This window comes from Thamnophis sirtalis, unplaced genomic scaffold, assembly GCF_051295495.1.
Source record: "Thamnophis sirtalis isolate CommonGarterSnake01/CBP01778 unplaced genomic scaffold, rThaSir2_p1.2 scaffold_15, whole genome shotgun sequence".
Classification (NCBI taxonomy): domain Eukaryota; kingdom Metazoa; phylum Chordata; class Lepidosauria; order Squamata; family Natricidae; genus Thamnophis; species Thamnophis sirtalis.
The window spans coordinates 9,007,489-9,079,577 of record NW_028261395.1 but is presented as its reverse complement, the minus strand read 5'-3'; positions in this window follow the sequence as shown (position 1 = coordinate 9,079,577).

Below are 72,089 nucleotides of genomic sequence, written 5' to 3'. Positions count from 1 at the left end.
AAACCCCCAAATTCCACTCTTGGCTGGCCCCACCCACCCCAACCCTCCCCTCTCAGGAGTCCCCACACAGCCCGTTTTAGATGCAGGTACATGTAGGGCATGCATGGAGGTTCGGAGAGGACAAAAAGAGGGCCTGCTGGAAGTTTGGGAAGGCCGGAAATGAACCTGTTTCTGGCCTCCAGAGGGTCTCCGGAGCCTCGGGAGGCCATTTTCACCCTCCTGGAGGCTCAAGAAAAGCCACCAGAGCCTGGGGAGAGCAAAAATCCCACTCCCGCCATGGTGCAGGAGGCCAACTAGGCCACACCCACCATGGCCACACCCACCCAGCAACTGGGCATAGAACCCGTTGCTGAAATTTTTGAAGCCCACTTCTGTGCCAAGACTATAATGGACCTGTTTAACAATTTTGTTCTTTTTTACATGGAAGTAGGGAGGCAAAATGGTCATCAAAACATTAATGTAGCAATAGAAATCACATTTTAATTTAATTATTTAAATGAGTGGCATGGAGGCCTAGTGGGGAAGATGCTTGCCTCCTGCTCAGAAGGTTGAGAGGTCAATCCTGGGTATTGGGAGATGTTTCTTCTGCAGGATGCAAAGACAAATGCTGGGTGATAATGCCACATGGCATCAGGAAGCCAGTAAAAATATTCAGCTACATCCAGTTGCCCCAGCTCTACCCAGTATTCATGGAGTCATAAAAAGGCAGATTTTTAATTACTTAAATCGTTTGTATCCCACCTTTTACTAATTTTACAAATAACTCAAGGCAGTGAATATATCGCTTTCCTCCTGCTATTTTCTGTACAAAAACAACCCTGTGAGGTGGATTGGACTGAGAGTGAATGACTGGCCCAAGGTCATCCATGTGGCCAGGGGTGGGTTTCTCGCCTGGTTCCAACCGGTTTGGTTGGAACGGGGCCGGCGGCGTCCTCGTGCACATGCGCGGTGCACGCATGCATACTAGCATCTGTGCGACGCTCCAGCTGCTCCTGGACGATCACGCAGGTGCTGTATGTGTCCTGTGCATGCGTGGAAGCGCAGAACTCGTCAAAAACGGGTAAGGACCGCGGGGGGCGGGCGGGCGCACCCTTCGCCGTTCCCGGAAGTTACTTACTTCTGGGTTCGGCGACCAACCGGTTCGCAGGGACCGCCACGAACCGGTTGAAACCCACCCCTGCATGTGGCTTTCATGCCTAAGGTAGGGCTTGAAATGATAGTCTTCTTATTTCTAGCCTCGTCCCTTAACCATTAGACAAAACTGGTTCTCCAGTTTGAATTTATATTTCCTGACTTAGCCAAACACTTTGTATTCTTCACAGATAGGAGCCCCATTTTTTTTTCTTTTTTTGGTCCAGCTCAGATTCTCCAACTTTGTTTCTTATCTTCTACCTGTCCTTTCTTTCTTGTGACTGTCAACACAGTTCTAGGCTGCATAAACAGAGGGATAGAATCAAGATCATGTGAAGTGTTAATACCACTTTATAATGCCTTGGTAAAGCCACACTTGGAATACTGCATTCAGTTTTGGTCACCATGTGTAAAAAAGATGTTGAGACTCTAGAAAGAGTGCAGAGAAGAGCAACAAAGGGGATTAGGGGACTGGAGGCTAAAACATATGAAGAACGGCTGCAGGAATTTGGTATGTCTAATTTAATGAAAAGAAGGACTAGGGGAGACATGATAGCAATATTCCAATATCTCAGGGACTGCTACAAAGAAGAGGGAGTCTAATTATTCTCCAAAGCACCTGAGGGCAGGACAAGAAACAATGGGTGGAAACTAATCAAGGAAAGAAGCAACTTAGATCTAAGGAGAAATTTCCTGACCGTGGGAACAATTAATCAATGGAAGAACTTGCCTCCAGAAGTTGTGAATGCTCCAACAGTTTTTAAAAAGATGTTGGATAACCATTTGTCTAAAGGTAGTGTAGGGTTTCCTGCCTGAGCAGTGGGTTGGACTAGAAGACCTTCAAAGCCCCTTCTAATTCTATTCATGCTGCTATGGAACCTTTCTGTTCCATCCATATACAAAAGGAAGCAGAAAAAGGAGTCTCTTTTTCTCTTATGCTCTGGCTCTTCCCTCTCTTCATTTCTGGCCTTCTCCCCGCCCCCTTTTCTCCAGTGCTCCACACTCTGCATCTGGAGCGGCAAACTTTCACTGCAACATGATTGAAAAAGTTTTTTTTTTCCTCCTGTGGGTTGTTCTGGTTGCTGCTTTTGGAGTGGAACTCCGTTCTTTCAGGGGGATTGCAAAACTATTGCAGGATTTGTAATTCAGTCGATACCTTTCATGTTCAAGCAGTTCCCTTAAAAAACATTGAGCTTTACAAGTTAATATTAGTCCAAGCATGTCAAGATCTTTTTTTAAGTGTATATTGAAAAAGGAAAAAAAATGTACATCCCTTTGAAAAAATAAAAGTTTGTATATTATATAAATTGGACGTGGTGATTCGGTGGCTAAGACACTGAGATTGTCAATCAGAAAGGTCAGCAGTTCAACAGTTCGAATCCCTAGCGCCGTGTAATGGAGTGAGCTCCTGTTACTTGTCCCAGATTCTGCTAACCTAGCAGTTCGAAAGCCTGTAAAAATGCAAGTAGAAAAATAGGAACCACCTTTGGTGGGAAGGTAACAGCGTTCCATGCGCCTTTGGAGTTTAGTCATGCCAGCCACGTGACCACAGAGATGTTGTTTGACAATGCTGGCTCTTCGGCTTTGAAATGGAGATGAGCACCACCCCCTAGAGTCAGGAATGCCTAGCACATATGTGCAAGGGGAACTTTTACCTTTACATTATCTAGACTCTGGTTAGAAGAGGTCTTCTGAGATGATAGCAATCTCTCCCGATTTTGCATTACATTCAAGTGATGCTTACTCTTTTTGTCTGAATGATCACCTCTGTAAGAGATCAAAGTTAAATAACTGTCTAGTTGTACCCCTATATACTGTACCCATCTGTGGATGCTGAGACAGACAAACAGATGCGCTATGTAGAGAAGAACGGCAAAAATGATTATAGGGCTGGAGGCTAAAACATATGATGAATGATTGCAGAAACTACTGGTGTCTAATCTAATGAAGAGAAAGGCTAGAAGGGACATGATAGCAATCTTCCAATATTTGAGTGGCTGCCACAAAAAAGAGAGGGGGCAACCTATTCTCCAAACCCCCTGAGCGCAGGACAAGAAGCAATGAATGGAAATGAATCAAGGAGAGATCCAGCATAGAAATAAGAAGAAATTTTCTGACAGTGAGAACAATTAATCAGTGAAACAGCTTGTTGGTGTTCCATCACTGTAAGATTTTAAGAAGAGATTGGACAGCCATTTGTCTGGAATGCTATAGGGTCTCCTGTTTGAGGAAGGGGTTGGACTAGAAAACCCCCAAGGTCCTTTCCAACTCTGTTATTCTTTTATTCTGCTGTATTTGTTGATCCATTCCTTTCATCTATAGGGGCAGAAGCATTGCTTGGATACAGTAGCAATATTTCTTTTCTAGGTGCCTCATATGTCTATTGTGACAAGGCAAAGTTTGTCAGATTGTGGGATGTTTCTGCATGTTGGGACTACAATTCCTAGCTGGCATTGCAAATTTAATCTTAGTCTTTTTCAATATACATATAAATAAGTATTGTGAATAAAGTTGCACCAAGCATCACATGTCTGCTCAATGGGAGCAATAATTTCCTCGTAAGTCTTTCGATTACTCAGAAATGTGCCATATCTCAGCTTTTTTATGCTCAGTCTACTTCATGTAGTATCCATTTGGTAACATCTGCATTCATTCTAAAAGCCAGGCTACGTATGGGATTCATACATACAAATTCAAATTATACGTGTTTCTTATGGTTTTTCTCAAATATAGAATTATTTCCATTGGCTTAGGGTATTCCAACACGTGACCCGTCAAAACTGCGCTCGACTAAGCCGCGCCTGATTAAACCGCGTCGCTGACGTCATCAACAGGGCGACAACAGCCAGCGTGGAGAAAGAAGGGCGCTTTAAATAGCTCTTTGAAAGCAAGCTGATTCAACTTAAGGTAAGGGTTAGGTTTAGGGTTAGGTTTAGGGTTAGGTTAAGGGTTAGGGTTAGGTTAAGGGTTAGGGTTAGGGTTAGGTTAAGGGTTAGGTTTAGGATTAGGTTTAGGGTTAGGTTAAGGGTTAGGTTTAGGGTTAGGTTTAGGATTAGGTTTAGGGGGGTTAGGTTTAGGTTTAGGGGTTAATTTTAGGTTTAGGGTTTACAGCGTGCTTCTGTCTCCGCGCTGTTGTCGCCCTGTTGATGACGTCAGCTACGCGGTTTAGTCGGACGCGGTTTAGTCGAGCGTGGTTTTGTGGTGGAACCATTCCAACATATACCAAGCCTTTCCTTCGATTGCATTCTATGTGAATTTCAATTACAAATCCTTTTCTTTTGGAGCTCATTTCAAACCTGCGCCGCATTTAGCAGTTTCGTGTGGCTGCAGAGCTTTTCAAATGATTTTTAAAGGAATAAATAGCCCTTTGGTGTTCATTTTTCTTTTGATTCCACTGGAAGCTGAGTGAGAAGCCATCATGTTCCCTCAACATGCAGGTAGATTAGTCACCTACTGACACTAGATGTCTGACACATTGTGACCCCATGGACAACGTTCCTCCAGCCTTCCTGTCCTCTACAATCCCCCAGAGTCCATTTAAGCTCACGCCGACTGCTTCAGTGACTTCATCCATCCATTGGCAGTGACTCCACCAGCCCATCATTCCCAGCATTAGGCTCTTCTCCAGTGGGTCCTTCCATCTCGTTAGGTGGCCAAAGTATTTAAGTTTCATCTTCAGGATCTGGCCTTCTAAAGAGCAGTCAGGGTTGATCTCCCCTAGGACTGACCAGTTTGATGGCCTTGCAGTCCAAGGGACTCACAGGAATCTTCTCCAGCAGCATTGTTCAAAGGCCTCAATTCTTTATCATAAAGCTGTAATCTACCATCATGCAATTAGCAGGTCAGAAGAGAGCATGGCCTATTTGTGTAAATGGTCTGATCTTGTGCTACTATGAAATGTGTCCATCAGGGTGACCTTGAACCTCAAGTGGCAATGTTCAAGTGGCTATCATCTAAGTGGCTATCATCCAAAGCAATTTCACTGTTCTTTTCTCCCTGCCAAAGTCCTACCTCTTTTTCCTTAAAGTATTACAGTCATTACTCTTCTGACATCAAAACAGATGTCCTTGTTTCAGTCTGCTTGTACACTATCTACAAAAAACATCAGTTACCAAGACCTTTCTGTTAAAGGTCACTGTTATCTCAAGATTTGGAGGAAGATGCTTATAATAGAATCTATTTAGCTTGTGTTTAACTTTCTGGATAATGTAAGAAGTCATTACCTTCACTGAAATGGGAACTTTGACTTATATTCACATTCAGTAGAATGGTTAATGCTCTTTATTTATCCTTACACACAATTTTTTTCTCCTGCTACGTAAAATTAAAATGCAAAGAATTGAGAACTGGCGATGTGCCAGAGGCTCTTTGATCTAGAGTAACCTTTTCTCTAACATTAGATGTCACAGAGCAACTCTGCGGCTGATATACAGTTTCATTAAAGAAGTTTGAGAATTCCTTAAATCTGAAAGTTCTTAAAGCCTTGTGGATTCTTACATTTTTAATTTTAGTAAACTGCCACAATTCTATCTTTCCTTGGAGGATCTTATATAAGCAGAAGGACAACTGTGAAACATGTTCTAATTTCCATCTTCTTCTCCATGCTGGTTTTTGTATAATGTGAACACACGCTGTTTCACTACAAGGTAATGATTTAACATCGTAAGAGTAAATAGAAAATAAAAAGAATGGAAATTTGGTAAGTATCAAATATATGATACAAAATAGTTATATGTTAAAGTGTACATTAGCTTTAATTTGTTCAACTTTGTCAGAGTTTGTTGCAACAATCACATCTAGAAAGCTGCTGATTCAGCAGGATTCATTAACTTCTCTTTATATATAATATAACACATGAAGTAAATATACAATACCAAAAGCAGGTTTCCCAATGTGGTAGTAAATACTAGCAAACACAGACAGAGGAGAGAACAGTTTCAGTTTCAGTTCCAGTTCATTGGAATAATTCCAATTTTCCAGTTCAGAGCAGCAACTAGTTTAGAGCTCAGCACAGACTCAGAGCTGTTAGTACAGAAGTTAACCTAAGCCACGCCCAGGCTCCTTGCTGTCTCATTGTTGCTCACACAGGAAATACTATTTCCAAACAGTCCTCATTGGCTGACCCAGTTGCCATGCCTCTTCATTGGCTGATCTTGTTGCCATGTCTCTTCCAGTCATGAACTCACAACACACTGACAAACATATACCAAAAAATAACAAAGTCAGTATTCAGTTATTAATCTCTCAAGGTTCCACATTATTTAAAAGTACACATTTAAACAAAATCAACACTTACTACTTTAACAGTAGAAAAATATCTGCTTTAAGGATAAGCAATAGTCATTATATGTTTATTCTAAGTCAGTTGTGCTCTGCTTCCTTATAAATCTTGGGGAGATAATAAAATTGCACCAAAATCTCAGCACATATTGTAAAAGCCTGTCTCTTAGAACCTTTTAAACTTACTTTGAAATTCTTTTTGTTCCATTTTGCTGGAATGTGAATCTGAACATTTCTAAAGTACAAAGGTTTTGGCCTGAATATTAGTTTCAGAGGTGAGGATCAGGTCATCTTGTATGAGAATTTATTACTGCAGTATTTCACTCCAGTTGTAATTTTTGCTAGTAAGAGCTCCACTTTGCTACATTTGACATTGCCAATGCAATAAGCTATTCTTCTTGACCAAAGTGAAGAATGTTACCACTCAACAAAGACTTGTTGTAATGAGATTTCAATGATTTTGGATTAGTATTGACCCAGTTATTATGGTTTTGGGATTATGATTCATAGTGTGTTATTTATAAACAATATTACTATAGCTTGTTAAATGAATACGTTTAGTAGAATTCATTATTTTACAATATTCAAATATCCTTCAACTCACTTTGGACAATATTCATGTTGTGGCCTGCCAGCAGCCAGCAGAGCTGGCAGCAGAGTTAGATAGTGAGGTGGTTGGGGAGGAACAGGGGCTGAGGAAAACTCAGATGAGAGCTCTGCGTCAGAGGCAGAGAAGGAGCTAGACAGCAGTGAGGCAGAGGAACAGTTGGAGCCTGTTCCCAGTGTGCACATGCACAGATTGTAGCATTTAGGGTCCCGAGGCTGAAGATGAAAAGAATGTAATCCACACACGGATATCCAGCTGAATCAACCAAAGTTTATTGAGCATCCAGAATTGACATGAGAATCAACGGCAAAATTATTAATCATGAAACATCATTCTTATAGTGTTTTCAGCTTCTTTGAGCTCTACCTACTTTACGTGTTATATCATTATTGGCTAACAAGTCTCTAAGGCACAATAATTGGTTAGTCCTTACATCATTAGTGCTCGTGAGAACTTTTACGTTGTTATAGCTGAATAAATCAAGTGTTATCAAATAAGTGAATAAAATGTTGCCGGTTATACTTTGTTTCATCATCCCATGTCCTTGATCATGCCTGGGAACACTGCAAGCAAAGAATAGCTGACAGGCAAATATTTTCTGCAGATTGCTGCAGTTTTTGCTTACAGGTGTAACCTCAGTTCCAAGGACCATTCAGATGATTCACTGTAAAAATCCTACACGCAGAGCTGTAAGAAGACAAGAATTAAGAAAGCAGAGTTGACAGGAGTAAAGCCACACCTTGGAAGTGATTGGCCCCGCCCATAGGAAACAAAAGACAAGTGAACGGGAAGTGGGCTTTTTCAGGAAACAATTAGTTAATTGAGTTGTTTCAGGAGTGGAAAGTTCTGTTTATGACTATAAAAGACTCTGTGCCAAGTGTTGCCTTGCCTTGCATTTGGAAACTAGTCATTTGGCAGCTTTCCAAACGAGATAAGGTTCATGTTGATAAATATTCCTCTGAAAGACTGTTTGCTAAGCCTTGCTGACTGTGAATGAAAGGAATTCACAGTCGTGTAAATAAAAGGGGTTTTGTCAGTACCAAGACTCTCCTTCTTGCTTTTTAAGGAAGCCTAAGTCAGAACAATACAAGACAATATTAAACCTAACCAGAAGTGTGTTCCTGCCGGTTCACACCTCTTCGGGCATACCAGTTCCAGAAATTTGCCATACTTTTGTGTTCCTGTTCTACGGAAGCATGGCCATGCCCCCACACCGGTACTCCCCTGCCCTGCAGCGCATTTGCAAGGCACTTCTCGAAAAGAAGGAAGCGAGGGTGGGGCTTCTTCAGAGGACCCGAGGCAAGAGCAGAATTGAAGCCCTCTCTGAAGCATCTGGAAAATGTACATATGGGTAAGAGGGAGGGGGAGGAATTCAAACTTCATCCTCCTGGTGCTGTGCGGGGCTTTAGGCAAAGGCTGGAGGGAAGGACCCTGGCTCGCTTGTGCTCTCCCTCCCCAGGTGTAGTTTGATTGCAGTCGGAGCCACGGTCCCTTTTCAAACCTGTAATCAGTGAAGCTGGGCTGGATTTTTACATAGTGGATCCTTCGGGGCTGGGGGAAAGTGTGTGTGCTACAGCATGGCTCTTTGCCTGGCTTCCTGCCTCCTCCTGTGGTCTCCTCAGTGCTCGCTTGTGCTTTCCCTCCTTAAGTGTAGTTTGATTGCAGGCGGCTGTGGAATTCTGGGAGTTGAAGTCCACAAGTCTTAATAATCTTAAATTGAAAAGATGCAGGAAAGAACAAATTGGTTATATGGTTATATGTTATATGGTTTTATGTTTTTGAAGTTTTGGGGCTTGGGCAATATGAGCATTGTGTTTCTAAAAGGCTTGTTAATGGAACCAAACTTTCTCTAGGGTGATTATCTCATTATCTCTATCTGGCAGGCATGTGGAATGAGCCTCAGGCAGGTTTCTTTGTTAGCAGAAAGAAAGAAAAACAGCACAGCAATTTAGGGCTAGAATGCTACTAGGAGGTCATTTAGTCCAACCCCCTGCTGCAGCAGGAAACCTTACATTGCATGGATTATTTTGGTGCCTCTAACAGAGAGGAAAATTGCCAGAAAGGAGAAGGAGTTTACTAGGACAAGGCTGCCATGCAGAGGAAGGCAGAGATAGTTCTTGACTTATGACTACAATTGAGCCCAAAAATTTGGTTGCTAAGCAAGAGCATTGTTAAGTGAGCTTCACTACATTTTACCCAATCCATGACATCTCCTGGTGAGTGACATCAAGTTGGCCACTCCCACCCAGTCACATGACTGCCAAGCCACTCCCACAAAACAGGCCACACCTACAGAATAGGTTCTAAAAAAAATTGAAACCCACCACTCAACCGAACTAACCCCCAATTAAAACTGGAACAGCTGTAAAAAAAATGATGTCACCACAATTTCTCATTCACAGAAATGTCTTGTAATCAGGGCTATAAAATGTGTGTAGCCCTACCATAATAGATTTCTTACCAAGCAGTGCAAGTACTTTTCTGACTCACTGCCTTTTCTTAACGGAGAAGAGCACATTTCATGTTCTTACCTGTTAACTATTCGGACATTCCTAGCATGGGGTATTTACAAAGGCGTGGCACGACAAAACCGCGAAGCCCTTATCCGTGGAGATATAAGCGCGTCGCTAAAGCCGCGACGTCATCACCGCGCGTCATCACCGCCGCGACAACAGCGCGGCAACAGAAGGGCGCTTTAAAACGGCGCCGCAGCAGAAAGCCGATTTCAATTAAGGTAAGGGTTAGGATTAGGTTTAGGGGTTTGTTTTAGGGTTTGTTTTAGGGTTTGTTTTAGGGTTTGTTTTAGGGTTTGTTTTAGGGTTAGGGTTTGTTTTAGGGTTAGGGTTAGGGTTAGGGTACTGAGTGCTTGGGAATGCGCAGATTTGCCCTCCGTGATTATGTCATCGCGGTAGGGTCGCGTTTTTCCTTAGCGCTTCGAACGGCGCGAATTAGTCTTCACGCTTATGTCTCCGCGGATAAGGGCTTCGCGGATTTGTGGTGGAACCTTACAAAGGTAGTCAAAGACATTAAAATGCTGGATACAGCCAAGTGATCAAAGCCCTGCTCTTTTTAATTTGCAAAGCACATATAACGAATAGGTAGGAGAGGTGCTTTGATCACCAGGTCACACTTGCCATTTTCTCCTTGTTGACCACCTCTGCAGACTACCAACCCATCACCAGCTCACTTCCTAAATTTCAAATTAGTTCGTAAACAAAGCTTTATTTTTCTTTCCTGCAAACTCCAGACTCAAGAAAAGTTGCTTATGGAAATTATACCTCTAACTACTTTATAGGGATCTAACACGATGCTCCCTAACAGCCTCTCTTTGACCAACATCCATCTCCCATCATGGCAAGGCAGAACTTTGTAGACAGTTAAACAACCAGGTAGCTGGAAAAAACACAAGAAATTTAGAACCTTCACAGCCCCTGAACTAAGGGACAGTCTTTATTCTACCATCCCAAACTTCTGTCTCCCTTCAGACAAGGGAGAAAATGACTGCCAAGTGGCTACTTCCTTAAGCAGTCTTCTAATTTACATAGAGATCTTGGCTTGCAGTGCACCTGAAGTTCCTTAAGCTTGGGTCACAAAAAAGGCTAAGATGACAACCATCTGTCAGATAGCAATCACCTCCTCGGTGCTCCCTCTGTTCACTGGTTTCCATACATACATAATTTATTTGCTTGTCCACATATGATTGCATATTTAACACTCCCACATCACACTATATGCTTTGTATACAAGGTAGTTTTTCCATCCTGAAAAATGACCAAATATGGTTCAAATACTAAGAAATCAACTCATAAATAGCCCTCGTGGATTAACCAAACCAAAACTTAACAGTTTTAACAGTATTGTAATTTGGTGTCCACTAGAAACACCAGATAGCACTTCCTAAAATTGCCAGCCATCATGGGGCTTGCAATCCCAAACACTAGTTGGAGAAAGCCGCTTTAGAACAAGGAGATGTTTAGAACATTTATAGATGTCAAAACATTTGTCTGACAGGGAACCATTGAGAGGGGTTTTTCTTCCCCCTACTCCCATGCCCATCATCCCTGCCCTCTCCCTTCCCCCTCTCATGCACTCCTCTTTCCCACTCTGTCTACGATCCTGGCACTTTGCCCCAAATCCATCAGGCACTTCCCCATTGGTCCACTGGAGGCTGAATGTCATGGCTGGCTTTCCAGAGGAAGATGCAAAGGAACTGACATCACAAATAATTGCCCCTCTATGACATTGCCTTCAAAGAGCTGAGGTGGCGCAGTGGTTAGGGTGCAGTACTGCAGGCCACTTCAGCTGACTGTTATCTGCAGTTCGGCAGTTCTAATCTCACCGGCTCAAGGTTGACTCAGCCTTCCATCCTTCCGAGGTGGGTGAAATGAGGACCCAGACTGTGGGGGTGATATGCTGACTCTGTAAACTGCTTAGAGAGGGCTGAAAGCCCTATGAAGCGGTATATAAGTCTAACTGCTATTGCTATTGCTATTCACTCTCCTTACTGGCCCAGGCTCTCCCTTCTCCCTCCCCTGACATCACAAACGATTGCTAGTCTAGGATGCCGCACTTGCTCTCCTAAACGAGCCAGGAATTCCAGAACTATGCTAGAACACACACACACACACACACACCAGGAGTGTCTTCCCCTCCCCCCAGTATTTGTTTCCAGAGGATAAGTCATCTGTGTACAAAGTTTTTGTACTGTGTTTGGTTTGAAATTGCTCGAGGCGCTCCAGAGTTATGCTGGAACATAGATAGATAGATAGATAGATAGATAGATAGATAGATAGATAGATAGATAGATATGGAGATGGAGATGGAGATGGAGATGGAGATGGAGATGGAGATGGAGATGGAGATGGAGAAGGAGAAGGAGAAGGAGAAGGAGAAGGAGAAGGAGAAGGAGAAGGAGAAGGAGAAGAAGAAGAAGAAGAAGAAGAAGAAGAAGAAGAAGAAGAAGAAGAAGAAGAATTTTTTTAAAAGACTCATCTTTCTACCAAACATTTCACCGAATAAGCCACACATCTACTCCTAGCATTTGTTTTTCCAAAGATTGTTTAAAAACACAACATTTCTAGTAATACCGATGTACATGTATGCATTTAGGAGAGGAATACATATTTACTCAGTTAATTTAAAACCCAGGATGCCAATGCACTACATGAATTTAATCTTCCATCCAGTTTGGATCGTATATTAGCTATTTTCATTATTCAGCTGCCCCTTGTTAACCATACTAAACAGCTGCACATATCTGTAGCTTGGGGCACATGTTGGTGCATTCGATGATTTCATACATACACAAAGCAGAATGATTTTGCACGTGCATCAAGTTCATTGTTTCATAGCTTCATTATCCAAGTTCTCATTACGGCCAGGTGTTCAGTTGGAATGGAAGCCTTCAAACAAGAGCCAAGTGGATCCTGTGAATTCGCTTAAGGACAAGTTGCTAATTTCCTACTTTAAAAATTACAACTATATTATGGCACATTTCTATTCTGCACTTCCACCGTCAGCCTCAATTCATTTCATTTTCAGCTTGGCAGTTTCCCTCTTAGATGAAACTCTCAAATTTATAGCAAATCAGAGAACCACAATAGATGAGGCTAGGTTAAATTGGAGATTTCAGGACAGTTGGGGGGGCTGGTTAAAAGTATAGATAATTGTTTACAACTTCTACAAAATAGTTTGAGACTGCAACAATATTATGTTGAATACAGCAAGAGAAGAAAGAGGTCATTCAAATGAATATTTCCTAATACTTTAATTTCTGCAGTGCAAATTAAAATAATAAATCATACTTTGACAGCAAACAGTTTTTTTTTAAAAAAACAAGATGTTAACAATGAGTTTATATAATGGAGGAGGTTAATTATTCAATTTTCAAAGCTATCAAATTTTGGAACCAATTCCATGGAAATGAGCCTTTCCATGAAGGCTCCTATCCACCAAAATGCAATCCGTTTTTTTAAAAAAGAAACAAAATTCAACAATAGGAAACAATCCTTTTTGTTCTCATTTATATGTTTCCTTTACAGAAATATCTCATTTTCTCAAAGGTATACATCCAGCAAAAACTATCAATATCAGCAGGTTTAAAGCAGTTACAAGATGATCATTGACCAGGTAAGTATCTTAGCTAATTATTACATTTCATCCAATTAAGCTTATTATTGCAATTATTCCTTAGATCCTTCAGCAAATCTCAAAAGTTCACCAAACAGAACAACAGAATTGGAAAAGGCCTTGGAGGCCTTCTAATCCAACCCCCTACTCAAGCAGGGGACCCTATACCCATGATGGTAAACCTGTGACACGTGTGCCAGAAGTGGCATGCAGAGCTGTCTGTGGGCACACGCCATCACCAGCTGCTCTTCCGGGTTCCATCACACATATGGACGCTGGACAGCTGGTATGTGAAGACAGAAGCGTGCACCAGGGGTGGGTTGCTGCCAACATTACTGCCAATTCGATCTGTGCACAATTTTGCATACACACTGACGTTTTGCTCGTGTACATGCGCAGATGACCATAAATGGTTCTGCACATGTGGAGAACATTAAAAATGAAAAAAAAAACCAGGGAACTGGTTCAGAGGTGTGGCAGGTCTGGGTTGTTGCTGGTTCCGGTGACCCAGGCCAGCAAACCCACCTCTGGCTGGTGCACATATACCTTCTGGTACCCAGAACAAACCGGCTCTAGGCAGTGAGAAAGTCCAATTATTACCAATTGAGTTTTCCCCCTCTACCTTCCAAGTCTCTCAGCCAATTCCCAGCTCAGGTATCTGAACTAAACCAGCCAGCAGCTGATTAGCATTGCAGTAGAAGGGGCTGAACCATAAGCCAGAGAACAGGTTTTTGGCAGTCTCTCATTCATGACACAATTTTGGGCCTGCCAGCTGTTGTTCATTGGGTTTTTCAATACAGATTTAGCACAATCGCAGAAGAGCATTATTGCAGAAGAACAATATCCCAGTTGATATATGGACTCTCTTTGAATCTACAGGCACAAAACCACACAGACACATGGCCAGGCCATCAACCAACATGCCGCCCTCACCAGCTCTAGCCCCATGCTGCGTTATGGAGAATGATTGGTGTTCTGGCCCCCCTTCTCCATCAGGAATGAAAGCCAAAACAGACGTACAAAAGAATGTTTTAATCAGTCCAGACTCTTTTTGGCTGCAAGCCCAAAATAAACAAAGAGATAAGCTCTCTGGCAGCAATTACTACAAACCTAAGCAATGCAAACAAGCTTCTTACAGCAAACCACTTATCCAAGTTGGTTTCTCTGAATCATGAACGTGAACAAGAATGTGAATGTGAACGTTGACTCCTGCAAAACAGGGTGTGGCACAAACAGTCTCTTTTATAATCAGGAGAGGATCTTAATCAGCATCAGCTAAGCGCAATCATCTCCTACAATTACGCAGTTGTTCCTTCCGTCAAGTGGCCCTTCGACAGGGTGCATCCTGAAACAACTCACAAGTGTTTTCCTGAACACTCCCTCTGATCCAAGGCTCTGCCGCCACCTGGTGGCCAACCAGTCTCTCCTTACCTTGCTCAGAGTCGGCACCCTGTCCAGGGTCCTCCACCTCCTCCAGGGCCATCTCAAAAGACCCCTCACTGTCGGAGTCTGTCGGCAGCTCCAACCGCTCATGCCAGGCCACAACAGATTCATAGAACTTTTCCACCCACCTGAGGATGGTGGATCAGGAGGAATCTATTTATTTTTATTTATTCATCATATTTAAGAATTGCCCATCAATGACAGATTCTGGGGAGTGTACAATAAAATACTGAAAGCATAAAACAGTATGTAAAATCTGAAAGAGACAAGGATTGTTAAAATTAATTAAAAGGCAGGTGGGTATGTCAGGCCACTAACCAGCTCCATGGCTGGTTAGTGACCCTAAACAAAGCCCAGGAGCCAGGGATGAAATCCAACAGGTTCTGACAGGTTCTGGAGAACCGGTAGCGGAAATTTTTAGTAGTTCGGAGAACCGGTAAATACCACCTCTGACTGACCCCAGAGTGGGGAGGGAATGAAGATTTTGCAGTATCCTTTCCCTATCACTCCCACCAAGCCATGCCCATAGAACCGGTAGCAAAAAAAATTGAATTTCACCACTGCCTGGAACCATGTTTTTACGCCTTTCCTGAAGGCTGGGAGGATTTATGATAGGAGAATGTTCTACAGAATGTTCTGGTAGGAGAATGTTCCACAGGCAGGGCCAGATTTAGAAAAGAGGCCCTAGTTTATTCCACTTATGAGGCCCTTTCACCTCCCATTTTTAAGTTTGTAAATTACATGAGAGACAATAAATACATCATTACTGTGATATATATCAATGTATATCAATATATATAGCTGGACTCCCGACGGAGGGCGGCTCTGCTCTGTGGCAAAGGCAGCGAGGCCAGCTGCCTCCCCTGCTGCGCTCAGCTGCCCGGCTCAGCCCCCTCGCCCTCACCTGCCTGGCCGCTGGTGGGCTCCGCGTCAACGGGGCGGCTACTGGGAGCGGCCGCGCCTCTTGCCCAACCGCCGGTGCTGGGAACGTGGGCGGGCTCCCCAACTGCCGCGGCGCTGGAACGATCTTAACCAATACATTTTTATGTTTGTTTATTAGTCATATGCGTAGAATTTCTCCTTATTTTCGGATGTTTTTTAGTGTTCACTGTTTTTAGAATAGTGTAATTTTAATTTTGCTATCAATTTGAATGTAGGCCCCTCTTGATCTTGAGGCCCTAGGCTGAAGCCTAGTTAGCCTATAGGAAAATCCGGCCCTGTCCGCAGGGTGGGGGCAATGGCACAGAAAGCTCTCTTTCTGAACCTCACCAGACAGACTGCTTTGGCAACATACCTTCTCTGCCAGATCAGATGGGACAGGCTGATGTAACAAAACAAAATGGTTCTATAGGTCAGGAGTTCCCAATCCCTGGGCCATGGACTAGCACCAGTGGCGGTTCACCTGAAATTGGACCACGCAAGCAAGCAAAGCCCCAGCCGCACACACGCGGGATCCAGGCAGCATGCAAAGCCACCCACTCACTAGTTCACAGAAAGATCATCCCCCATGGAACCGGTATCTGGAGCCTGAAAGGTTGCAGGCTGCTGCTGTAGGTAACCTGGTCTCATGCCATGTAGGGCTTTATGTTCTGTCCCCCCTTCTCCGCTCGTTAACAGACGACAGGCAGACAAACTTAAAAGGAACTCTCTTTATCAGTTCTCGGCTCAGACTGGCTGCGAGCCCAAAAATAAACATAAATAAAGTCTCTGACAAGATAACAGAATACCAAATAAAAGCTCTTACAAAGCAATGCATTTCTCCAAGTGTCTCCTTGAATCAGGGTTACAGAAAGCAAATCACTTCTCCAAGTGTATCTCAAATAAACCACGACCGATGATCAATGAATGTTGAATGAACGAAACAACGTTGACTCCTGCAACCAGGGCGTGGCACCATCTGTCCTTTTTATCACCAGAAGACCCACTAACGAGCCCCAGCTGCATTCGTAATCTTGCATCCCGAAAAGACTCACAGGAGACGTCTGCTGAGTCACAACAGCTTTATATCTTGAATTGGACCATAAGTAGACTGGCACCCAATACAGCTCATGCTGCTCCTTGGGCACCTAAGATAGCCTGCATGGCTGCAGTTTGTACCAGCTGAAGTTTCTGGATACTTTTCAAGGCTATCCCTATGGCCGTGATGGTGAACCTATGGCACGCGTGCCCAAGTGGCATGCAGAGTCATGTCGCCTGGCATTGCCTGTTCCTCTTCTGGGTTTCTGGCGCACATGCATGTGCAACAATCAACTGGCCTTTGTGCATGTGGCAGTGCTAGAAACTGGAAGAACTGGTCTTCCGTGTTCCGGAGTGAATATGCGCACCGGCCAGCTGATCATCACCATGCAGGAACACCAGTAACCAGAAGACTAGCTGGCCAGCAGGCACATGCCCCCTGGGCAGTTCCTCTTCTGGGTTGCAGCCCTGATGAATGTCTGCGTACCCTTTTGGGCACTTGATGCCGAAAAGGTTCGCCATCACTGGCCTATAGAAGCCACCCATGTCTATCCCTAATGTTCAATGTATAATAATAAAAAAAAATAAGGATAGCATCATGCCGTAAGCAGGATAGGAATCGGTAGTGAGACTACAACAAATTTTAAAGCCAGTTCCCCACCCGCAGGTAGCACTGTAGCTCAGCTGCTGTAAAGATCAAGAAAGATGACCTTGTTGGAAATATGCAAAAACAGGCCAAACAGCGATAGATAGATAGATAGATAGATAGATAGATAGATAGATAGATAGATGGATGGATGGATGGATGGATGGATGGATGGATGGATGGATGGATGGATGGATGGATGGACGGACGGACGGACGGACGGACAGACAGACAGACAGACAGACAGACAGAGTATATGTGTGTGTTCTAAGCTTGATTTTTGGGTTGCCGACATTTCATTACCTTCAGGCATTATCACTGTTGTGGCCCGCCAGCAGAGCTAGCAGCAGATTCAGACAGTGAGGAGGTTGGGGAGGAACATGGGCCAATCCTGGAGTCTAGGGAAGGCTCTGATGAGGGCTCTGCATCAGAGGCAGAGATGGGGCCAGGGCTGTATGACAGTTATCAGCTGCTTTCAGAGTCAGACATCAGTTAGACAGACGGACAGCCGTAGTCTGTTCCCAGTGTGCACATGCGCAGAGTTGCCAGACGAAGGGAACAGCTAAGGAACAAGGTCAACTTGGGAGTAAGGCCACAGGTGGACAATGAATGGCCCCGCCCAGAGGAAATGAAAGAGGAGCGAAAGGGGAGGGGTGTTTGCAGGAGACAATGAGTTCACTCCTGCATTCTTGCCAAGTACAGCAGCGTCTGTTATCCCACTCTCCAAGCCTGATAAAGGTCGGTAATTATGAGCTATCTTGAAAGACTGTGGGAGAGGAAAAACTTTGCTGGAGAGGAATTCACTGTAAATTAAATAAAAGGAGTTTATCGGGATGAGGACTCGGCTTTGTGCTGCTGGGGAAGCCTAGGTCAGAACAATCACTATCACTAATTACACAAGTAAAAGCCAATACAAATCAATTGTTAACCACAGGATTGTTTCATCCAAATGCACAAAGCATACAAGGCAGGGGTGGGTTTCAACCGGTTCGCGGCGGTCCCCGCGAACCAGTTGGTTGGCGAACCAACCGTTCCAACCGGAAGTTACTTACTTCCGGGAACGGCAAAGGGCCCACCCGAGGGCCCGCACTCCTTACCGGTCTTTGAAGGCTTCTGCACTTCCACGCAGGCGCATGGCACATACAGCGCCTGCGCGATTCTCCGCAAGCAGCTGGATGGCACATACAGTGCCTGCGCGAGTCTCCGCGAGCAGCTGGAGCATCGCGCAGGTGCTAAGACGCATGCATGAACTGCACGCGTGCACGAGGACGCCGCCGGCCCCGTTCCAACCGAACCGGTTGGAACGGGATTAGCAACCCACCCCTGATACAAGGTATAGACACAGAGGGGCGGGGATAACGAATCTCAGTTCTCTAAAACTCCTGCACCAATTAAGCTACCTAGTTGGGTAAAGAAACCTTTGAAACCCTCAAGTTCAGAGAATGTCAACTATATAAAATGGGAGGGAGATCTAGCTATACAAAATATATCTATAGAGATAAGCCACGTTCAGATGTTCCCATTGACCCACTGTCCGTTTTAGTTGTCTCTGACACAGAGCAGTCAGCTTCAGTGACCCAATCTGGTTATTACATGCCACTCTGGTGACACAAGGCAGCTCATAAATAGAGCCGGACATTTAATTAAGCAATAAACTCTTAGAGAGAGATGGGTGGTACAGAAATGTGGGGGGGGGGGAAATAAATAAATAACATTTAGAACTGCTACACCGGATAGCACAATTGCTGCTCTCGCCTGCTTGTCCTTTTTGCTTTTCATGAAGCTGAGCCAATGACGAAAAGGCTGACCAGTTTTTAGAAAACCTCTCTATACTTTCAAAGGATGCCTTAATCTCTATATGACTGTGAGAATGGATTTATATTGTCCTGTGATCCTGTTCTGCAAGTCCCTTGGGCTGCAAGGCGATCAAACCCGTCAATCCTAGAGATCATCAACCGTGACTGCTCTTTAGAAGGCCAGATGCTGAAGATGAAACTCAAATACTTTGGCCACCTAATGAGAAGGAAGGACTAACGAGAGAAGAGCCTAATGCTGGGAATGATTGAGTGCAAAAGAAGAAGTGGGGGGGACAGAGAATAAGCTGGATGGATGGAATCACCGAAGCAGACGGTGTGAGCTTAAATAGACTCCAGTGAATGGTAGAGGACAGGAAGGTCTGGAGGAATGTTGTCCATGGGGTCGCAATGAGTCAGACACGACTTCACAACTAACAACAACATGATCTTGTTCTAGATAAAGTTCCTTTCCTGAAAAACCTCTTATTTTGAAGACCAATAATCTATATCAGCTGACAAATACCTGACTGTGTCTTCAGAAAATGTACATTTTGATGGCTGTTTGAAATTTATTACAGAAACATTAAAATACATATGACGCTTTCAATGGGTAATCAGTGTTGCTGAGCTGTGGTTTATAACTATACAGAATCAAACCCTTTAAAAAAAAAAGCTTTCTATCTATTTTAACATGATATTCCATCATTCCGTAGTCGTGTAGTGGTCAACATGAACCAAATTATTATTTTTTTCATTGTTCTATTTCCTTTGTAATCAAAAGCAAGATAAGGTAGATTCAATGCTAATAGAACTTGGAAATGAATTTATGCAAATCTGTACCTTCTATTTTGGACTATGCTTTCAAATATAAGTCGCAGTAGCAAAGTAATTAGACGTTGACTCGGCCTTCCATCCTTCCAAAGTAGTTAAAATGAGGACCCAGATTGTTGGGGGCAATATGCTGATTCTGTAAACCACTTAGAGAGGGCTGTAAACAGGGGTGGGTTTCAACCGGTTCGCGGCGGTCCCTGCAAACCGGTTGGTCGGCGAACCCGGAAGTAAGTAACTTCTGGGAATGGCGAATGGCCCACCCGCCCGCCCGCGGTCCTTACCTGGTTTTAACGAGTTCTGCGCTTCCACGCATGCGCAGGACGCATACAGCGCCTGCACGATCCTCCAGGAGCAGCTGGAGCATCGCACAGATGCTAGTACGCATACGTGCGCCACGCTCGTGCACGAGGACGCCGCCGGCCCCATTCCAACTGAACCGGTTGGAACAGGGCGAGAAACCCACCCCTGGCTGTAAAGCACTGTGAAGCAGTATATAAGGCTAAATGCGAAGTGCTATTGCTATAAAAAAAAGGTGAAAGATCGCAAAGCAAAGGCAGAAATCTAACAGCCCAGTCTACCCTAATAAAAAAACAACTGTTGAGCAAAGAGAATCTACACAGTAAAATCAGTAATCCTAGAAAGAAGTAAAACAAAAGAATCAAATTATCAGAACAAAGCAAACATACTTATAGAAATATACTCAAACAAAGGAGAACAGCAAAGCTCAAACGCGTAAACGAAATTCTGAACTACATTCCAAAATTGGAAATTGTCATGTTTTGAGAAGTATTTGCTAGTTTTGAAAAGGCTAATTTTTCTCCACAGTGTTTTGCAGAACTGTCTAAATCAGGAGTCACCAACCTTTTGGACCTCAGGGATCACTAAACTAATAATTTTAAATCTCGCGGACTACTAATATGATCTGCCTAATGACCGGCTGGGTGGGTGTAGCTAGGTTGCATGTGATTGGGTGGGCATGGCCAACTCAATGTCACTCACATCAAAGGGCACCTTTCTGGGCTCTACTTGCCCCTCCACTCCCAGCCACTCCTTGCCTGCCCACCCAGGCTCCTTAGAGCCCCAACAAGAAGCTAAGCAACCACCAGGAGAAACAATTGGCAAAACAGCTGGCTCAATTCAAATTGGATCTGACCAAGAAGGAGTCTCAGCAGAAGCATCTGACTGAGGATTACAAGTATAGGCTTTCCAAGCAGAGGGAAGACCTGTGGGAGTGGGTTCCACCACAAATCTGCGAAGCCCTTATCTGCGGAGACATAAGCGCGAAGACTAATTCGCGCTGTTCAAAGCGCTAAGGAAAAACGCGACCCTACCGGGATGACATAATCGCGGAGGGCAAATCCGCGCATTCCCAAGCACTCAGTACCCTAAACCTAACCCTAACCCTAAACCTAACCCTAACCCTAACCCTAACCCTAACCCTAACCCTAACCCTAACCCTAAACCTAAACCTAAACCTAAACCTAAACCTAAACCTAACCCTAACCCTAACCCTAACCCTAACCCTAACCCTAACCCTAACCCTAACCCTAACCCTAACCCTAACCCTAAACCTAACCCTAAACCTAACCCTAAAACAAACCCCTAAACCTAATCCTAACCCTTACCTTAATTGAAATCGGCTTTCTGCCGCAGCGCCGTTTTAAAGCGCCCTTCTGTTGCTGCGCTGTTGTCGCGGCGCTGATGACGCACGGTGATGACGTTGCGGCTTTAGCGACGCACTTATGTCTCCGCGGATAAGGGCTTTGCGGTTTTGTCGTGCCACGGTGGGAGTGCGAGGCCAGGTATCAGTGCCTGGAGGCTCAGCAAGCTGAATTTATCAGACAGTTCCAGGCCATGATGCAGTCCCAGCTCTTCACCACCAGTGGCACTTCCCTCCAGCCTTTGTCCAAAGACCTGAACCAGGAAGCTGAAGCAGACCCCAAGTCAGAACTTCTGCCCCTCTCTGACCCACACAAAAAGACCCCAAAGGGGGGGAGACTCTCTGCAGCAACAGAAACATTTATTGCATGTATCCAGCCCAGGGGCCGTAGTTTGAAGACCCCCAGTTTAGTGCAATATAAAAAATGCAAATACTTTTTCTGCAGACCAACAAAATTTTCTTATAGACCACCAGTGGTCAACAGACCACTAGTTGGTGACTGCTGCTCTAAATGGTTTACAGAGTCAACATATTGCCCCCAGTAAACTGGCTCCTCATTTTACCAATCTCGGAAGGATGGAAGGCTGAATCAACTTTGAGCCGGAGAGAATCGAACTGCTGACAATCGGCAGTCAGAATTATCCTGCAATACTGCAGTGATGATTGATGAAAAATCATTGTTGAGTTTTGGTTTAACTTCAGTCCCAAATTTTGGTTGACCCAGCATTCTGCTTGCAGGTTCTTTCAAGGGTAAGGTAGTTTGATGAATTCATCTTCCTAGCAGCCGCAAATCACACTTCACACCTAATTTGATTTCTTTTGCAAATCAAACAAATGTGCATTACTCTAGCCTGAAACTTAAGCCAGGATTAAAGTGGACTGTTTACCTGTTTGCCAATCCTTGCAAGTACCATCATGCAGATCATGGGCATGAAACTGGCTTTGTGTGTGTCTGTGTCTAGGTGTGCTTATCTGCTTTTCCAAATGTCTGGCTACTTTTTAATGGTGCGCAATAAATTCCTGGAAGGTCTTTATTCTTCGCTTTGCTTTTTATATGCCTGCCAATCTTTCTTCCAACAGGCAACGTTCAGCACTGTGTTCCTGGTGTGTGCCCAGAAGCAATATTCAAAAAGTTTCTCTCTGCTGACTCTACCCCAGCAACTGCAGCTACATAATAGCGTGATTTCATTTACCAGGAAAAGGGAGAATAGCAATAGCACATAGGCTTATATGCCACCTCGTAGTGCTTTACAGCTTTCTCTGAGTTGTTTACAATGTCAGCACACTTTCTTCAACAATCGGGATCCTCATTTGACCAACCTCGAAAGGATGAAATGATGGGTGAACCTCGAGCCTGCCAGGATTGATCTCCAGGCTGTGGGAAGAGTTATCTTGCAGCCTTTCACCATCACAGCCAATGAGACTTTCCAATACAACGGAGGCATGGCTGGATGGTGACTTCCTAGCTAATTGGAACTACAGGGAATTGACTAGGTATTTCTTTTCTTTTTTTCTCTTGGACATGATTGGCTCATAGAATTCTCTTTTAAAAAAAAACACCTTCCTAAGGGGAAAAAAACTCACCCACTTGATTGGATCCTTTTCTGCTTGATTTTCCTGGTTTGTGGTTAGCTCTGTCCATTCTCTTGACTGGCAAACCACTCATTTTTCTTTAGCGCATTCAGTCTTACTAAAGGGTAAAGGTTCCCTTGCACATATGTGCTAGTCGTTCCTGACTCTAGGGGCTGATGCTCATCTCCGTTTCAAAGCCGAAGAGCCAGTGCTGTCCGAAGACATCTCCATGGTATGGGAAGTTGATTGTTTGCTTCTGTTTCCATAGTGATTTCGATTTTTTTTTTCAATTTTATTGTATTTCTATGCCGCCCTATTCCCAGAGAGACTCAGGGCGGCTCACAAACCAAGTCAGGGCGGGGGGAACAGAGAAAGACAACGGACAACACAACGCCACAATTTTAAAAACAATCAACAGCCACACCATTTGAGCAGGGACAGGAACTCATCAGCCCCAGGTCTGTCAGAACAGCCAGGTTTTTAAGGCTTTGCGGAAAGCCTGGAGGGTGGTGAGGGTCCGAATCTCCACGGGGAGCTCGTTCCAGAGGGCCGGAGCAGCCACGGAGAAGGCCCTCCTCCGGGTGGTAGCCAATCGGCATTGGCCAGTGGATGGAATTCGGAGGAGGCCTAATCTGTGGGATCTAATCGGTCTATTGGAGATAATTGGCAGCAGGCGGTCTCTCAAGTACCCAGGTCCAATACCATGAAGGGCTTTATAAGTGACGACTAGCATATCCGAAGACCGATAGGCAGCCAGTGCAGCTCGCGGAGGATAGGTGTAACGTGGGTGTACCGAGGTGCACCCACGATCGCTCGCGCGGCTGCATTCTGGACAAGCTGAAGTCTCCGAATGCTCTTCAAGGGCTGCCCCATGTATTTTGGGGTGTAGGCTTTTGAGATGTGTGAGGAAGTTGTCCAGTTTTTCTTTCCCATGTGGCCAAATCACGAAAGTGTCATCAACATATCTAAGCCAGAGTTTGGGTTTGTGTTCAGATTTATCTAAGGCATCAGTTTCAAAATGTTCCATGTATAAGTTTGCGATGATGGGTGAGAGGGGTGATCCCATGGGTGCTCCTTCTATCTGTTTGTATCTTTGTCCATTATGGATGAAGTATGTGTTGGTTAGGCAGTGGTTGGTCGGGTCCAGGATGTGTTTAGGGGGTTGTGTTTGTTCTGGATAGCTGTCAAGGCTTCTTTTATAGGCACTTGGGTGAAGAGGGATATGACATCGAAGCTCACGAGTAGGTCGCTGGGTTGTAGGTTTGTTTCTTTATTGTTTCTATGAAGTGGAGTGAGTTTTGTACGTGTGAGGTGATGGATTCTGCGTAGGGTTGAAGTTGTTTAGCGAGGAATTTGGGAAGATTCTGTAGAGGTGAGCCTAGGGAGCTGACTATGGGTCTGAGTGGTGTTCCTTATTTGTGTATCTTGGGGAGGCCATAGAGTTTGGGTCATCTGGAAGATTTCTCTCTCTGGGGATGATTCTTTGCTGGATCTCTTCACTGATGGGAGAGGATTTTATTTTGGATTTGGTGGTTTTTTTCCAGGTAGCTGGTGGGGTCTGTGCTTAGAGGTTTGTAAGCGGGGTCGTGGAGTAGGTTGGATAGTTTGGCAAAGCTTGGCAAAGGTGTTACCTTTGCCTGCTGGGAGAATGATTATGTTGTTGTCTTTCCTCAGATTGGTGAGGAAGTATTCCCTTTCTGGACATCCTAATCTACAAAAAACCCAATGGCTCCCTAGGACATACCATCTACCGGAAAAAAACACACACCAACTGCTACTTAAATGCACAATCCCATCACCACCCTGCACAGATCAACTCCGTAGCCAAGACCCTTATCTCCAGAACCAAACATCTAGCTGACAAAGACCACCTGAAAACTGAATTACACACTCTCACAAACGTATTAATCTCCAACAGATTCCAAAGAAAAACAATTACCAACCTAATCCAAAGGTAGACTCCCCCCCAAAACTGAGACACAGAACAGGACAAGGGCATCGCCCTCCTCCCTTACATCAAAGGCACCACAGATAAAATCAGCAAAATTCTCCACAAACACAATATCAAGACAGCCTTCAACACTGACCAAAAAATAGCCAACATCTTAAGAAACCCCAAAGACAAGATCCATCTAGAAAACCAAGGCGTCTATGAAATACCATGCAACATCTGCCCTGCAACATACATAGGACAAACGAACAGGAGAATAAATTGCAGAACACAAGAATGCAGTAAGAAAAAAAGAAAAAAACTGCCTCCCTTTTCCAGCACCCTAAAGCTACAGGACATGAAATTAATTTTGAAGGAACCGGGTTAATCTTCAAAACAGAACACTTCAACAAGAGAATAATTATGGAAGCTATGAATAAACATGACGATACCTCCCACCTACCAGACATCTGGAAACCAGCCCCACTCAACACCCAGACCGTTGCAACACAAAACAACAACGGACACACAGCCAGCACCAATCAGCACCAATCTACCAATCATGATACAGCTACACAGCCAATCAATCCACTTACTAAAATAACGCCAGCACTCCATACACCCCCACCAAGATTTATAGAAAGACGGCAGCTCCAATCACACTTTAAGCCAAAAACACTAGCCTGAGGATGGCGAGTGAGACCTCGTCGAAACGTTGCCAAGACAATCTCAATCTTACATGGGAAAAGACCCGAATACTACAAGACCAGAATATATATAAAGACCCAAATACAACAAGACCAGGTATCTATTAGATTTTTTACAACCCCTGGTATGCCCAAATATGGGAGGAAGATCACTACTTCCATTCTCTGTCCTTCGGCTCGTCACAAGAGACCATCCAGGCAGAAACCCAATATTTTTACTGTTGCCTTTTTGTTGCATTTTGTTGTATTTGTGCTGATAAATAAATAAAGGGAGACTAGTATAGATCTATTTCAAGCTATTTAGCTCTCATCAGCTAGCCATACCCTTGCTGGGATTTGAACCTGGGCTATATTACATACTAGGCAGAGATCTTAGCCATTAGGCCACAGGCTCTTATCCGTTATCAGCGAAAAATCTAATAGATACCTTTCACCCTGGCTTCGCTTATATATATGTATGTATGTATGTATGTATGTATGTATGTATGTATGTATGTATGTATGTATATATCCTGTCTATCATGCAAAGTGGAGAGCATCTAAGCAGCTACCAGATCACCAATTACTTTAACTTAATAAAAATAATTTTCCATAGCCCATTAATGCCCTAATATACTTTACTATTATATGATTTAAATATTGAATCTGCCTCTGGAGATTGAAGCTATTGATCACTTTTAGTTAAGAAAGCTGTCTTTTTTACTTTCTGTAAAGATAGATTATACTTAATGGAAATATTATGTTAAAATGAAGCATGCAAGAAATCTATAATGTCCTCTTTAAAAAGTAAAATGGAAATAATGAACTGCCATATCCACCTTAGCATTTATCTTTTATGATTAAGGTGTTTAGAAGTTTTACAATAATCTCCTTTTTTACTTCCAGGGGATTCATGACTGTTGCAATCATTTCCGTTGCTAGTTTTGGAGGTTATATAAATTAACAATAACAGCTGAGCAGATTTTAAGACATATGCTCTTATAAAAATGGCAAGAATAATTGGAAATATATTCTAGTTATTTAATTAAAAATCATTCTGAAGAGCTACCATCTTTTTTAATTTCATGAGTTTTTCCAAGCTGATATAATCTTGCACAGAAAAGTATTTGCTCTGCAAAAGGTGATCTTAATCACAAACTCTAAGGAACGGGAATATATTCCTCGCCTTACCAATCCTTCTGCAAAGTCATAACAGTATGGCTGGAGGCTTTGACTGCAGGAAAATAGATTAATACAATAAAAACAAATTGGGGAAATACCAGCTGCAGGATCATATCGAGATTTTCTGATCAAGCCAGAAAATTGAAATTTTAAAAAAGAAATTGGTATTTTTTGTCAGGGGTGGCAAGGAGAACAGCTATGGAATTAGAATCATCTGCCGATGAATCTGTAATAATGCTAATTGTGTGCTAATGAAATGTCTACAAGAAAACAGCCAAGCTCAAGAACATCAAGGATTCTATGCATCTGACTTTTCCTCTCTTTAACTTGTTTAAGGCCTTCAATTATCTTTTTAAAAACAAAACAAAAAATTGCATGGCTGTTTTTAATAATTCAGTAGTCTTGGTTGTTCCTTGCCCCAAAATGGTGATAAGCTATGCCAGAGATTTTATTTACACACACACACACACACACACACACACACACACACACACACACACTTCAAGATCCAGGTGGGCAGGCAGGTACTAGCCAATCAACAAGACTGTCAGGCCTGGAAGCCATCTTTAGCATTGGGCCTTCCGGCCTGCCACATTGAATGCTGTGAGAAAATGGGAGGGGGGATTATACGGAGTATGGGAGGTATATAGTCATAATAACATTCCTTTCTCAGGGAGTCAAGGACATCTTGCCTTGCAGCTGTAATGGTGTGACTGGGAGGCATCTTCAGTTTTGGATGGTGCCTGATTGGGCCATGTGATGGACATGTGGGGGCTGGGCAGGGACTTTGACTTTTATTTGGGTGGGGGAAGATTCAGGTTTTCCCAGATGTGCCAATATGACATCTCTCATAAAATGGAACTTTGAGGAACTTCAAGCCTCAGAGTCTTCTTTCGTTGGGGGTGTTACTTGGAAGCCTGACAGTTAGTCTTGATGGGTCTTTGGACTAATATAACAGCGCTCTTCCGATTGCTCTTAAATCCTTCAAAATTCGGTTAAACAAAGTCTATATCACATGGGAAAAAGTATACCTCCTACTGTTTTTGGCATCTGAATTGACTAAATGAAATGTAATGGCAGATTCTTCTGTGAATCATGGAGCTTCTGATTTAACATTTATTTCAACCAGAATCATGAATTTAACATAGGGCTTTAATAACCTTAACTTCAGCCTTACAAAATGCTTCCCAGTGAATTTCCCATTGGATTCAGAGGTTCTTAAAATCCTTGGACGTGCAGATTTTATATTTCAGTGGCCTATCCTTCTTCTGCCTTTGAAATCAGGACTTTGTTCAAATTGCTCTTCGAATATAAACAGGCGATTAAGACCTGATCGTGACCCATCAAAACCGCGCTCGACTAAGCCGTGCCCAATTAAACCGCGTCACTGACGTCATCAACAGGGCGACAACAGCCAACGCGGAGAAAGAAGGGTGCTTTAAATAGCGCTTTGAAAGCAAGCCGATTCAACTTAAGGTAAGGGTTAGGTTTAGGGTTAGCTTAAGGGTTAGGGTTAGGTTAAGGGTTAGGTTAAGGGTTAGGTTAAGGGTTAGGGTTAGGGTTAGGGTTAGGTTTAGGGTTAGGTTAAGGGTTAGGATTAGGTTTAGGATTAGGTTAAGGGTTACGTTTAGGATTAGGTTTAGGGGGGTTAGGTTTAGGTTTAGGGGTTAATTTTAGGTTTAGGGTTTACAGCGTGCTTCTGTCTCCGCGCTGTTGTCGCCCTGTTGATGACGTCAGCTACGCGGTTTAGTCGGACGCGGTTTAGTCGAGCGCAGTTTTGTGGTGGAACCAGACCTGATTACTTGACATTAAACAACAGAATGAATTTAATTTAATTTAATGTCATATCAGTGGACACTTAGGATACCTTAGACGGGGACCAAGCAAATATTTAATCAACCTTATTCTTCTGACCTAGGCTTCACAAAATCACAAAACAGACTCCTTGTTCCCCTCCCCCCCAAAAAAACCTTTTTATTTTGCTAAGGTGAATTCCTCTCACTCACATCCAGCAAAGTCCTGGCAAACCGTCTTTCAAGGGTAAATTGCAACCACAGACCTTATCAGTCCTTGGATAATTGCCAGACCAATCGCTTCCAGATGCAAAGCTGTACAAGGAACTACTTGGCAAGGAGTCTCTCAGATAAGCAAATCTTATCTGATTATATAATAATATGAACTAATTGTCTTCTGCAAACTCCACTCCCCCTCCGCTCCTATTTATTCCCTTTGGGAGGGGCCATTCAGCGTCCCTTTGTGCCTTTACTCCTGAGTTAACCTCTGTTCCTTAATTGTTCCCTTCTCCTGACAGCTCTGCGCATGCACACATCGGGAACAGCATTGTTCTTGAGCTCCACTTATCTCCGACTCCTAAGGCAGTGGATAACTGTTTGAAGGCCCTGATCCAGAGGTGGGTTCCTACCAGTTTGCACCTATTCGGTAGAACCGGTTCGTCAAATCTACCGAACCAGTTAGAAGAGGTTCCACCAGTGGATCCGGAAAGCCTACAGAAGAGGTTCCAAAATTTTTTGAAACCCACCACTGGTCCTTGGATATGATTATTCTAGACTATCATGCTCATATTTATAAAACTCAGTGCCTCTGTGAAAGGTAAGGATGACTCCTGCGTTTGTGGTGCAATCAGAACATTGCGTGTGTTGAAGTTGTTTTAACGCAAACCAAAGATGCCTTTTAAAAAACAAGTTTACATCATATTCTTATGCATGCCAGTGCTGTGTGTGAAGTAATTTAAGTTGGTTCTGACAAGTGTCATCGGCATCTTCATATCCGGTCAGATGGGCGGCAAGCCACCCCCATCCGGTCACATGGGCAGCAAGCCACTCCCACAAAGGAGGCCACACCCACAGAGTAGGTTCGAACAATTTTTGAAACCCACCACTGCCCTGATCCCACCTCTACCTCTGACGCGGAGTCCTCACCAGGACTTCCCTAGACTCCAGGACTGGTCCATGTTCCTCCCCAACCTCATCACTGTCTGAATCTGCCACCACCTCTGGCTGCTGGTGGGCCACAACACTTATAACCCCCCTGCTTTGCATGGGCCTTTTTGGGAGACAGAAAAGGATATTTACCTACAACAGTTATTAATAGTGATTCATGAGTAGCGTGGCATCCAATTGTTATTGACTCTTAGCAATCACATATTGTAGATAGGTTTCCTCCATGAAGATATATTTTAGATTAGTCAAAATTCCTTTTTCCATAAGAACTGGTCCCTGCAATTAGAATTGGATAAAAACAACTCAACAGGTTTTGTTGTACTGCTCATATAATCAAAGTAGCTATCAATCTGTCATCTCTCCTTGTTGTAACATATGCCAGGGAGATTAGATTTTTTTTCTTGTGTCAGCCAATAAGCCTAACATCACGATTTTGTGTTACAGCTATTAAAGCGTGCAAATTTTTTTTTCCAAAATTATACCTGCAGTAATGAAGAATAAATACGCCCAGGGTAAGTTGTGTTACATGCCATGTCCTTAGAATTTTACATATGGTTTTAAATTGGTTTTAATATGCTATGTTCTTATAATATAATTTTGCTGCCCAGCTGTTTTATTGTTTTGATCATTGATCCAATAAATTTGTATGTGCATGTGTGTATGTTCAAATTATTTAATGGCATTTCCAGGAAACTTTCACGTGAGAAGATTAGTTCAAACCAACAGCATGAAATACTAATACAACTAGATGATTACAATGGAGAATTGAAGCACAAGGTCTGTGTGCTAATTCCAAAAGTAATTTTAGAGATTCCTCAGGGTGTAACAGATTTGATGAAGATTATTGGGGTCCCTAGTCACGGGGAAGAGATCATTCACTAGATTTGGTATTTGTTTCATGGCAATGGTAATATGACCTGAAGTTAAAGAATGCTAACGTGGATCCCTTGTCATGGATGGGTCACTTCTTCCTAACTTTCTGCCCCCCTAGTCTAACAGTTCTCTGTAGCAGCTAGAGTATGTAAAGGCATGAATATAGTAGAACCTCTGGTCACAACCATAATTCGTTCCATAACTTTGGTCGCAAACTGATTTGGTCATGAATCAAACTTAATTTTGGAAATTTGGTGCTTACAAAAAAAAATGGTGCAGAAGAGGAAATCAGCAGCAGGGAGAATGTGAATATTTTGGTCAGAAGCGTTCGTGACCAGAGGTTCTACTGTATAACATCTTCACTTAAGACTTAAGATTCACTTAAGATATAACATCTTCACTTAAGATTCACTTAAAAACTGTGGCAAGAAAGGTGGTATAGTGTCCAAAGTTACAATGGCATTGAACAAAGTGACTGATGACCATTTTTCACACTTAGTGACCATTTTCACACTTAGCGACCATTGCAGCATTCTCATGGTCACGCGATCAAAATTTTGATGTTTGGCAACAGATTCGTATTTATGATGGTTTCAGTGTCCTGGGGTCATATAATCACCTTTTGACAAAGTCAAATGGGGAAACCAGATTCACTTATGTTACTAACTTATCAGCTGCATTTATTCACTTAAGAACTGTGGCAAGAAAGGTGATATAGTGACCAAAGTTACAATGGCATTGAAAAAAGTGACTGATGACCATTTTTCACACTTAGCGACCATTTTCATACTTAGCGACCGTTGCAGCATCCTCATGGTCACGTGATCAAAATTCGGATGTTTGGCAACAGTTACAATTTATATTTGTAAATTGTAGTTATGTTGAAACAAAAAAACACATTACAATACTATTTTTGCGTTGTATGAAAATTTTTGTTGCTCCGTATAAAATTTTTAATCAACCCCCCCCCCCCCCCCCCGGTCAAAGGTGTCCCTCTTTACCAATCTGAAAATCTGGTCACCTTACTGTAGCGAACACCACTATGCAGGAAGAAAGGATGGATTTGATTGGTCCTCCCAAGTGATTATTGGATCCAGAAGGATTCCAGGAACTTGAGGTTGTTCCCAAAGCTCTGTCACATGGCCCAACTGAAATCTTAATCGTGGCATGGTTCATGGAAGTCCATTGGTTTCACATCACTCTGTAAGATGAAGTGGTAAAAAACTCTCTCTCTCTCTCTCGCTCTCTGTCTCTCTGTCTTTAGCTCTAGTGAAATAGCTAGATAGCTAGATAAATATAAATATAGATATACAGTAGATATAAAGAATCTGCTCATTTCTAACTCAGTATGGGAACAGGAATGGCCAGAGGTGGTATTCAGCAGGTTCGGACTCGTTCATGCGAACCAGTAGTAGAAATTGTGTGTGGGCCTGCCCCCCTGTCCCCCACCCCAGCTCTATGCCATCCTATTTAGGCACATTTTAGGCACAAGCTGGGTAATTGTGTGGAAGGCATGAGCGTGAGCAAAGCTTATGCATGGAAAGCCGGGCGCATGTGCAGAAGGGGCCTTTGTGCCCACAAAGTGAAAAGTGCTTGTGTGCGGGGGTCAAAATATGGGAAATACTGGAAAGAATAGCAGATATCTCTGATGTACTTTGAGTAAAATCATGAATAAGTGTTCTGGTTTCCCTGTTCTTAGATCAAGATAAATATTATAGCCTATTAAAACTGATCAAGCTCCCCTTGGCATTTTGAATTAATTTGATCCAATATGAATGGACAAAACCTAGGACCAGGGCACATCTCTTCATCTTAATACTATCTTATTTGGAAGTAGTTCCAAGTAGGATGATCAAAGATTGAATATGGAAATTCTATAACCACATTGAAAAAATATTGTATTCCCAACATCATGCATTCCTATGTTTTACATTTTTTTTCCAGCTGATGATTGTATTGTTTTAATGGAAATGTTTTAACGTTAATGTAAATGGCACCATATGAATTAACTGAATAATATAACAAAATTTGGTACAAAATAGATTTCAGTTACAATTATCAGTCAGACTATACATATTGACAGCGGTATCAATTTCACACAAAAATACTTCCTTTCTGTTATGTTTTACATTTTGATTCATATGTATATCTTCAAGGGGATTTTCAAGTGGATAAATTAAGTATTTTTATGTCATTTTTTTTAAAAGACTTCTAATCATTTGTTTGGAAGACTACTACAATGAAATGGTGAGTTTTTTTTCTATTTTAATGAGAATGATTAATCAGCCTTAACAAGCGAACAGATGGCAGAGGACAGACAGGAAAAGGAGCTGGGGCCGCATCATAATATGCTAACTCCAGTCTCAGTAACACTTTCACCATTTACTTTGTTCTATTCTTTTTCTCATTGCATGTTTAACTTGGTTCCACCACAAAACCGCGGTCGACTAAAGTGCGCTCGACGAAACCGCGTACCTGACGTCATCACAGCGCAACGAAAAAAGCACGCTGTGAGCGCTAAAGCTAAAATTAACCCCTAAACCTAAACCTAACCCCCCAAAACCTAACCCTAAACCTAACCCTAAACCTAACCCTTAACCTAACCCTAACCCTAACCCTAAACCTAACCATAAACCTAACCCTTAACCTAACCCTAACCCTAACCCTAACCCTAACCCTAACCCTAACCCTAACCCTAACCCTAACCCTAACCCTAACCCTAACCCTAACCCTAACCCTAACCCTAACCCTAACCCTTAACCTAACCCTAACCCTAACCCTAACCCTAACCCTAACCCTAACCCTAACCCTAACCCTAACCCTAACCCTAACCCTAACCCTAACCCTAACCCTAAACCTAAACCTAAACCTAACCCTAAACCTAACCCTTACCTTAACGTGAATCGGCTTGCTTTCAAAGCGCTTTTTAAAGCACCCTTTTTTCTCCGCGGTCGCTGTTGTCGCGCTGCTGCTGATGTCAGATACGCGCTTTAATTGGGTGCGCTTTAGTGGACCACGGTTTTGTCGTGCCACGATTTAACTTTTCCTTTTATTTCTCTCTTTTCGTTTTGCTGCTCAATTTTAATTTGCATTAGTTCTTAATGTTGATGTTAAAAATATCAATAAAAATTACATGCGAGCCTGATTGGGGTAAATTGTAGGGGTTTATACAGAAATATGATTTTATGTTATTTTATTCTATCTTACATGTTTATGTATTAAATTATTGTATTTTATCCCATAATTATTGTATTTTACCCTATTTTTTATTTTAAATTATTTTATAGGATTTTATTGGTAATCTGTGTTTGAACTTTGTATTTTGATATGGCCTACAGGCTAATCAATAAAGCCAATCTAATAAAAATTACTGTCAGAGTTCCAATGGATGCCCTAATTAAATCATGAGCATCGAGCCAGGCTTCAAAAGAAATCCAGTTATTTATTAGGAGCTTCATATCGGCACGTTCCCAAGTGAAGCCAGCTCTGACTCCATGTAATTTATGGCTCCAGTCATGACTACCACTCCTCCCAGGCTGTGTCATCAATCGCATTCACCAATGGGACAATTTCGCAGGTTATAGGAATCACTCCCCTCCGGACACTGTAAGTAACTCTGGGATACAGCCTTGAGAGAGATAAGGAGGAATGTACATCTGTCTTTTGCTACCATGCCATTTCATCATTTTCCCATCCCTCTTTTCCTATGGCAACTCGAGAGCAGGCCAGGGATGCTTTGTGAATTGACATTGACATTTATAAAAAAGAAATAGGTACTGAAGGAAACTCTAAAACTAAATCCGCTGTTCAGTTACTCTTCCACTTATCACCCTGAACACAAAACTCATATTTACAATGCTAGGGACCAATAACAAGTACCACTCCAGTGACAATAATAGTCCTGATGCAACACACATTTCTGTTCTGCACATTCTATCCGATGTATGTATTCCCTGTATGAGAAGGAATTGCTCTAATAGTCCTATCTTTGTTGTTGTGGAGACCAACCATCTCTTGAAGGAATGGCCATTGGAAAAGCGTTCGGAGACTACAGTTAGTCCAGAATGCAGCTGCGCGAGTGATATTGGGTGTACCGAGGTACACCCATGTTACACCTGTCCTCCACGAGCTGCACTGGCTGCCAATTGGTCTCCGGACACAATTCAAGGTGTTGAAAGCCCTACATGGCTTAGGACCAGCATATCTGCGAGACCGCCTACTGCCACATACCTCCCAAAGGCCCATAACATCCCACAGGGTGGGCCTCCTTCGGATGCCGTCAGCCAGTCAGTGCCGGCTGGTGGGGCCCCAGAGAAGAGCCTTCTCTGTGGATGCTCCAACCCTTTGGAATCAGCTACCCCCAGAGGTCCGGATCTTGCCCACTCTCATGGCCTTCAGGAAGGCTGTTAAAACCTGGTTGTTCCGGCAGGCCTGGGGCTGTTGACCTTATTGAAAGGTCCAGCCTCGACTAGAACGAATGTGTGTTGTGAATTTTAAATGATTTTTATTTTCCTTTTTTCCTTTTTCTTTTTTCTTTTGCTTTGTAAACCGCCCAGAGTCCTGCGGGATTGGGCGGCCTATAAATTAAATAAATAAATAAATAAATAAATAAATAAATAAATAAATAAATAAATAAATAAATAAATAAATAAATAAATAAATAAATGATGTGATTAAGGTTGTGTTCTCGGCTTCAATTATAGATGTTACTGAGCTGTTTTGCCGGTTGTACTCAGGACACACAGGCAAAAGAGAGACTATATACCAGTGTTGGTGAATCTTTTCGGCACCGAGTGTTGAAACAGGGGCGCACACACGGGGGAGCACTAGAAACCAGAAGAACAGCTCCCCGGCACACAAATGCACACTGGGAAGCTGAGCTTCTAATTCCCGGTGTCCACATGTGCATCAGTCACCTAGCCTTCTGGTTTCTGGTGTACACATGTGCACAAAGACCAGCTGGCCAGCACACAGGTGCATGCTGGAACCCGGAAGAGCAATGGGCAACGGCTGGTGTGCCCGGAGAAATGGCTCTGCATGCCACTTCTATCATTTAGCAGTTAGACTTATATACCGCTTCATAGGGCTTTCAGCCCTCTCTAAGCGGTTTACAGAGTCAGCATATCGCCCCCCACAGTCTGGGTCCTCATTTCACCCACCTCGGAAAGGATGGAAGGCTGAGTCAACCTTGAGCCGGTGAGATTAGAACCGCCGAACTGCAGATAACAGTCAGCTGAAGTGGCCTGCAGTACTGCACCCTAACCACTGCGCCACCTCGGCTCTCTCTATCATGTGTGCGATAGGTTCGCCATCACGACTATATACTCTAAGGGTCTTGGTAACTGAACTAATCTTTGTTTCCCATGAATCCATCCTATCCTTTTACCCCTTACAGCTCAAGGAAGTCAGACGGAATGAAAGTTAAGTGACTCAGATTGTTATATACATCTACACATGTTCTAACTGCAGATACAAACTTGTTTCATGTGATGTGCAAGATCAGGTGATTTCTGTTCCGTAAGAAACGCACATTTGTCTGTAACTCTAGTCATTGCATACAGATAGGCAGATTTAAATCATACGCCTCTCAGAATATGAACACTGATATTGAAACCATTCTGAAACCATTACAAATGACTTTTAGATGTCTTGATGCAGAAAGCACATGGGAATGTGTTTTTCTTACACACCATCTAACCCTGTAAACAGACTCACAGCAGATTGCTTATAGAATATTATGATTAATAATGGATTTGCTCAGACCAGAATCTGTAAGTAGGAAAGCAATGATAATTCACCAAAAGATTTATAAGCAACAGGTAAACTTGACTGCTTCTAGAAAAGCTGATGATTGTAGTATGCCTGAAAGATGTAAAAAATGCCTTTTTATTCTTTTTCAATGGGAGTGAATCCAATTCAACACAGAATTAAAGAATAAATACATCTACCATTTCCTGAAAACTTACGGTAGCTAAATATAGGATTAGGATTAGGATTTATTTCATTTATATGCCGCCCTTTTCCCCGAAGGGGACTCAGGGCGGCTCACAACTCAGTCAAGGGAAAGGAGGTACAAACAGGGGATAAAAAAGACAAACAAACAATACACAATTTAAAACACACAACAACCATACCATTCGAGAAGGGGGGGGGGCAGAAGCTCTTTAGCCCCAGGCCTGCTGGAATAGCCAGGTTTTAAGGGCTTTGCGGAAGGCCTGGAGGGTGGTGAGGGTTCGAATCTCCACGGGGAGTTCGTTCCAGAGGGTCGGAGCAGCCACAGAGAAGGCTGCTTTATATTTAATATAAAATTTATATTTTAACAATATAAATTTGTTAAAATACTTCTGAATTCTGGGAAGAGACAAACAACATGCCTGCACATTAAAAAAAAAAACAAAGCAGCTTTTAACTGAGGTATCTCACCTGTAAACTTGCTTCAGGGGCAACGATATCATTTACATGCACCCTGGATCATCAAAATATTGTTTGAACTTTAAAGGTAATGATTTGCTTCTGTTCTATAAAGCAGAATTCATTCTTAAGAGCTTTGCATCCCTTTGTTGTTGTGACAAAGAAATGGCTTCCTGTGAGAAAACAGCAGGATAAAGAGCTGGTAGCAGTTGGTATCAGAATTTTGTAACCAGTCTCCAAGCAAATTTGGAAACGTGATAATTAGCACCAGTAGACCCCATGAACCTATCCGGATTTGATTCAGACTGGAAATCTAGAATTCAAAGATGGCATGATGTGATTTGTGGTTGTGATTTGCCGTGGCACGACAAAACCGTGCTCGACTAAAGTGCGCCTGATTAAAGCGCGTCGCTGACGTCATCAACAGGGCGACAACAGCCAGCGCGGAGAAAGAAGGGAGCTTTAAATAGCGCTTTGAAAGCAAGCCGATTCAACTTAAGGTAAGGGTTAGGTTTAGGGTTAGGTTTAGGGTTAGGTTAAGGGTTAGGGTTAGGGTTAGGGTTAGGGTTAGGGTTAGGGTTAGGGTTAGGGTTAGGGTTAGGGTTAGGGTTAGGGTTAGGGTTAGGGTTAGGGTTAGGGTTAGGGTTAGGGTTAGGGTTAGGTTAAGGGTTAGGATTAGGTTTAGGGTTAGGTTAAGGGTTAAGTTTAGGGTTAGGTTTAGGGTTAGGTTAAGGGTTAGGTTAAGGGTTAGGTTTAGGGTTAGGTTTAGGGTTAGGTTTAGGATTAGGATTAGGTTTAGGGGGGTTAGGTTTAGGGTTAGGGTTAGGGTTAGGGTTAGGGTTAGGGTTAGGGTTAGGGTTAGGGTTAGGGTTAGGGTTAGGGTTAGGGTTAGGGTTAGGGTTAGGGTTTGGGTTAGGGTTAGGTTAAGGGTTAAGTTTAGGGTTAGGTTTAGGGTTAGGTTAAGGGTTAGGTTTAGGGTTAGGTTTAGGGTTAGGTTTAGGATTAGGTTTAGGGGGGTTAGGTTTAGGTTTAGGTGTTAATTTTAGGTTTAGCGTTTACAGCGTGCTTCTGTCTCCGCGCTGTTGTCGCCCTGTGATGACGTCAGCTTCCCGGTTTCGTCGAGCGCGCTTTAGTCGAACACGGTTTTGTGGTGGAACTGTGATTTGCAAGGTTTTTACTGCAACGTAACTTTAAAATATTTCTCCCATTCTTAGTTTAAGGCAGAGGGGCTGGGAGCAGAGATAGGACAGCTTAGCAACTCCCAAAACATTTATTAATGATCAAACAGAGAAGCTGGCGGAAAGGTTCCAACTGCAATTTAAGCATGCATTCCATAAAGTATCAAAATTCTAAGCTCTTTTCAAGTGCTTTCCTGCGATGGCAGACTTGACGTAATACAGGGACAGAACAAATGAGCTTTGTACTCTCACTATAAATTGTTCTCTTTTTGTTGCAAACTATTCTACAGCAAGACATGTTCAGAGCTGTAAATGTTAACCTGACAAACATAAAACGATTTCTGGGAGATTTAAATGTGCCTCCATCTAAGTTTGGACCCAAGAATGGGTACCACTCTGCTTACTCTTGAACCCATATTCAGGGTGCCGAAAGCAAAGAGTGAAAACCCTTTTGTGTTTGCAGGAGATGGATGGGAATGCATTAACTGTTATGGCCGGCCAGCTGCCAATGGAGCTGGCAGCAGACTTGGATGAGGAGGAGGTTGGTGAGGAACAATGGGCCAGTCCTGGAGTCTGGGGAAATGGTGCATCTGATGGATGCTCCACGTTGGGAGCAGAGATAGAGCCAAGGCCGTCCGACATTTCCCAGCTGCCTTCGGAGTCAGAGATAAGTGGGGAAGAAAAACAGCTGGGCCCTGTTCCAGATGTGCATATGCGCAGAGCTGTCAGAAGAGGAGAACAACTGCGGAACAGGGGCGACTTTGGAAGAAAGGCACACATGGATGCTCAATGGCCCCTCCCTGGCTGGGGAATAAATAGAAGCAAAAGGGGAGTGGAAGTTGCAGGAGACAACAGTTTATATTTCTTTCAGAAGATTTGCTTATTGTGGTTGTGCCTCAAAGGCTTTTTTCCAGGAATTAATTTACAGCTTTGAGACCGTAGGCATGGCAATTATCCAGGAACTGATAAGGTCTGTTATTGCAATTAACCCTTCAAAGGATTATTGTCTGGACTTTTCTTTGTGTGAATGCCATGAGTTCACAGTAGTTAAATAAAGAGGGTTTTTTTTTTTCAGGACAAGGAGTCTGTTTCTTGGTTCTGCTAAGGCTGGGCCAGAACATTAGCAAAATAAAGCACAGGAACAAAAATTTCTGGCTGGCCACATTTAAGAAGATAAGAGATGAAGAAGTTAATGAAGCCTACAGCAATGTGAGTCTTCTATTCTAAACGAGCTCTGAAAGGCACAAGAGTTTTACGAGGTGATAACACTCATTGGCCAGCTACTCATATATATATATTGGAGATCCCATAGCAGTTAGCAGCAGTTAGACTTATATACTGCTTCATAGGGCTTTCAGCCCTCTCTAAGCGGTTTACAGAGTCAGCATATTGCCCCCAACAACAATCCGGGTCCTCATTTCACCCACCTCGGAAGGATGGAAGGCTGAGTCAACCTTGAGCCGGTGGGATTAGAACCGCTGAACTGCAGATAACAGTCAGCTGAAGTGGCCTGCAGTACTGCACCCTAACCACTGCGCCACCTCGGCTCCCATCACACCACTGAAACCCCTTCTTAATTCCTGACATATGGAAGTAAAGTTGCAACAACGTTTGATACTGTGAAAGTCTGCAGAGATAGTATTCCAGGTAATGGTTGTCCCAAGGGTGCTGTTTTCACGAGGCAACTGGATTCTATTCAGTGGTGGGATTCAATTTTTTTTTACTACCAGTTCTGTGGGCATGCCTTTGTGGGCATGGCAGGGGAAGGATACTACAAAATCCCCATTCCCTCCCCACTCTCAAAATTTCTGCTACCAGTTAGATTTAGATTTAGATTTAGATTTAGTTTATTTGTATGCCGCCCTTCTCCGGGAGGGACTCAGGGCGGCGAACAACTCAAAGGGGGGAAAGGGGAACATAGAACACAATTACATGTGATTAAAATAAACAAGAATCATACAGCCACACAGGTCGAGAGGGGAGGGGAACTCATCAACCCCAGGCCTGCCGGCACAGCCAGGTTTTAACGGCTTTCCGGAAGGCCTGGAGAGAAGTGAGGGTCCGAATCTCCGTGGGGAGTTCATTCCAAAGGGCCGGAGCTGCAACAGAGAAGGCCCTCCCCCGGGTAGTAGCCAGATGGCTGGTGGACAGAATCCGGAGGAGGCCGACCCTGTGTGATCTAACGGGTCTTTGGGAGGTAATTGGCAGCAGGCGGTCTTTCAAGTACCCAGGTCCAATACCATGAAGGGCTTTATAAGTTACGACTAGCACTTTGAAGCGTATCTGGAGACCGATCGGTAACCAGTGCAGCTCGCGGAGGATAGGTGTAACGTGGGTGTACCGAGGTGCACCCACAATCGCTCGCGCGGCTGCATTCTGGACGAGTTGAAGTCTCCAAATACTCTTCAAGGGCTGCCCCATGTAGAGCACATTGCAGTAGTTCTCCAGAACCTGTCAGAACTGTCTGAATACCACCTCTGATCCCATTCCCCACTGTCCTGTCAGTGCTGAAGAAGCTTCTTGGTTGAGAAGTGAAATGTTTTCAAAGGGGAAAAACAAAACAAGAAAGTCCAGTTGCCTCCTGAAAAAGCACCTTTGGGATATTGTGAAAGCAACAACAAAAATGAAAGTTGCCAAATCTACAAAACGTATTTCAAAGTCCCCTGATTCCCTTTGTTGCTGGTATCCACTTCAATTTGGGAATTCACTTTGATAAGGTAATTTGATCAAAGCTGCAGATGCCCCATATGGAAGATAGTTCTTACAGCTCTTCTGCCTGACTGACAGCATTTTTTTGTGAATCTAGCAGGAACACTTCAAACATAAGCAGAGATCTGAAGGATCTGTTTTGTGAGCTGAATACACTAAGCTGCGCACAGACTTGTTAGAATAGAGCCACCAACCTAATCATTAAGAGTCTCATTACAGAAAAAGAGATTAGGAAAATTGTAAATACCGGTAGGTTGACTACATCTGAGCAAAACTTCATCTGACTACCGGGTGATTCCAAAAGGGCTCCTTTTTGTTGTCATCCTTTTTTTTATTATTAATTTTTTTTTATTTTGTTACTTAAACAACACATGCCCACACCAGTGGGAAAAGAAAAAATCAAAACACAGAGAAGACAAAAAAGAACAAAAAACAAGGCAGGGGAAAAAAAAGGAAAAACAAAAAAAGAAAAAAAACACAGGTATATATTATAAAAAAGTATATCAGCTGGTTACAACATGTTTTGGTGCATCTCTTCCATTAATTCATATTAATTCAAATATCTTAACTCAAATGTTTACCATATTGACATCATTATACCTCCACTTTTAGTTGACTACAGTTATTTAAACATCCTTCATCCTTAACTCTACCAAAGATTTAATCCATAACCACATGCTAGCATTTCATTTACTTGTTTGTAAAATCCTCTATTAACATCAAATCCTCATATCCTGTTTTAGCTAAACATCCATAATATTTAATACCAAAAATTCCATCTTCCATGCATATAGTTTATTATCATTCTCCCTTCTTTATGTAATTATATCCTATATCGTAACATTTTCCCCATATTAGTTAACATTTAACTGTATATAGTTTTATTTTATTTTTTAATAGTGATAATTATTGTGATTAATAACCTTTGTATATGGTCCAAAAATATTTCCAACCTTTCCTTCTCATATCCAATTATTATTTATCATATCAACTCCACATTATATACATTACTATCAATATCAATTATTATTCAGCTATGTCTATTACAAATAAGAATAATTAGGTTTAGCTAATTTTGAATTGTATTCTTCCATCTATCAGCCTGTATCTCTCCAATAACAAAATCTCCTTAATCCAATTACCATTCGTGGATCAATGAATCTTTTTGTTGTCATCCTATGGTCCTCTGTTGACAGCCCAAATCTAATACACTTAGATATCTTTTATTGGATGCTTTAAATAAGCTTGGAAAATGGTGACTTTTTAAAAGGATGATATTAGGTTTGATCTTTGCGATCAGGGGAATAGGTGACTAAAAATATGTCAGAGTGTATTCATGAACTGGAGTAGGGCATGGCAACAAGGTCAGCCAATGAAACACTTTGGAGCCTGGGTGTGGCATAGCTGAGTCTGTGCTAAGCTGTGAACTGAAACTAATCTCTCTACTCTACCACATTGGAAGAACCACTCTTGGTGTTGTATATATGTCTCATGTGTTATCTGCAGTGGTGGGTTTCAAAAATTGTTCGAACCTACACTGTGGGTGTGGCCTCCTTTGTGGGAGTGGCTTGCCACCCATGTGACCGAATGGGAGTGGCTTGCCACCCATGTGACCGGATATGAAGATGCCGACGACACTTGTCAGAACCACCTTAAATTACCTCACACACAGCACTGGCATGCATAAGAATATGATGTAAACTTGTTTTTTAAAAGGCATCTTTGGTTTGCGTTAAAACAACTTCAACACACGCAATGTTCTGATTGCACCACAAACGCAGTAGTCATCCTTACCTTTCACAGAGGCACTGAGTTTAATAAATATGAGCATGATAGTGTAGAATAATCATATCCAAGGACCAGTGGTGGGTTTCAAAATTTTTTGGAACCTCTTCTATAGGTGTGGCCTGCTTTCCGGGTCCACTGGTGGAACCTCTTCTAACTGGTTCAGTAGATTTGACGAAACTGGTTCTACCAAATAGGTGCAAACTGGTAGGAACCCACCTCTGGTTATATGTATATAAAGAGAAGTTAATGAATCCTGCTGAATCAGTTACAATAGGTGACTAGAAATATACATATATTGGATAATTTCTCTTTGGATTTGTATATTAGAATATGTGAAAGTATGCATTAATGCTTGCTGGACTGAGGGAAACCCGATATAGAGGAAATTCGGAAATCCCATTGAGTTTACAACTCTTACTTCCTAATATTTGATGTAGTTCAATGTCCATAAAGGAAAACAACAATTGGGAGTTCAAGCAAACATTGCCTGCCCTCCAACATTCACACACAATAACATTTAAACAATGACATAAATGCAATATTCCTTCTGCTAAAAAAAAAAAAAAACCTTGTATAACCGGTTAAATACAACAAATAAAACCACTGAAATGTATAGAAAGATTTTTATAGGCCAATAAAAATGAGTAAATTGCATATGGTTTAAGAATCCTACTTAATAATTGATTCATCAGAAGAAAGCTACAGTGCTTGAATTAATATACAGAGAATTGTCTACATTAAAATGCCAAAGGATGAAATTACAAGGAATTTAAAGTAACAAAGAAAAGAAGAATGCAAGCAGCTACTAAGAAAGAAAACCTACCATGATCAGAATATCCCAGATCAAATCTTGACTTAAACACTAAATCAATTGTTTGGTACCTTGGGAAACCTCTGTTTTCTTAGCCTGGTAGTCTGTTTTTAGAATAAGCAAAATAAATCAGGACTGCTATTCAGAACTCATTCAGATAAGAAATATATATAAACTGTTTTGAACTCTGCAATGCTGCATTGAAATTATACTATTTCCCTCTTATAATCAAGATGATGGAAAGTTTATTTCCTCTTGGATATTTTCCCCTCTTTGCTGTTGTATGTTCACTTGAAACATAATTAGATTCTTTTATTTTTTTTTAGGTTGCTTTCCTTCACCTTTAAAATGTTCATAAAACAAGATCACTACTTCTGGTAAATTGGCCCAGTTATATAGATAACACGACACACAATCATCTTTTATTTTTAGTAGACATTTATGCCAAAAGCAAAAAAATGATGCTGAATAGAGACACTGCTGATTTTTCTCCTCAGGACTGAATAACCACCAGATGTCCCTAAAACCATACTCTGCTATGAACATTTTATACCTTTGAAGGTGTTGAAAATCTTGGATTTATTTGACGGTTATATCTGTTCACCCAGGGATCAAAGACTCTATTAAAATTATCCCAGGTGCAGTGTCAGAAAATTTATTTAGCTGAGCAGGTAAGTTTCAGAATTTTTGAAGAAAGCTTTCATTTAATCTGTATGTTTTAAATTCTAATAAAATGAGGCATAATATGAAAACCCTTTACCAATAGTTTGATTTCACTGAAAAAATACAATCTGAATATACTGTGAAAAGGAGTGACACCTCCCAATTTTCCAGTTAAAATAATTCCATTCCCCATTTCATGAATATATGTTTGTTATTAAATATAACAAGCTTAAAATTGGAGTTACAGAGAGAAATGAATGGAAAAACCTCAACTAGAAAATAACACAAACATCCTATGTGATCTTAGAAATGATTGCCATTGTAAATGCAATCACATTTATGTAGATATATGCATTCTTGCTTATCATTTGAGCGCTAATATTTCAGTCCTAACACTGATCTAAAAAATATGGGTTTGTTTTTAGGCTAAACCACAAGATCTGCCAAACTGGATTCTGTCATAGCATTAAAGACATACAATCCAAAAATTACCCTTTAAAATATTTGCTTGAACAATTCTGAATAAAATTGCATAAAAAGGAAGAATTAAATTTTGTAAAGTTGCTTAAGGAAAAAAAAAATATTTTGCAGAAACTTGCCAATAATAAGATGCAGAACAATGAGACTAGCAAACAAGTACAGGGATGTGGCAAAAAAAATGGATTTGTTAGAAAAAGTATTAAAAAGTTTAAGGAAGTTTAGGGAAACGTAACAAAATAAACAATTGCTTAGAATATTTTTAGAAAGTTGGATTGGATTGGATTGGATTGGATTGTTTATTTATATGCTGCCCTTTTCCCTGGGGGGACTCAGGGCTGCTCACAATCAAAAGGAAGGGGGGGGGACAGACTTTTACATGTAAGACAATACATGATTAAAACGCAACATTCATACCATTCGGGCGGGTTACAATCTTTAGCCCCAGGCCTGACGGGATAGCCAGGTTCTAAGGGCTGTGCGGAAGGTCTGGAGGGTGGTGAAGGTACGAAGCTCCATGGGGAGATCGTTCCATTGGGTCGGGGCTACCACCGAGAAGGCTCTCCTCCGCGTGGTGGCCAGTCGGCATTGGCCAGCGGATGGAACTCGGAGGAGGCCTAAACGATGAGATCTAATGGGTTGTGTGGAGGTGATCGGCAGTAGGCGGTCTCTCAAGTACCCTGATCCACTACCATGAAGGGCTTTATAGGTGGCAAGTAGCACCTTGAAGCGTATCCGGACATTGACAGGTAGCCAGCGCAGCTCACGGATGATAGGTGTTACGTGGGTGAAGCGAGGTGCACCCACAATCGCTCGCGCAGCTGCATTCTGGACTAGCTGAAGTCACCGAATACTCCTCAAGGGCAGCCTTAAGGGCAGCCCCAAGTTTAATTGAATGGATTAATATTTATATGCATGGCATTCTAGGATAGATCAGATTTGTATATGATACCACTGTACTCGGTCTTATTACAGGAGGAGATGAATCAGCATACAGAGAAAAGTCCGGAAGTTATCTACATTGTACCCAGAAAACAACTTGCATCTAAACACCAGCAAGACAAAGGCCATAATGCTGGACTTCCGGAAGCAGAGAGAGGAACCTGTCCCACTCAACATCAAGGGCGGGGGGCTAGGTGGAGAGGGTCTCCTCTTTCAAATTCCTGGGAGTGCACCTTAGCCAAGATGTCACCTGGAAAAATAACACATCTCAGGTGATCAGGAAAGCTCAACAGAGACTCTACTTCTTTAGGGTCTTGCGGAAAAATCAGGTGGAACAACGACTGATGACTTCCTTTTACTGGACTATGATAGAAAGCGTCCTCACATACTGTGTTATGGTATGTGTTCTGACCCCCCTCGTTCCACACCAAAGCACACTCCGAGCCAGAGATAAATTACAGCATTTAATTAACAGACAAACAGGTCCTTGGCAGCAACCCAGGACAGACAAGCTTGGGCAGGAATAAACACAGATAAGGCTTGGCAGCAATCCAGCCTGCCAAGCTCATACAAAGTTCTCCGACATTCGATTCTGTGTTGACTTCTGCAAAGAGGGGCGTGTGCACAAGTAGCTTTTTATAGTCTGGAGAGGCACCTAATGACCACCAGCTGAGTGCAATTACCTCCTGTAATTGCGTAATTGTTCCTGACGACTATTAGCTCTTCGATGGCGTGCATCCAGGAACAACTCACTACTGGCTTCTGGCTCACTCTCCCTTGTCTCCTCCACACTGGTCCAAGGTTTAGGTGCTTCCTGGTGGCCAACCAGCCTCTCTGCACCCTGCTCGGAGTCGGAACCCTGTCCAGGGTCCTCCACATCCTCCAGAGCTGACTCATAGGGCCCCTCGCTGTCGGAGTCTGGTGGCAGCTCCAACGGCTCCTGCCGGGCCACAACAGTATGGTATGCTGGCTTGACAGCTGTGGACAGGAAGGCATTATAGAGGGTGATGTACACAGCACAAAAAATCATGGGCTGCTCCCTGACCCTATTGGATGAAATCGCCAGGACCCGCTGCCTTAGCAGAGTGAGGAAAATCCTCAGGGATGATTCACAGAACTTCTTTAGTCTCCTACCATCGTGCATGGGGATATAGAAGCATAGCCAGTTGTACGAACAGGTTGAAGAACTGCTTTTATCCATGAGCTGTCAGTCTCCTGAATGCAACATACCACAATCAGGTTTAATAAGATAGACTTGCAGGGCCAGTGCAATGTGCAACATGTTTATACTGCTGTAATATAATGTTATATACATGTATGTATATGGGAAAGTGTGCTAATTATTACTTATTTGGGTTTAGGGATTTCTTTTTCTTTTATTTATTGAGTTACTGAGATATATTCTGTGTTTTCGGTGGGAGGCTCATTCAATTTCATTCTACACATGTTGTGTATTGACAATAAAGGCTTGATTTGATTTGATATATCCCCTAAATCCCAGTGAAAAAAATACCTCCTTTAACTAGATGATCTATTTGGATTTGTTTTTGATATGACAGTCCATTAATCTAATAGTAATGCGTTTATAACTGGGGTATCAAACTCAATTTCATTGAGGGCTGCATCAGGGTTGTGTTTGACTTCAAGCGGCTGGGATGGGCGTGGCCAGGATGGGCATGGCCAGCTCAACATCACTCGTGTTGGGGGCTCCTGTGGTGGCCTGAGTACTCTGCCAGTGAAAATGGGCTCCGCTCCGTTTTTGGCTGCGATGGCCTCCTGCAATCCTCTGCCAGTGAAAATGGAGCTCAGGAGGGTCGCCCTGGTAGAGGCACCATGGGGTGGTCCTTCACTGTTTCCAGATTGGCCCCATAGGCCAGATCTAGCCCCTGGGCCTTGAGTTTGACACCCCTGGCTTATAATGCTTACCTTGCAAACAGAAGATTGCTGGTTTAAAAGTAAGCAGAAACTTTTAAAATATAACTATTTTTCTTTCTCTGATCTACCTTCTTTTCCCAGTGTTTTGTTTTTAATAATTACAGCTACACCGCAGTTCATAATTTTTCCAGATGCTCAAGGTAGAAGGATTTTATCTCAGCTCCAAATAGAAACTCTTATATTTCAAGCTGGGATGAACATAAGTTAGGAACAGCCTAAAGGTATAACTTGTATGTGCCTCAGAGTATTCTAAAATCCATATCTCTGTTCTGAAGCAATGCACTAGCAACCCATGCTGCTTATTAAGTGAAAATACTGAAATGTATAGCATTATTAAGGACAGCATCCTAATTCAGATAAAGAGCCTTCAATGGATATTTAGTCAAATACTAATCAGTATCTCTGTTCCACTAAGTTTCCTGATTTGCTGGTCTTGTTGTATTTGGGTCTTTTCCCGTGTAAGATTGAGATTGTCTTGGCAACGTTTCGGCGAGGTCTCACTCGCCATCTTCAGGCTGGTCTTTGGGCTTAAAGCGTGGTTGGAGCTGCCATCTTTCTATAAATCTTGGTAGGGGGTGTGAAGTGCTGGCGTTGTTTCAATAAGTGGAATGATTGGTTATTGGTTGTATCATGATTGGTAGATTGGTGCTGTTTGGTGCTGGCTGTGTGTCCATTGTTGTTTCGTGTTGTGATGGCCTGGGTGGTGGGTGGGGCTGGTTTGTTGATTAGGGCTGGTTTCCAGATGTCTGGTAGGTGGGAGGTATCATCACGTTTATTCATGTTTATTCGTTCACCAACTTCACGTTTATTCATTCACCAACTTCCCTTTCTGGACAGCCTAATCTACAAAACACTCAATGGCTCCCTAGGACACACTATCTACCGGAAAAAACCACACACCAACTGCTACTTAAACGCAGAATCCCATCACCATCCTGCACAGATCAACTCCGTAGTCAAGACCCTCATCTCAAGAACCAAATGCCTACCTGACAAAGACCACCTGAAAACTGAATTACACACTCTCACAAACATATTAATCTCCAACGGATTCCAAAGAAAAACAATTACCAACCTAATCCAAAGGTAGACTCCCCCCCCCCAAACTGAGACACAGAACAGGACAATGGCATCGCCCTCCTCCCTTACATCAAAGGCACCACAGATAAAATCAGCAAAATTCTCCACAAACACAATATCAAGACAGCCTTCAACACTGACCAAAAAATAGCCAACATCTTAAGAAACCCCAAAGACAAGATCCAGCTAGAAAACCAAGGCGTCTATGAAATATCATGCAAAACCTGCCCTACAACATACATAGGGCAAACGAACAGCAGAATAAATGCATGCATCACAGAACACAAGAACGCAGTAAGAAAAAAAGAGAAAAAACCTTCCTTACTTTTCCAGCACCTTAAAGTTACAGGACATGAAATTAATTTTGAAGGAACCAAATTAATCTCCAAAACTGAACATTTCAACAAGAGAATAATTATGGAAACTACTGAAATAGAGAAACACCCCCATAACATGAATAAACATGACAATATCTCCTGCCTACCGGACATCTGGAAACCAGCCCTAATTTTCACGGGTGCAGGTATGCTGGTCTTGTTGTATTCAGGTATTTTCCCGTGTAATATTGCACGGGAAAAGACCCAAATACAACAAGACAATCTCTCTCTCTCTCTCTCTCTCTCTCTCTCTCTCTCTCTCTCTCTCTCTCTCTCTCTCTCTCTCTCTCTCTCTCTCTCTCTCTCTCCCTCCCTCCCTCCCTCCCTCCCTCCCTCCCTCCCTCTGTGTGTGTGTGTGTGTGTGTGTGTGTGTGTGAATATTCCTTTTGTTGGCCTTACATATTTGGGGTACATTTGTAACCATTACACAATAGATCTAATAATTATATATTTCATCTTCACTTGCTTTAGTTACGCTTCATGTTAACAAGGTTTAACTCCAAACATTACTATAAATTAAGGTAAAATTAAGTTATTGGATACCATTTTCTTACCCAGGAAGTAGAATGTTCAGTTAGTTTGCTTAGTTTATTCTACAGCTAAAATGAAAACATTTTTGTATTTGCCATCTTATAAGAAAATATATCTGGAATAGTAGTAAATAGGAGAGAAGAGGGAGAAAAACAGAGAAGCTAATATATTCTTAGAATTTTTATCGTTCAGGGTTTAGATTTATATGCATTGTATAGGGGTGTGTGTGTGTGTGTGTGTGTGTGTGTGCCTTTGTGTGTGATTTCTGCTGCATTGTCCATACATATTGGTGCATTCTGTTATTAATTACATTATGTTTTGCACAGAATATTATCTAGCACAAGACTGAAACCAAAAATATATACAGCTCTATAAGCAGCAGCGAATTATTAATCCATTATTACCTTCAGTTCATCATTAATGAGTTAATTAGTATTGAATCGAAAGTAAAGGTGGTGAAAAATGAATGGTTTAATCAATATTTTGCAAAAGCCTAAAACCCTTGAATTAGGGCATCAGTTATTGTTAAACATAGACAAAAGCTTCATAAATAGAAAATAACGCAATGGTCCATTTCGACTTTGGACTACCGAAAAAGTAGGAGAAATTCAAAGCAATGAACTATGATAATATTTGGAAAATGAAATTGGAATGGAAAAGTTGAGTGGTGATAGGAAGACAAAGATATCAGTGCCCTGTTTGTACAGTTCCTCTTTTAAGTTGTCTGTGCTTTGGGTCAGAGGAACTTAGAAAACCAAGGGAAATTAAAGAACGATTATATGTTGCCTCAATATATACCTCAGGGAGCAGCAATGAGTTTCAATTATTTTTACCACCAGTTTGCTGTACACGCATATGCTCGCTTTGCTCACGCACTTTCCACGCATGCACCCGGCCTCAAAAACATGGCTAAGTAGGATGGCATATGATCTCCGCTACCGGTTCATCCAAACCAATCTGGACTGGATGAATACCATCTCTTACTGCGTCAATAGAGCTGAACAAAAATTCTTCTTTAGTTATTACTTTTGGGGTAGTAATTAACATTTATCTTGTGTAATTTTTAGGGTATTTTTTTAAAACTCCTGACCAAATGAAAAAGCAGGGACTATTTCTCTAATCTGGAGCTGAATTCTGTCTGTCAAATATTGACATATTCTTAAATTTTTGTGCAAACCAGTAAACGCATTGACTCACAACATTTTCTTTTCTTCATTCTTCTCTATAAATTATGTTAATCTTTTATGTTGGTGTTAGTTGAGAGGAAACATATTGAGCAGAAGACACAGCTCCTCAATGCAACATCCATGCATCTTGTAACATTACAGAAGGATGCTATTTCAGGAAGTATAATTCACAGAGAACTCTTCAATCTAGACTGTAAAATTCTAGTTGTGCCTTTTGGTTTAATTGTGTATTAATTTGTTTTTTTCCTTAGCTGTAGGATTACTAGTTCCCCACATTCCATCTCATTATCTTTATGCTGTGATGTCAGCAAGCTAGTAGTGTATTAACCATTAAGTATACTAAGCACGTGGTTGGGCACCAGGCCCAAGGGACACCACAAAGTTGAGAAAGAAAAAAAACCCAATGAAGATTTGTACATTATGTACAAAGGAGGGAGGCACCAAGATTTGTCAGTGTTTAGGGCACCAATGAGCCTTGATCTGCCACTGCAGCAAGCTATTTCAATTATTTGATCATCTTTCAGGTGAGTTTGGAGCTATTGGGCTTCTAAATCACTATCAATACAAGAGAATATGTGTAGGCCAGAGTTGAACTGTGGGATGCTTGGTGTTCTCTGAGTGTGGTGGTTTTCTAGCAGATGTTTCATTACCCAAACTAGGTAACACCATCAGTGTCAGAAGGAAGTGAGATTTGCTTTCTGTTTATATAGTCCAGTGGTGGGTTGCAGGCGGTACGCCTCGTTACGGGTGTACCAGAGCCTGCCCGGAACACCAGGTACCATAGCAATAGCAATAGCAGTTAGACTTATATACCGCTTCATAGGGATTTCAGCCCTCTCTAAGCGGTTCACAGAGTCAGCATATTGCCCCCAACAACAATCCGGGTCCTCATTTTACCCACCTCGGAAGGATGGAAGGCTGAGTCAACCCTGAGCCGGTGAAATTTGAACAGCCGAACTGCAGAACTGCAGTCAGCTGAAGTAGCCTGCAGTGCTGCATTTAACCACTGCACCACCTCGGCTCATTCCACCCACCTGAGCTCCTTACCTGTCCTTTAAAGGCTTCCATGCTTCCGCACATACACATGGCATATACAGCACCTGCTCGAAGCTCCGCCAAGCAGCTGGAGCATCGCAAAGGTTTGCGGAGACATTGCTGGCAGGTATGACACACACGCGCTGCACATGTCCATGTGACCGATGCTGGGCCCATTTCAACTATACTGGTTGGAACAGGATCCGGAACCCACCACTGATATAGTCAGTATATAAAGAGGCAGCAAACCCCATTTTCTGATGTTATGTAGATGAGTAATGAAACTTCTGCTAGAAAGCAAATAAGCTCAGAGAGCTCCAAGCACCCCCACAGTTCTGGAATGGTTTCTAATGTAAGAATTAAAGATACAGACATTATTCTATTACCCCAGTAGCCAATCATTGCTCTTTCACAGTTAAATGGTCACTTTGCCTTCATCTACACCAGGGTGCCAAACTCGTGGCCTGTGGGCCGGATGCATCACATGCTGGCCACACTCAGACCTGGTTTAGCAAAGGGGGAAAAGTTGCAATATGTCATATGAGGACAATATGACGGTGTGAGTTTGACACCCCTGATCTACGCCAACTACAATCCTGATCCGACTTTCTCTGCCCTACTAAAATGGGTGGTGTGCAGAGGTGGTATTCGGCAGGTTCTGACCAGTTCTGGAGAACCGGTAGCAGAATTTTTGAGTAGTTCGGAGAATTGGTAAATACCACCGCTGACTGTCCCTGCCTCCATCTATTCTCTGCCTCCCAAGTCCCAGCTGATCAGGAGGGAATGGGGATTTTGCAGTAACCTTCCCCTGGAGTGTGGAGGAAATTTTACAGTATCCTTCTCTTGGAGTGGGGAGGAAATGGGGATTTTGCAGTATCCTTCCTCTGGAATGTGGAGAGAATGGGGATTTTGCAATATCCTTCCCTTGGAGTGGGGAGGAAATGGAAATTTTACAGTATCCTTCCCCTGCCGCACCCACCAAGCCACACCCACAGAACTAATAGTAAAAAAAATTAAGTCTCACCACTGGTAGTGTGGATGTGGAAACATCATCATAGTTGACAACCATGCATACGTTTCAGAGTGGTCAGGACAGGTGTATTATTTAAGTTAGGCAACATTTGGTTTGCCTTCTGGCAAAGAGGCTGAGTCTAATTATAGGAAGATGGGTCACAGCCAGAGGAATGCCATTCATGGAAGTGGCCATGACAACAGCAACAGCAGCAGCAGCAACCTCTTTGCTTCCTACAAGTATGCAACAGAATGGCCCGGAAGGCAGCAGCAGCTGTGATCTGATGAACTGGAGGTAGAATTAGTAGCAGCTGGTGATTTGGGCGATCCCAGCCTTAGAAAAAGGCTGGGGGCAAAAGAAAGGAGAGCTAAGTGGGAGCTGCTTGCTTCAGAAGAGGCTACTCTAGCTCTCCAAATTGTAGAAAAGAGTAGCAGACAGAAGAATGAAGCAGTGCTTGCCACCATGGGCAGCAATCCTAGTGTCAGTTGAAGCTCTGCAGATATCCTGCCAAGTTCCAGAAGCTTCTTCTAAATCATAGCAATGAAGGTATTTGGCAGCTGAGTACTGGCAGCATAATGGACTTGGGCGAGTTCAATTTCTGGCTAGATGGAGTTCTTAAAAAGGGAATAACAGACTACACAAAGAGATAAGAGCCTTTGTTTGAAGATCAAATGGGAAAGACTGAGGCAACTATCCTCCTTCATTTACTTGTCTCAGTTAGGAAAATGACCTGACATGTTGTTAAGAAATGAATCCCAAGGCGTTAAAGAAGTGAAAATAATTAATACACTAATTTATCAACACACCATTGAGTGAAGTGCCAATTACCTCCCAAAGACCCATTAGATCACACAGATTAGGCCTCCTCCGGGTTCCGTCTACTAGCCAATGTCATCTGGCTACTACCCGGGGGAGGGCCTTCTCTGTGGTGGCTCCGGCCCTTTGGAACGAGCTCCCCGCAGAGATTCGGACCCTCACCTCTCTCCAGGCCTTCCGAAAAGCCGTTAAAACCTGGCTGTGTCGGCAGGCCTGGGGTCGTTGAGTTCCCTTCCCCTCTCGAATCGTGTGGCTGTTGATTGTTTTAAATTCCCTGTACTTTTTGCTGTAGTTCTTGTGTTTCCCTTCCCCTCCTTTGGGTTTGTGCCGCCTGAGTCCCGCTGGGAATAGGGTGGCATATAAATAAAATGAACCTTGAACCTTGAACCTTGAAGATTGGATGATAACTAGAGCAGAAGTGGGTTCCTATCGGTTCGGCCAAGTAGGTAGTAACTCGGCCTGCCACGCCCCCAAACTGGTTCTATTGGCATTCATCTTCTATAGATGAACACTGATATAGATCAACACACATGGATGACTTTCACAGGTTTTACCTCTCCTATGTTCCTCACAGGACTCAGGAATCACACAGGAATGTTGTGATGAATGGCTGGGGTTGTGTTAGGTTAAAAAGAGAATTTTTAATGAGAGAAAATGATTAATGATTCTTTGGAATCCAGCTACTTTAAATAACAATACCTTTCGTACAAGTATATAAGTCCTACCACCTTCGTAATATCTAGGAGTAGAGCACAAAAGGAGATTAGGGGTGCAATTATCATTGTAGAATTGTTGATACCAGAAATGTACCAGTTCTAATTTATTTTACTTGTAAATGACCAAAAGCATTTCCTCCCATTTCTAGGATTTCTCTGGCTGTTAATTAAAACTAAGAAAAAATGGGGAAACTGCAACAAACAATGTAAGATGACTCAGAGAGGGAAGGAAGAAGGGAGAGAGAGAGAGAGAGAGAGAGAGAGAGAGAGAGAGAGAGAGAGAGAGAGAGAGAGAGAGAGAGAGAGAGAGAGAGAGAGATTAACTCACCTAATTATGTGAGAAGTAAGATCATGTGCTCTGTATTTCTTTCCTATTGCAGAGAAGATGGCTCATTTAGAGCCACTGGTTCTTGAATGGCATATTAGCTTCTACAAGCCAAAATGTGGGTAGAACAAAAAGGTGGTCATACCAAATGAAAGATATATTGCATTTAGTACTGTATTTAGTATTGTATTTAGAAGAGCCATGGTGGTGCAGTGGTTGGAGTGCAGTACTACAGGCTACTTCTGCTGATCACCAGCTGCCAGCAGTTTGGCAGTTCGAATCTCACCAGGCTCAAGGTTGACTGAGCCTGCCATCCTTCCGAGATTGGTCAAATAATGACCCAGATTGTTGGGGGCAATACACTGACTCTATAAACTGCTTAGAGAGGGCTGTAAAAGCACTGTGATGTGATATATAACTCTAAGTGCTATTGCTATTTCTTGCCACAGTTGTTAAGTGAATCACTGCAATTGACAAGTTAGTAACACAGTTGTTATGTGAATCTGGCTTCCCCACTGATTTTGCTTGTCAAAAGGTTGCAAAAGAGATCACCTGACCCTGGAACACTGCAATGGTCATAAGTAGGAACCAGTTGCCCAGCATCTGAATTTTGATCACACGATCATGGATGCTACAAAGGTTGTAAGTGTGAAAAATGGTCATAAGTCACTTTTTTCAGTGCCGTAACTTTGAACAGTCACTAAATGAACTGTTGTAAGTTGAGAACTACCTGTATAGAAAGATGGAGCACTTTGTACGTGCCTTGACAACCTGAACAAACATGCAATATACATACACATGCCTATTTGAAAAGGCACATAAAGCAATAACAAATATTTAAGCCTTTCTTTATTCTAATTAAAATTCTTTCTTCAACAACCTCATGATGTTGCCCACTGTTGCTGCTGGGGGAGCAGGGGAGGGGACGGAGAGCAAGGGATTGTGAGACTGGCTGGGAAACTTTAATGAAATGTTAAAAATTAAAGTCACATGATCACAGCAGCAGCCCAGCAGCAGCCAGTAGCATTTAGGTAGGCACATATTTCCCAAATTTTACCCCCTCTGGGAGTTTTGGGTCCTAGATTTTAGGCACATTCTGTAAGTTTGAGGTACCTTGGAACAAAAATAGTTGTCCTGTAACATGCCAGTTTGCTTAAGTAAAAGTCATGATACGAGTTTTAGTAGTGTATAGATAGATTGCTTGCTAGATTAATAGCAATAGCAATAGCAGTTAGACTTATATACCACTTCATAGGGCTTTCAGCCCTCTCTAAGCGGTTTACAGAGTCAGCATATTGCCCCCAACAACAATCCGGGTCCTCATTTTACCCACCTCGGAAGGATGGAAGGCTGAGTCAACCTTGAGCCGGTGAGATTTGAACCGCCGAACTGCAGATAACAGTCAGCTGAAGTGGGTGCAGTACAGCACTCTAACCACTGCGCCACCTTGGCTCTTAAATACTCCCAATACATTTAACCATCTTTGTTAAAACTCTTCTGTCCCTCTAAAGCAGCAGGGATGTAAGGTGAAATCTCTAGCACCAGTGGAACACAGCCGGATACAAATATCAACCCAAAGCATAGGATTTATTATAATCCAGTGGAAAGGAGTTTAAGATACCTTTGTATTGTATTGTTTTATTAATAATGCCAACCTTAGATAATTCCATAATGGAACAGGGAACGTCGTCTTAAATACTTTTTTTTTTGGAATCTCATTTGGTAACGGATGCTTATCCTCTTATCTCAATTAAGGGTGGAGATAAATGCCTATAAAATGAAAGCATTTCATGCTAGTTCTACTAGCTGGCATAAATCACAGCCCCTAGCCAATAATAAGCCGCAGCAATACAATCAGTAGAGAAATTGCATTGTGTAAATTGTTAGTCTTTTATTAAACTTGTGCGCGCAGATCAATATATATCTTGTTCAATTCATTATCTGGTGGAAATGATATTGTATTCATATAATGCAAGTATAATAGCAATTATATAATTCTAAAGGGTAAAATATAGAGAGGTGATATAGAGCTTTCTCAATAGGAAATAGGAAACCTATTATCTTCCAGAGTGTATTTAGAGGATTTAGAAGGTACTGGATTCCCTAACTCGGAAGAAAACCACTTTTATTATTCACACAGATTTAATTTTTTTAAACAGGGTCAATAAATAGAGCTGTATTTTATTCAGATAACATGGTCATTATTTCCCAGGCTTATTTTGCTATTTAATTTCTAGGATGTAACTTTAAAAAAGAAAAAAAAGAAACAAAACCATGCTTTTCTCTGACTATTTTTAAAGGAAAGTTAATCAATAGATAATATGGATTAGGATTAGGATTTATTTTATTTGTATGCCGCCCTTCTCCGGGAAGGACTCAGGGCGGCGAACAATTCAAAAGTTTAGAGTTTAGAGTTTTATTTGGCATTTATAGGCCGCCCTTTTCCCTGAGGGGACTCAGGGCGGCTTACAACTCGTGGGAGGGAGTGCAAGACAAAACATAACATTTGTGAATAAAATAAAATAAAACAGTAAAACACAACATTCATTCAGCATTCGGGCAGGGCGGATTGGGATCTTATCCCCAGGCCTGATGGGATAGCCAGATCTTAAGGGCTGTGCAGAAGGTCTGGACGGTGGGGAAAAGGGGAAAAGGGGAACATAGAACACAATACAAGTAGTTAAAATAGGCAAGAATCACACAACCACACAAGTCGAGAGGGGAGGGGAACTCATCAACCCCAGGCCTGCCGGCAAAGCCAGGTTTTGACGGCTTTCCGGAAGGCCTGGAGAGAGGTGAGGGTCCGAATCTCTGCGGGGAGTTTGTTCCAGAGGGCTGGAGCTGCCACAGAGAAGGCCTTCCCCCGGGTAGTAGCCAGGTGGCATTGGCTGGTAGACAGAACCCGGAGGAGGCCGACCCTGTGTTATCTAATGGGTCTTTGGGAGGTAATTGGCAGCAGGCGGTCTCTCAAGTATATTGATATTCAGCAGAGGTTCTAGTTTTCCCTTATGTTCTCTGAAAAGTTACATCAGGCGAGATGATGTCTGCTCAGAACTGATTGCTCCCATGGTGAGATAAGTTAGCAGAAGAAACAGATGTAGGAAGGTATTTTTGATTTCCACTTTGCAGTTCAGAGATCTTTCTAAAACATGGTCCATTTTTTAAAATCAGAATTGGTTGTCAGGGAACGTTCATAAGATCAGCTGCTTTGTTTTCACAAATCAAGGTTTTCTTTCTGTCACAAGACTAGTGTCAAACCTGAAGCTGGCTTCACCGAAGCCATTTTGATTGCCGAGGTGGCGCAGTGGTTAAATGCAGCACTGCAGGCTACTTCAGCTGACTGCAGTTCAGCAGTTCAGTGGTTCCAATCTCACCAGCTCAAGGTTGACTCAGCCTTCCATCCTTCCGAGGTGGGTAAAATGAGGACCCAGACTGTGGGGGCGATATGCTGACTCTGTAAACCGCTTAGAGAGGGCTGAAAGCCCTATGAAGCAGTATATAAGTCTAACTGCTATTGCTGTTGCTATTGCTTCAGTGTTGCCACCTGTAGCTGAGGGATAGGGAAGGGGGACTTGAGATACAGCGGATTATGTAGCCAAAACAAAATACTTTCTCTTGGGATCCAAGGACGTTCTCACACCTGGTCAGAGGAAGGTGGAGTGGTGCTACCTGGTTGCCCAACCGCACAGTGATTGGGCCATGTGGCCGATTGTTTTGAGAAAGTAGAAAATCTTTTACTTTTAATTAGTTGAAAACTGTGGGAGTTTTCAGAGTTGGTTTTCACCAATATGACATTTCCAATACAAGTATCCTTTGAGGAATCTACCTGCCTCGGAATCTTGCTTGCTATGGGTTTATTACTTGGAACCCTGAAAACTAGTGAAATATTCTTCCATAATGTCTACAGTAAAGGTCCCAAATCTAGACCCCACATGTGGTACTCTAATGAACCTTTTGTAGCCCTCAGTGCTGAAGATGATAGACAGCAAGACCTCTAAGGCATGTAGTTGTGTCCGTTTGGTTTTGTGCTTGAGGAAGATCAGTGGCCTGGTGTCAGCGCCTTCCCAATCTAGTGGGCTCCTTACAATACTGGAACCTGGTTGGAAAACCCATGAAGTCGGCAACCCATGATCTGTTATGCCAAACAATGTTGTTCTCCAGTAACTCCTGTCTACTGTTGCTGTCCATGAAAGATAGCAATAGCAATAGCAATAGCAGTTAGACTTATATACCGCTTCATAGGGCTTTCAGCCCTCTCTAAGCGGTTTACAGAGTCAGCATATCGCCCCCCCAATCTGGGTCCTCATTTCACCCACCTCGGAAGGATGGAAGGCTGAGTCAACCTTGAGCCAGTGAGATTTGAACCGCTGAACTGCAGATAACAGTCAGCTGAAGTGGCCTGCAGTACTGCACCCTAACCACTGTGACACCTTGGCTCTTAAGATGCTGCTTGTGAGATTGTATCATGCTTCCAGGCAGGAGAAGGGGCTGATACTTGGCCAGGGGTGATAGCAGGGAGTGAAATGCTACCATTTCCAACTGGTTCACCTGAACTGGTAATAAAAAAAAAATGCTACCAGTTCGAGTGAACCATTATTTCCGACGTTCAGCTGTGATGCACTATTTATATTAGCTAGAATCGTCAGATTTCCTGCTTTCTAGCTGATCTAAATTGCATGGGAGAGCAGATTCACCCTCTTGCTGTTCTACTTACCTTTGCAGGTGTGCTTAGTAGCAAGTTCTGCCCGCCAGTCTGGATGCCATCACGTCCCATTTTTGATGCCCTACACATGTGCGGAAGGTCCTGTGCATGCATGGAGTCGCTGTGTGAGCTCACATTTGTGAAACGGTAGTGAAGGTAAGTTGTTTTTACCCCCAGGTGATAGGCTACATCTGCCCAAGGAAAGAGGGCTGAGTCTGACCACTCCTTCATAAGAGTCTCTATGTTGGGTGGGGGGCGGCGGCAAGTGAGAAAGCCCTTGAAATCTCTCTCCTAGGCAAAGGAAGAACACACTTTGCCTGGCAAGATGAGTGCAGAGAAAGGGAAAGTGGAGGAAACAAAGATGTGTCTACTGAGAGGAGAGGGGGGGAGGGGGGAGAGAGTGGGAGAGAGAGATGGGTTCAAACTCATGGCATAACATTGCTGTCATGTGACATTTCAAGACATTTTTTCCCCCCTTTGCAGAGATGGAGTGGGCATAGCCTGCCCGTGACGTATTTGGCCCACAGGCTGCCAGTTTGACACCCTGGATTCAGAAGTGGTATTCAGCAGGTTCTGGCAAATTCTGGAGAACCAGTAGCAAAAATTTTGAGTAGTTCGGAGAACCGGTAAATACCACCTCGGACTGGCCCTGCCCCCTTCTATTCTCTGCCTCCTGAGTCCCAGCTGATTGGGAGGGAATGGAGATTTAACAGTATCTTTCCCCTGCTACCTTCACCAAGCCACCCCCACCAAGTCAAGCCACACTCACCAAGCCACACCCACAGAACTGGTAATAAAAACATTTGAATCCCACCACTTCCTGCATTACATTGTTTTAGCTAAGACCTTGCAAAACTGACACGCGCACAGCGCGCGTATGTGTCTTACTGTCTAGCGACGCCTCCCCAAGCCTCCGCAACGCTCCAGCTGCTCAGCGGAGTGTCGTGCAGGCGCTGTACATGTCGTGCACATGAGCATAAGCGCCAAAGATTTTAAAGACAGGTAATGAGCGAGGGTGGGCAGGTGGGCCCTCCAGAGCACCATACCGGAACGGTACCCAGTACTCCGGGCGGGCTCTGGTACACCCGTACCATGGTGTACTGCCTGGTACACCCATGCTGTGGTGCCTGCAACCCACCATGGGTGCACACACACACACACACACACACACATACACACAGACTTTGAAAAATAGAACCAGATATTGGCATCCTGTTTAAGAAAAATGTTGCAAGCTATATGAACCCAGTGACAAGATTGTTTCTTAAGAAGCTCTGTGAAAGATATAAACAAGACTTGAAAAAATGGATTGACTATATACAAAACAAATATGAGACTAAGAAATTCCAGATAGCCTATGCTTAAGATCAGGAATGATTTAAATTGTTCAAAGTTAGTGTAACAGGAAGAAGCTAAGATCAATGTAGAGATGTTATTAACCCTTTTTTTATTTCTTTTGTCTCAATATATTTTAGACTGTGATTGTTAAAAATCTATACCGTGTATGGGCTCTGGGAAGTCAGGGGGGGAGGGAGGGGGGGTGTTTGGGGGGAAGGGAGGGGAGGGGGGGGACATATACTATATGTTAGATTTCAACGTAATGCGATTTCACATGTATACTGTTTCTCTTTAATCTCTCCGTAAAAATAGGACAAGCTGAATACATTGACATATAGTAGAAATACACCAAGGGGAGGAGGAGTGGGATAGAAGGAAGAGGGGTAGAGAGGGCGGGAGAGAGGATGGGAGGGAGGGTGAGAAGGAAGGGAGGGAGTGGACTGGGAGAGGGAAAAAAAAGACAAGAAGCTCTGTTTTACATTAATTTTTTATCTATGAAATTGCTTGTCTATTACAATTATCAGGTTACCTCTGGTTTACAGGAAATGCAGACAGCTATTGTTTTCACTAGTATGTCATTGATTTGTGATTTTGGATTATTATTTTTTTACACTTTAGTACACTGTTTTGTAGCCTGGTATTTTTATATTGGGTTTTACAGTGTGATCAGCAAGGGTTGCTATCTATAGAATATTTGTTTATGTTTTAGTTGTTTCGCAATAACTCAGACACCTTACTTATTCCTCAGGTTAAGATTTGAATGGGTGAAATCTAGTTCTATTGATTTCCATAAGTGTCTGCTGAGTAAGACTAACTGGATTCCTCCAATTGATTTCCATGGGCAGCATAAGCATTGTCTTGAATGATTTTCCAGAGTTGCTGTTCGCAGTCCCACCTGTGAATCATCATGTAATGAGAAATGAAGTGATGAATACTGAAGTCTGAGCAAGTCTTATTTCACTAAAAATTAATTGCTTTTTTAAAATACACACAACAACCTGGAGAAGGTTATGTAGCCTTAGGACTCATTAAATTATCTAATTCAAGTTCATAATTAATACCAGTGGGAATTAAATATCTTTCATTTTTATGGCTACTGCTTCTTGTATAGTGACTCAAAATTGAATTAAAAGATGGAGGAAGAAGACCATCGATCAAGGGATAACTTTAAAGAAGGGTATGGCTAAAGGATTTGACCTCCCTTATACTACTTGGAGGTTGTTGAATAGAATGAGAGTTGGAGTGCCTAAATTTAAAACCAATGTTCTCAGGTGAAGGCTTAGCAAATAACATTCTATGTTAGAGGTCTCAAGCTCATGTCATCATAGCGGTGTCACATGACGTATCAGGAATTTCCTCCCTTTAATAAACTGGGCAGGGGTCTAGTCAGCACGTGACACATCCAGCCCATGGGCTGGGAGTTTGACAGCTCTGTTCTATGTGAATGTGGAGAGACACAAAGCCTGACCCATCTTCTTGTATGTCAGCTACTACCTGAAGGAACATGTACTCATAATGACTTATTTTTGGCCAATGACAAAGCCAAGAAACTGGCTTTATTGTGGCAATTTAAAGTTTGATCTAGGAAGGATCAGGAGAACGAGGAGGAGGATGAGGAGGAGTAGAAGGAAGAGAAGGAGGAGCTGGAGAAGCAGCAGTTTTAAAATGTGAAGAAAAATAGCCAAGAAAGGGTTGTAAGAATACAGTGTGAGAAAATGTGTTAAGGAAAGATAGATTATGAGCTATTGATACCATTTTGAAGACTTTTAGGGACCTAGAAAACAGAGCATAATGAATTAGTCAAAGTATTTGATTATGAGTCACAGGGGTGCAGTGGTTAGAATGCAGTACTGCAGGCTACTTCCGCTGCCTGCCGGCTGCCTACAATTTGGCAGTTCAAATCTCACCAGGTTCAAAGTTGACTCATCCTTTCATCCTTTCAAGGTCGGTAAAATGAAGACCCAGATTATTGAGGACCAGATGCTGACTCTGTAAACCGCTTACAGAGTGGTAAAGCACTGTAAAGCAGTATATAAGTCTAAGTGCTATTGCTATTGCTAAGTGCTATTTTTACTTCCTCTATTCCAGTGGTTCCCAAACTTGGCAACTTTAAGACTTGTGGACTTCAACTCCCAGAATTCTCCAGCCAGCAGAGCTGGCTGGAGAATTCTGGAAGTTGAAGTTCACAAGTCTTAAAGTTGCCAAGTTTGGGAACCACTGCTCTGTTCCAAACATGGAGAACCTATAGTTGTTATTATGCTGTTGAACTACAGTTCCCAGAATTCCTCATGCCTGTGCCCTATTGGTTAAAACTGATTGTAATTAGAATTCTACAGTGGGCTCCCAAATGGTGCTCTATGTTAATCTCCATCCTCCCTTTGCTGCAAAACAGGATGGGATTCCCCAAAGCTACTGCAGAGAGATACAAAGGCAAAAGAGTTTTGAAAACTACCAACCTCCTCCATCCACTCTTGTCAGTTGTTATGATAGTTGCAAGTTTATGATTTGGCAGCCCTAATAAAGGATGACCTGTCTTTCTGCATTATTCACCTGAAAAAGATGTTGTCAGTTAACTTAAAACAGCTCAATAGCAGTCATCATATGATGAATTGCTGTAGGACGTCGGTTCATATTTACCACTGAAGGCAAATAGGAACCAAACAGGGGTGTGATCAGAAGTAATGATCTGTGATGACATTTGCTGCGATGATTGATACTAGACGATTGAAGCAGTTGAACCCCTCCGCGGAAAATGGATAAAGAGAACGAGCAGTATTCTTAAAACCATTTGTATTATGCCAAGTCCTAGTTGGAGCAATCACTCCAATCTGTAACACCTTCTCGTTTATAGGCCGAACATAACAACCAACAAATAAAAATTGGCACATCAAGATGTACTTTATGCATCAGGTTTACAGATGTCATGTATAATTTTCTTTCTATTTTATTCCAGCACTGACTTGCCTGCATGCTATAAAATTGGTTCCAGTAGGCACAAGGGTAATCACTCATCACTAAGGCACAAGGACTGATAACAAGAATGTAGTAATCGTTGGACCCAATAATAAAAGACTGTCACCAGTGCTTGTTATTGTTTTTCTTGGCAACAACCCCATGCTTTCCCACATGAAGATCTTCAAAAATTCAACAGATGTAGGTTTCCCGTTCTCCATCTCTGTCTGGGAGATAGCTAACAAGGAGAGCGGCCCTATATACTGGTGAAGTGGGGAAGGGAAATCAAATCCTTTGTACAATTGACCCCATTACAAAGTTATCTGAACTTTCGTTCGATGGAGAACTGAAAAAAAACAAAACCCCAGTAGACAATTGTCCTTACAACTCTTCTTTTCATCGGAGCATGACAAAAGATGTCAAGTACAATTGTAACAAGTAAATCAATATTTAATTTTAAAAATGGCCAGCAAACCCATCCAACCTTAAGAGTTTTACTTGAAGACAACTGCTTTTTATAGAGCTTTGAATGAACTTAAATGCATTTTTAAGGGTCTGATCGCTTCGCGCTTGGAGACTTCTGGGGCACTATTTTTTTTAAAAAAAATCTTCCACTGACAACCTTCAGAATCAGAAAATGCTTGATTCATTTTTCAGACAGACACATTATTTCTATACTTCCTTTAATTTATTCCTTTAATGTGGCACTTTAAGACAACTCTTTCTGCTTTGGTATTATCTGACATGAAAACAGCACATCGCTCCTTTGTAAGATTTTGTCTGAGGTGAAATTGGCATTTAAAATAAAATATGGTATGAAAAATATATTTTTGGTGGTGTACATTTTCAATATCAAATTTTTAGAGACCATCCTTGGTGTTTTTAAAGCATCCAGATGTAGGGGTTAGACAAACATTATCTACCTGAGATACTAAAGAATCAGTACTAAATTTAATGTTAGTACTATTAGGCAATATTATACTAGATCAGTGTTTCTCAACCTTGGCCACTTGAAGATGTCCGGACTTCAACTCCCAGAATTCCCCAGCCAGCGAATGCTGGCTGGGGAATTCTGGGAATTGAAGTCTGGACATCTTCAAGTGGCCAAGGTTGAGAAACACTGTACTAGATTAAAGAAGCCAATATGTCAATGTCTAAATATAACGTCTAAATATATTTCCAGTGTTTATAAACAGGCAAACATTTGATACAAAGTCAAGGTAAACCACTCCAAACTTGATTGCAGAAAATACGACTTCAGCAATAGAATGGTCAATGCCTGGAATGCTCTACCTGACTCTGTTGTTATATCCTCAAACCTCCAAAACTTTAACCTTAAACTGTCTAGCGTGAACCTCACCTCATTCCTAAGAGGTCCTCAAGGGGGTGGTGCATAAATGCACCAGCGTGCCTACCGTCCTTGTCTTATTTATCTGCATCTACTTCAGGGGTGAAATCCAGCAGGTCCTGACAGGTTCTGGAGAACCGGTAGCAGAAATTTTGAGTAGTTCGGAGAACTGGCAAATACCACCTCTGGCTGGCCCCAAAGTGGGGTGGGAATGGAGATTTTGTCATATCCTTTCCCCCTGGAATGGGGTGTGAATGGAGATTTTTGCACTATCCTTCCCCTGAAACGCCCACCAAGCCATGCCCACAGAAAATTGAATTTCACCACTGATCTACTTCCTTTGTTCATGTTTATGTTCATACTTATTTCTGTTACCGTGTACATGTTTGACAAACAAACAAACAAACACATAAATAAACGATGTGATATATTATTGTGATATGGAATTGAATGGCTAGCCTTAGATGAAACAAGTGCTGAAAAGAATTCTCTGCAGGCATTAGATAGTCTTCTACATGGGGCAGCCCTTGAAGAGTATTCAGAGACTTCAACTCGTCCAGAATGCAGCCGCGCGAGCGATTGTGGGTGCACCTCGGTACACCCACGTTACACCTATCCTCCGCGAGCTGCACTGGCTACCGATCGGTCTCCGGATACGCTTCAAAGTGCTAGTCGTAACTTATAAAGACCTTCATGGTATTGGACCTGGGTACTTGAGAGACTGCCTGCTGCCAATTACCTCCCAAAGACCCATTAGATCACACAGGGTCGGCCTCCTCTGGGTTCCGTCCACCAGCCAATGCCACCTGGCTACTACCCGGGGGAGGGCCTTCTCTGTGGCAGCTCTGGCCCTTTGGAACGAACTCCCCGCGGAGATTCGGACCCTCACCTCTCTCCAGGCCTTCCGGAAAGCCGTTAAAACCTGACTGTGCCGGCAGGCCTGGAGTTGATGAGTTCCCTTCCCCTCTCGACTTGTATGGTTGTATAATTCTTGTTTATTTTAATCACGTGTATTGTGTTTTATGTTCCCTTCCCCCCCCCCCCTTTGAGTTGTTCGCCGCCCTGAGTCCCTCCCGGAGAAGGGCGGCATACAAATAAACTAAATCTTAATCTTAATCTCTCTAGGGACATTGCTCAACCAGATAAGGACATTATGTTCTTTTAAAATAGATGTATTGTTGTATGAGGCGACATACATGCTTACAAAAAGACCCCACGTTTGCATAATTAAGTGAACTGGAACATACTGTATTTGTGTAAGCATGCATAAGATAACAGAGGAAAGCTTAATGTTTTATAACTTTCCATAAAGTCAAATCTTCATTTTGAAGACCCATAAATTGAACAGGCCTGCAAAAGCTACGACATAAAAGAAGAGGGTGAAGTGCTACAATTTCAGCTCATGCTTTTTTGTGTCCTTATCAATTTTCACTTGGTTAGATGTAGCTAACCAAAGTACCTATTGATTGAACTATTGTGCCACTGATCAATCATTGCACAGATATGATTCTTAGGAATGACTCAAGACAGCTGATCTCCATTAAAAATGCATTTAGGAAAGTACAAGAGATTTGTAGATATTGATTCCAGATCTTAAGACTCCATCATCGTTCTGTATCAAAAACCATCGTACAAAGTGGGAAATTAAGGTTAAGGATCTTACTATGAACATAATCACTGAATCTACGACAGTGGTGGGATTCAATTTTTTTTTATTGCTGGTTCTGTTGGTGTTGCTTGGTGGGTGTGCCAGGGGAAAGATACTGTAAAATCTCCATTCCCTCCTCATTTCAGGGGAACAAGTCTCCATTTCCTCCTGATCAGCTAGGATTTGGAAGGCAGAGAATAGATGGGGACAGGGACAGTCAAAGGTGGTATTTACAAGTTCTCTGAAATACTCAAAATTTCTGCTACTGGTTCTCCAGAACTAGTCAGAACCTACTGAATACCACCTCTGATGTAGGGTTGAAAGAAGTACTGTAAGACCATCTAGTATCTTTAATAATGGAAACTTATCCTGTGTGGACATCATAAGGTTGAGAAGTTGATATCCTATAGTAGAGTGTCACCAATGATATCATTTAAGAGGGACAATGAGGTTACTCTCAATATAAACATTGTTATAAAGCAGTGATGGGCAACCTTTTTGGCGTGGTGTGTCAAAAATCGGCAAAAAATCGAGCATAACTCGCGTTGTGTGTCACTTCGACAAAAACATAATTTTGCGCAATTTATAGTTTAAACTACAAAAATGTATAATTGCAATATATAATTGTATTTAATAAACCAAAAACAAATTATTTAACATACCTGCTTAGTAACTTCTTTGTTCATCAGTCGATTTCGTATGTTGCCCTTGATATTATTGAACTTGTTTGGGGTGCCGTGAACCAGGGCTGTGGAGTCGGCTGCTTCCAGCTCCACGTCCTCATCAACATGCCGCTCCAGCCCGCCCCTGCTATGAATATTCCTAGTGACGTGAGGGCGAAGAATATGAATATTCATAGCGGGGGCGGGCCGGAGCGGCATGTTGATGAGGACGTGGAGCTGGAAGCAGCAGACTCCACAGCCCTGCCGTGAACTGAGATAAGTGTGGTGCGGTCGTAACCGACAGTCCCAGGAGTAGACTCTCTGTGCCGGCCTGACTGGAGAGAGGCGCGCACTGTTCCCGCGCTCCTCTCCTGCGGGTCCTCCCTCGCCGCGCTGATAACGTGTGTGTGCACGGCACGCACGCCTTACCAGCATCCCCTGCGCTCAGAAAGGGGCAGCGGTGATACAGTAAGTGAGTGTGGGCGGGGGAGATCACACAGATTCTTTCATCCTCGGCGGCCGCGCAGGAGCCGAGGATGAATCGCATGAAATCCTGTGCGTGTCACCCCAAATGGCTACGCGTGTCAGCACTGACACGCGTGTCATAGGTTCGCCATCACTGTTATAAAGGAAGCAAAGATATTGATATGGATCTATTGTAACACTCATGAATGAAAGCAAATGTACCTGTTCCAGGAAAATGTTGCATGATCCAATCTGGGTTGGTTACCAGGACCAGAAGTTTAATCTTCTGAGCTTTCAGACTTGTACTGGAGCCCATCTTCAGGGGAACTTCTGTCTCACTGGAATGTGTGTCCCAGATTGGATCCTACTACTGTAACTCTCCTTGACTTTCTTCTTCTTCAAACTGACTCTTGATTTAGGCTTTTCAAGCTAGAGTCTTTCCACCAATGGTAGGATTCACATTTTTTTTACTACCAGTTCTGTGGGTGTGGCTTGATTGGCATGGCAGGGGAAGGATACTGTAAAATCTCCATTCCCTCCCCATTCCAGGGGAAGGTTACTGCAAAATCCCCATTTCCTCCCAATCAACTGGGACTCAGGAGGCAGAGAATAGATGGGGGCAGGGACAGTCAGAGGTGGTATCTGCCAGTTCTCCGAACTACTCAGAATTTCCGCTACCGGTTCTCCAGAACTGGTCAGAACCTGCTGAATACCACCTCTGCTTTCCATCACATACTAGTTATCTTGTTTAAGCTTGATGACTTCCATTCCTGAGCTACTCTTGCTATCAAGAAATTGTTCTTAATGTTCAAGTATAACCTATTTTTCTGTCACTAAAAATCCAAAACTAGTTATACCTCGTGGAGCAAAAGAAGTGATAATTTGCATCATTAACTCATATGGGATTTGCTGGGTAATGTTAATATGATTGTCAGTAAGAACAACACAACCCACCCCCTAATTTTAATTTCTAATTTGTTGGGTGCCTGAGAAACAGAATTTTTCATGCATGCAAACAAGGAGAGATGAGTTTCTTGTTTTAAGAGAAAAGCAAAAGCTTTTTACATGAGTGTCATGTGGCTATTTAAATTAGTCAAAAGATTAAGTTACCATACAATGTTGTGCTCTTTTCATATATTGTTGGTATATATTTACAGCTGCTGGATTTCCTTTGCTATTTCTAAAAATGTCTTGATGTATTAATCTTGTCTTTCAGCATTCATTTTCTTTCAAAGAAGGTAGGCAGGCATGCATGTTGTATCACTGTAACAAAGTTATTATGCACAGTGTAGGACTGAATGGAGAACTGACTACTTTGCATTGTTATAGCTGCAGCTTTTGAATAACGATAGTCTGACCTTATGAATCATGTTTGTGAAGATACCGTAAACTTTTGTGACAGCGTATCACATCATTGCATAGAATCTGAGTTTATTTTGTGGGAAGGAGATGCCATTTCTACTGCACTTTTTTTTCTTTCTAATGGAAAAGCAATATTTTCCAAGCTTGCAAAATTTTGAGTTTCTGAACTGTGCACTTTTGAATATATGGGTTGGAGGATAGTTTTAATTGCCACGTTAAGACCATCCAAAAGAGTCTCCCTTCTATTCTCCATAACATTTATCACTAATTATGAAGGTGATTTATGTCCATTGCATTAAACATGCCCCACCTAGGGATGCCAGCAATATAAAGCCAGGATGTAAAGAACTATTATTATATTTTAAAGATTACTATTGCCAGCTCCACTAGGTAGACCATGCCAGACCATGCCAGAACTCCGCAGGGATGCTAAAACTACTTTTATTGAGATTGGCTGTACTGCAACAACTGGATTTTGAAAATTTGCTTAAAAGCTTTATCTAGAATATGTTATAAAGATGTATTGTGATTGGATGACCTTAGGATGATTTAATGGAATTTTATCATATAATCCTATTCTACATTTTGAATATTAATTTATAAAAGGACGTAAAAACAATTATAGTCAAAATTAAGGTCGAGATATAATAATTGTGATATACATGAATACAGGTGAATTTAAAATATGCAATTTGATATGAAGAGCAGGTGGTGACTATGGAAGAGATGCATGGAAATACTGTAACCAACTGACACACTTTCTATAATTTGTAATGGAAGATGTTTTTTTTTAACTTTAATTTTTATGTTTGTTTGTCCTTGTTCAAAACCAAATACAAATTGTTTTTTAAAAAGAGAAAGTGGAGTTTAGGTGAGACTCAGCATCCATTACAGGCTATGAGCACTGCTGTCTGCTGAGGCTATGAGCACCCTCTGTCTTCATTGGGGTTTGGCACTTTTACTTTCAAGTTACCTGCAGACTTCTTGCAGGAAGCCCCCCCCCCCCCGGCAACATATATATATATATATATATATATATATATATATATATATATATATATATATATATATATATATATATATATATATATATATATATATATATATATATATATATATATATATATATATATATATATATATATATATATATATATATATATATATATACTCATTATGCAAACAACATTTTTTGCTAAAATGAACCCTGGAGTTAAAAAATAATATAAAAAGTTCATTGAATGCAATAAAGCTTTTCACATTTTATATGCCCCTCCTATGGGAGGGGCCATTCACCGTCCACCTGTGGCTTTTCTCCCAAGTCGATCCTGATTTCTTAGCTGTTCTTTTCTTCTGGCAGTTCTGCGCATGCGCACACTGGAAACAGGCTCCAGCTATTCCTCTGCCTCATTGAGGGCTAGCTCCAAAGATAGTTGAGAACTGCCAGACAGCCTTGGCCCCATCTCTGCCTCCAATGCAGAGTCCTCGTGTGAGACTTCCCAGGCCTCCAGGACTGGCCCATGTTCCTTCCTAACCTACTCACTGTCTGACTCTGCTGCCAGCTCTGCTGGCTGCTGCGGGCCACAACAATTACATCTTTTACAAACGCCAGTGCTCTCAACATATGATGGCAACACACACAATTCTCTCTGTAGAGGACCAATACTCTGTAGTTTAACCACTGCATGCAGGACGACTGTCTTTCAAATAAATCCCCCAATGACAAATTATTTTGGTGAGGAGCCGAGGTGGCGCAGCGGTTAGGGTGCAGTACTGCAGGCCACTTTAGCTGACTGTGATCTGCAGTTCAGCGGTTCAAATCTCACCGGGTCAAGGTTGACTCAGCCTTCCATCCTTCCGAGGTGGGTGAAATGAGGTCCCGGACTGTAGGGGCAAGTTGCTGACTCAATTTGCTAAAAAAATTTGTAATCCGCTTAGAGAGGGCTGAAAGCCCTATGAAGCGGTATATAAGTCTAATAAATAAATAAATAAATAAATAAATAAATAAATAAATAAATAAATAAATAAATAAATAAATAAATAAATATTTGAATTGGTGTAAACAGTATTTAGTAAAGCAATTCCACAATTACTCAAATGCAGCCTTAAGATTAAAGGTTGAACTTCAGAGGGTATAAAAACAAAAGTTTGGTCTGACAATAGCCAACAACTGGTTGAAGAATAAATTATTCACCACAGTTTGGTCACATGCCTTCTGTACTCATTTTCAATCCATATTTCTGTACCTTTTTTTGTAATAGTTTTCTTTGAGTTATCAGCAGGTCAAAACAACCTCATTAAAGATGCAAATCAGGATGATAGCTCATCAATAGGTAACAGGCTCACAAGGAAAGGAAGGTAGAAAATGGTTTACATTCCTCCCAGGATAGTTTGCAACTATTTTACATCTTTTCTACTCCCCAAACCTAGGAGAACTTTAGAGAAATAAGATTTGATGGGTTTCTAAAATATTCTACCCAGGGCCGGATTTAGATGAAAAGAGGCCTTGGGCTATTCCACTTATGAGGCCCTTTCACCTCCCATTTTTAAGTTTGTAAATTACATGAGGGACAATAAAATACATCATTACTGTGATATATATCAATATATATCAATATATATAGCTGGCCTCCCGACGGAGGGCGGCTCTGCACTACGGCAAAGGCAGCGAGGCCAGCCGCCTCCCCTGCTGCACTCAGCTGCCCGGTTCGGCCTCCTCGCCTTCACCTGCCTGGCCGCTGGTGGGCTCAGTGGTTAAATGCAGCACTGCAGGCTGACTGCTAGATCAGCAGTTCAGCAGTTCAAATCTCACCGGCTCAGGGTTGACTCAGCCTTCCATCCTTCCGAGGTGGGTAAAATGAGGACCCAGATTGTTGTTGGGGGCAATATGCTGACTCTGTAAACCGCTTAGAGAGGGCTGAAAGCCCTATGAAGCGG